Raw genomic sequence first — 72,089 nt, forward strand, 5'->3', positions numbered from 1 at the left:
AGGAGTAACAGAAATTCTTACCTAAAATCATTAATTCTGTCTTAATATGTGATCATTGTGATTGATTGCCATTGATTGCCTTGTCCTTGTCTCACTCCCTTTTTTGTAGCAGGACCATCACTCCTAATCTCAATACTGGAGGAACCATGAAAACTGTACAGGAATAGCTCTTGTTCAATGCACCAGCTGGGTCCAAAAATAAATTCTGGCTTCTATATGAGTAGGAGTGGAAATATTTCTTTAGTGGTGACTCCAGCATCTTTGAGAGGTTGGGATGAATCCTAGATTCACTCATGCACAGTCAGGACTGTTTTCCTGGTGACATCAAGACTTAAGACATTCCAGGGGCGCCTGGGTGGCTCAGTGGGTTAAAGCCTCTGCCTTCAGCGGCTCAGGTCATGATCCCAGAGTCCTGGGATTGAGCCCCTACTCAGCAGGGAGCCTGCTTCTTCCTCTCTCTCTCTCTGCCTGCCTCTCTGCCTACTTTTGATCTCTGTCTGTCAAATAAATAAATAAAATCTTAAAAATAAAAAAAAAAAAGACTTCAGACATTCCAAAAAAAAAAAAAAAAATCCATAGTTGCTCTATTCTCACTAGAACAGAAAGTAACTTTTATAATTTACCACCCTCCCCTTAGAACTGTTTTCTTTGTGTTTTACTTCTCTTTGGCTCAGCTTTTGAATATTCCTTCTCTCCTTTAACTGATGAGATTCTTGTCTTATTTTGATGGAATGCCCAAAGTTTTTTTCAACATTTCCTCAGAATTCATCTCTAGGATTTTCTTTTCAACTCCTCCCAAGCGAACACTTGGATAAATAAAATCTCATCCCTGATTTTCTTGAAACTAAAAATTTTAGGATGCTACAACTCAGGGTTAACTCCCAAGGTCCATTTAGCTAAAAAGTTCAGGGTGCCTGGTTGGCTCAGTGGGTTAAGTGTCTACCTTCAGCTCAGGTCACGATAACAGGGTCCTGGGATCAAGTCCCACATCAGGATTCTTGCTCAGTGGGGAGCCTGCTTCTCCCTTTGCCTGCTGCTCCCCCTGCTTGTGCTCTCTCTGACAAATAAATAAATAAAATATCAAAAAATACATTTAAAAAAAAACAGAGCCTTCAGTGACCTTCTTAAAAAAATTAAAAAATTGGTTCCAGTATCAGGCTTTCTATGTCTTCTTTCAACCCAAATAGCCCCTAGTATTTAGAGTGTGAAACTCTGGCATTCATTCTCATTGGCTAAGGCCTGCTTTCCCACTTTATCCTATTTGCCCAACTCTGAACTTAACTGGTTTCCCCCTTCCTCAGATTTTGTGAGGTTTTCTACTATGTCCTTTTTATGACAGATGTTATCACTTTCTCTGCCCTGTGGCACATGCTCCAGTGAACCAGTGGCTTCCAATATTTCTTTTAATATTATATAGTGCCTCAATTGCACTATCTTTTAATAATTATGAATAACCAAGCTAGGTGATGTAAATTGCTTCCATAATTCCTAGTGTTTGAATGTGTTTCTTAAAACATACTCTCTTGAGGGGCATCTGGGTGACTCAGTGGGTTAAGCCTCTGCCTTCGGCTCAGGTCATGATCTCAGGGTCCTGGGATCGAACCCCACACCAGGCTCTCTGCTCAGCGGGGAGCCTGCTTCCTCTTCTCTCTGCCTGCCTCTCTGCCTACTTGTGATCTGTCTGTCAAATGAATAAATAAAATCTTTTTAAAAAATACTCTCTTGAGTTATCTCTCTGGGAAATCTATACCCTATACTATTGAATCTTTGAATACAAAATGATATAGTTCTTTGGGCAAAGCTAAATGTGTCTGAAGTACACCACATGCTCTACAGAACATGCCACAAATCTCTCTTCCTGAAAACGTTGGAAGTGTTTCTACAGGCAGACATTTTGCATAAATGTATCCAATACGGATGGACCTTCACTGCCACAACCCATTCTTTATTTGACTCTGGTGAATTTCCTTTTCTTGCCACCTAATTATTCATTAGTCAACTCTACCCCCTTTTTATTTTGGCTCCGTCCTAACCACTCTAGAGGGATAACTTTGTTTCTTGGTTTATCATGAAATCTCATGATGAATTTTCAACCTTTCACTGTCTCTATCTCTGACCTTAAATTAAGCTCAGCATTTCCACCTATTCTTTGTCTGATAGGATGAGTAGGTCTTCTCCATTCAAACTCAGTTTATCCCCTTGGTCCCTCTTCTTCTGCCTTTTTAGTTACTTGTCTCACGAGGTACCACCTCTCTCTACTCCATTTTCTAGTCATTCATGTCAAGGCTTAAATATGATTGCCTCAGAGAAGACCTTCCTACTGTAAACCTAGAATAACCAGCTGGCTCTCTCCACTGCATCACCTGTTTTATTGTTTTTCATGGCAATTATTATCACCTAGTATGCTTATTTCTGTGTTATTGGTTGATTCCTATTTTTACTTCCTTGAGAGCAATGACCTTGCGTCTTATTTATTCTCAGTGCCTAGAATAATGCTTGGAGCATAGCAGGAGTTGAGTTAATATGGGTAAATAAAAGAGTAGGGGTGCCTGGGTGGCTCAGTGGGTTGGGGCCTCTGCCTTTGGCTCGGGTTACGGTCCCGGGGTCCTGGGATCGAGCCCTGCTTCCGGCTCTCTGCTCAGAGGGGAGTCTGCTTCCTCCTCCTCTCTCTCTCTCTCTGCCTGTCTCTCTCTCTCTGCTTACTTGTGATCTCTGTCTGTCAAACAAATAAATAAAATCTTAAAAAAAAAAAAAAGAGTAAGTGCATCCTCCAGTCTCTTTATTTCTACATACTCTTTCCTTCCAGCCTGTAAATTTGTGGATTATGTTCCCATCTTAAAAACAACACAACCAAAGAAATAAAAGAAAAATAAAACTTTCCGTCATTTTGACAGCAATCGTCTAACCATTGGCTTTTTATGATCGATGTTATCACTCTCTCTGCCTTGTGGCACATGCTGCAGTGAAACCAGCAAGAACTGGAAAATTATGCTTACCACAGACTGCCTGTTTTTATAAAGTTTTATTGGGAAGAGCCATGCATTCATTTGTGTATTGCCTATAGATGCTTTTTTCCCTAAAATGGTATCATTGCATCTTTGCCATAGAGACCACATGCCCACAAGCTGAAAATATTACTATCTGGTATTTTTAGAAAATGTTTACCAACCTCAGGATCTAACTCTTATTATTATTATTATTTTTAGCATTCAGCATTCTCCAACATAGTAGTACACCACAATTTCTTGCATGCTTTCAAATCTCATTTCCTATTTCCCTTCCTTCAGTCTAATTTCGATTATGCTATCTTACTTTCTCTCTGCTTAAAAATGGTGCCCTAATTGTAAAGCCCAGTATATGCTTTTGAGTCTTTATATTTTGGTTTCCATGGCTCTTACCTTCCTTTTCCTTTTCATACCTCACTGACTATATCTTTTCTTTTTCTTGAAGAATGCTTCTTCTTCAGGCTGCCCTTTTAGAATTTGTGTATCTGGGGTGGGGGGGGGAGCTCTATCTATCTCTGAAGAGACTCTCTCTCCTCAACCCAAAATTCTCAATCTGTCTACTTTTTCCTACAGAAACTCATTTAAACCTGATTACTTTCAATCTCACTGACCAAGTTCTGGACACATCATTTTTCCACTTGACCTTCATGTCAGCCTTCTGATTGGCCTCCTGCATTCAACTTTACCCCATCAAAGCTACCTCCTACTCAGCTGCCGGAATGTCAGTTTAAGGCAGTCGTTCCCAAACTTAATTGTTGATTAGGCATCAGACTCACTTGAGTGCTTATTAAAATATAGATTGTTAGGTTCCACTGTTGGAGTTTTTACCAAGCAAGTGTCCTGTGGTACCTAAGAATTTGTCTTTCTGTCTTCCCACGTGATGCTGATGCTACTGTTCTAGACTGCACAATGAAAATCACTGCTTTTTAAAAAAAGTTTGTATCGCATCCACCCTTTCCTTAAAACCACATAGAGGTTCCCCCAAACCTGCAAGATTAGACCTAAGCTTCTTATTATGTCATGTGATGTCCAAAATCTTATGCTTTCTCCTTCACCAGGATTCTCTCTCCCATTCTGTGACTCCTACCTGATTCTCCTATAACCTCAAGCTGTACATCTCACCAGGTGCCCTGGCATTTCAACCCTCTGTGCTCTTGATCATGCCCAGAATTTCCATGCCTTCCTCACCCATCTTTCTTCTCCTCACTCTTCTAAGAGGGATTTCAAGTGCTGTTTCCCTTTTTGAGCTTCCACAATAATCAGGACACTTTTCCTTCATTACATTGTCCCTCTATCCACATGTGCTTTATTGATATTTGTGTTTATTTTGTCTCCCCTAAACTATGAGCTGCTAGCAGAGTGTTGTGGTTCTTTCTTGCATCACAAAATGAAGGCTCATTTTAATGTCTCGACTTAGAAATATATTCTCCACTGAGGGTGAGAGCACAGGAAATTCAGTGCCTCCATACATTACTAATCACACTGTAAACTAACCCATCCTTTCCAAAAAGTAATTTGGCAGAATCCATGAAGACGCCAAAACAAACACACACACAAAAAACAAAACCAAAACAAACCTTAGTCATTAGTCTTAGTCATTCTACTTCTGGGAATCTGATCTAAGAAAATAATTTGAAATATGCCCAGAGATGTATGTCACACATTGGTTATAATAGGGAAAACAATGGAAAACACTGAATGTCTAACACTAGGGAGTAATTAAGTACAATACATCTAACTGATGAAATATTGCATATTTAAATGATGATTTTGAAGTGCATATGGCAAGCATAATAGTATTTTTATTGTAACATTAAGTAAAGAATAAGGATACCAAATGTAAATATAAACTATGATTCTAATTATGTAACAATATTTTTTTAAAAAGTCTGGAAGGAAAAGCACTTAAATTCTGTTAGGATGATAAACTTATGATGTGACTTTAGAAAAAAACAAATAAAAACCTTATTTTAACCCTCTATGCTGTTTCATGTTCATGCAGTGTTCTTTTTAAAATTAAAAGGATGCGTTAGTCATGGTTGCAAAGGCAATGCTGAATAAGTAGCTTGATCTTGTACCTGATGTTCTTCTCTAAGTTGCTGCAGGATTTGATTTTAAGAACTAAAAAATACCAAGAGCCACAACACTGAATGATATGTTGACAAAAAGTAGCCTAAGCTTCAGATAATTGATAAGCTAAGATGACTTTTGTGAGAAGAGGAAGCTGGATATAATGTGAAGGTACCAAGTTGCAAACCAAAGTATCAGTCACCAGTGAATTAGATGAATGTAAACATCATGGCAAAGACTATAGGTTAATAAGGCATAGGTATGGTGTAGTGGATGGAGGTCACATTGTCTTGCCACAATCTGGATTTAAATATAATTATGTCTCTTAACAATTCAGTAACTTTGTGCAAGTTTTTCACTTCTTGAAGTCTGCTTTCTCACCTATAAAATAAGTAATATTTACCTATGCTACTACTTGCTGCTGATTGTTTACCTATAACCATCCCACCATCTTCTCTGGCTTACCTCCCTCCATTGTGCACATGCTCCCTCTTTTACAAATACACATTTTCTATTAAAGTCTGTCTCTCCTTCTACAGTCTCCAAGTATCAGATTCTCATATTCTGAGCCCTCCTTTACTCAAACCAGTCCTAGTCACTGAGCTGAGGGAAATACCAGAATATCTTCTGGGAAAGGTCGTCTCCTCTCCAAAATGTATTCATGGACAAACATACTGGTCTTCTTTGCTTGGTATGGTCATTCCCAAGAGGAGAAGGGTCACTGACCCACAGAGGATAGCAGAGCAGAAGGATGGATAGTCTGAACCTTTGATGACATCACCACCCTGGAGAAGTTCTTTTATCTGAGATAAGACACATCCCTTTTGTTTAGGTCAGTTTTAGTTGGCTACTCTAGTTCTTGCAGTTGAAACCACCACAATGTTTTATATTAAATTATATAATATGAGTGAGATATGGGTAAGAAAATGGAGCATAGTGGTAGAAGTATAGACTTTGTAGTTAGATGGTGCTTTAATCTAGTGGTAGCCATGTAACCTTGAACAACAAACTGCTTAAATTCTCTCTGCCTCAATTTCCTTGTTTGTAAAATAGAGATAATCATAATGCCAGCCTCAAAGAGTTTGTGTAAGGAATAAATGAAATCTGCAATGCATCTGTGAAACTGCCTGGTACCACAAATTCCTATATTAAAAATTAAATGTCAGGGGTGCCTGGGTGGCTCAGTGGGTTAAAGCCTCTGCCTTCAGTTCAGGTCATGATCCCAGGGACCTGGGATCGGGCCCTGCATCAGGCTCTCTGCTCAGTAGGGAGACTGCTTCCTTCTCTCTCTCTCTCTCTCTCTCTCTCCCTCTCTCTCTCTGCCTGCCTCTCCAAAATAAATAAATAAAATCTTTAAAAAAATGTCAGTAGTAGTATAATAAAGTTTCAATAAATGACAGTTACTGCTGTTACAGGTTGGTGGTTAAGAAGCAAACTTAAACACCATCTACCCATCTATTTTATAAACAAGCTACTGTGATGGATTTTACATTAAACAATCAAGTCATCTCATTTTCAATTCGGGGCACTTTCTTCTATACTATACTATCACTGTCTTCTTAGCAAATTTAAAACACTATCACTTCTTAATTATCATAATTTTTATATTTTAATATGTGATACAAAGGTAGAGTCAATGGATAGACATTAAAACACTTGTGTTTAATTTGGGTAAGTTGGATTCTTTATGTAGACACATTATGTTTGTGACAAGTTTACATAATTACTATTTTAAAAAAATAAGGGCAAACTTCTCTAGCAAGCTGGCCATGTAGTAAATTTTTGGTGATTTCTCCGAAGCCTTCTCTCTATAGGAGTTATACAGTTCATATCTTGGACCTCTCATGCACTATAAATACATGCAGAATCTAAATATTCAGAAAGTAACAAAACCACTATTGAACTTCATGTGGCAACTTTCGCTATTCTTTAAAAAAGAATGTTTAACACTCCAAAACAGAATGGAAGGGAGTGTTAATTGTTAAGCTGCCTCTGAATATGAGAGGGAGACTCTATCATCTGAGGAAGAACAGAATTTGTTTCTTCTCCTCAGATATAAGCACAACCTTCTTTCCCTTGTGATTTAATTCAGCTCTAACAGTAACTCTGATGTCATTCTCAAAGCATGGTACTGGCTGAAGTTCTGAGGTATAGAAATGAGGAAGATAATGACTTTTCCCTCTAGTACTCACAGTCTATCAAAGGGAGACAAGTAAGGACACCATATCTATGAAGCAAGTTAGTCTCTCTGGTACTTAACAACTTAACATGAGTGCTCACTAATATCCAGTCACCCTTTCTTGTAGGCCTATTTGTATTAAGTGGGATCAACATGCCTGATTTTACCCCTGGATTCTGAGCATGTCACTTTTGGGTTGAGGCATCAAAAGTTCCTGCACAGTCTTCCAGTTTCTTCTCCCCTCTTGAAATGATTGAGGAAGAAGCCTCATGCTGCCAGAGCAGACACACAATTTGGAAGCAGCCTGGTGACTAATCAAGTCGTCTGATGGAGAACAGCTACCCTGGGAAGTTACCAGACTTACATTAGGTTTTATAAAGCAAGAAATCAGCTTTACTGGGCTAACTGCTGAGATTTCGGGCTTTATCTGTTACCACAGCAAGGCGCAGACTACCCTGTATTTTCTGCTTTAAATGAAGTGTATGTGAAGTATTCTGAGACAGAGGAGAAAAAAAGCCAATTAATTCTGACTGGTAAATTAAAGATGTTTCCACAGAAGTAATATTTTAATTACACATAAAAGATGAGGAATACTTCAATAAAAAGATCAGGGGATGAAGTTGAGTAAGGATCACTAAGGTATCATAGGAAATATATCAACTGAATGATGATAGCATTCTGTGAAAGCAAAAAGAATGAAAAGGAAAGAAAGAACGAACAAACGAATGAACTTGACAAAAAATAAAGTCATGTGACTAAAATGCCTGGTAATTTCTGGCAAAGGGCAGGCAGGCACGAGGCCAATTGTAGAGAGATGTGAATGAAAAAAACAGACTGGAGCCACTTATTAAGGGTTTTGATAAATCTAAGTTCCTTGAGCTTGATTTCATACAATCTGAGAGCGCTGTTAAAGGCTAGGGGACATTTGTTGGCAACCACTGAAGGACAAGCATTGAATATACTATAATAATTATTATACCGTTCCTGCTCTATGTTGCTTGCAAAGGGCAATCAGAGAGATTATATTGTTTTGAAATCACTTGTATAAGTGACTTGAAGTGTACATTCCATGAGTGCAAATACTTTTAGAGATACTGAGGCAACCTCACAGGGGAAGTTACATTTGCTCTGAGTCTCCCGTGATCAGCAATGTAGTGAAGGCTTGTGCAGGAGGTGAGGAGGGTAGAAGGGAAGACTTACTCATCTAAGTTGGGGTCTGTGACTGCATGCAGCCTCTGCCAAGGAAGAGGAAGACAACTCTGTAATTGTTCAGCAGAGAAAATAGGGGTTAGCTGGGCGTTACTGTGGGGTGGATCGAGTGGGTCGAGAGACCTTGGATGTGTCCAGGGTATGAATGATGTACATCATCACTTGCAGTTGGTGAGACAGGAGAAGCAGCATGTTTGAAGAACCTTAAAGGATCCTCTGGCCTTTGCAGCTTGGATCTTTAGTATGTGCGGTGGAGCCACTGGACTAGAGCAAGAAAATGGCCTTACTATTTTTTTTTTTTTTTTTGGTTTTTCTCATTCATTACATCTCTTTATTGACTCCCTAAGATTACATCCCATTTATTTTAGTTCAGAGTCCTTAAATATTCTCAACCATATATTTACAGAGAATTTTTGTTCTATTTCTTTAAGTAGTTAATATTCATCCATTTTTTTTCTTCTGAGTACTTATTTTTTTTTTTTAATTTCTTTTCAGAGTATCAGAATTCATTGTTTTTGCACCACACCCAGTGCTCCATGCAATCTGTGCCCTCCCTAATACCCACCACCTGGCTCACCCAACATCCCACTCCCCCCTCCCCTTCAAAACCCTCAGATTGATTTTCAGAGTCCATAGTCTCTCATGGTTCACCTCCCCTTTCAATTTCCCCCAACTCCCTTCTCCTCTCCATCTCCCCATGTCCTCCATGTTATTTGTTATGCTCCACAAATAAGTGAAACCATATGATAATTGACTCTCTTCTTGACTTATTTCACTCAGCATAATCTCTTCCAGTCCCATCCATGTTGCTACAAAAGTTGGGTATTCATCCTTTCTAATGGAGGCATAATACTCCATAGTTTATATGGACCACATCTTCCTTATGAAAATGGCCTTACTTTTGACCATAATGCTTCTGTCTTTATTGAATCTTCTTCTGAAACATGAAAGATCTTAAGATAAAAATGCATCCTCTGGTGCTCTTAAGAATAGAAAGGGAAAAGTAAAACTAGAGGGTAGAGTTATATTTTATAATATTTGAAAATTCTTTTTAAAATATTTTATAGTATTTGCAAATATATGGGTAAAAATCTCGGTATTATGAAATAAATTTTATTTTTCCAAGTGCATACAGATGTTGATATTATAAATAAAATATAATTAAAAAATGAAAGTGGATCCTTGTAACGTTTTACCATCATTGTAAGTCCTTAATCACCTGCTAATAAAAATGCAACTACTATAGTGGCGCCTGGGTGGCTCAGTGGGTTAAAGCTTCTGCCTTGGGCTCAGGTCATGATCCTAGGGTCCTGGGATGGAGCCCTGCATCAGGCTCCCTGCTCAGCAGGGAGTCTGCTTCTCTCTCTCTCTCTCTCTCTCTCTGCCTGACTCTCTGCCTCCTTGTGATCTCTGTCTGTCAAATAAATAAATAAAAATCTAAAAAAAATATAACTACTATCATAAGCAGAGTCTGAGGTTTTTGATTTTAAAAAGAAAATCTTGTACATAGAAAGGTTGAGAACCTCTGATCTATTTCCCAAAAAGTTCCGTGTATCACTGGTATATAGAGCTGTATGTCTGGAAGAATCTGAAAATAACAAAATGGAAATTCAATGTTTGCTTTGGAAAGTAAAGTAAAAAAATTGGAGGTATAAACAATCTTGCTTTGAAATAATCAATAATACAAAATTTACATACTCAGACCAAAAAAAGTGTTCACAGAAGTTCTGAGGAAGCTGCCAGAATATCAGGTCTTGGTCAGAGAATCTAATAATTTTTAGATTCCAGTGTTTCGTTTGCATGCACGTGATAGGGGCTCGGTGGCAGTGGAAGGAAGCTTAGGAGGGAGGCAGGAACGCTGCAATGGCCTTCTGAGATGTGCCTCTTGGGGGAATCAGAAAGTTTGCCAGCTGTTCACGTTATTCTCAGTTAAGTTCTTCATTGGAAACCTGTGGATTCCATGCTTCATTTTGCTTGTGAAAGCATCTGTCACAAAGCATATTGAAAATGGCTGGTTACTTTTTCCATATGTGAGGATTTTGATCCTTCATGAGAAATAAGTTTATTGCAAATATAGAACGACTCTGCTGAAAGCATTGTGTTCAACTTAAGTACCAGAAGGTGATGCCTTTTATTGTTATTGCACTGAAAAGTCAAGGAAGGTTTAAGTAAATGTTTTCCTAGGAAATTGTAGGAGGAATCTGTAATTCTGTTCAACGGAAAAAATCTAAAATAAGCAATTAGCAAAGCCACTATTCAAGAATGACATTTCCCTGGAAGTCAGTTGTTAACTATCAGCATGGAAGTTGGTCTACTATTTGTACCCCCTCTTTCTTGACTCGGAAATCAGTTAACACCAAGTAGCTGCTGATTTCATTTTGCAAGCTTTTCTTTGTTAACATCTCCAGATACTGTATAAGGCTTTCCATTGGCATCAACATTTAATTAAGTATAGTCAATTTGCCTTTGCTTTGACTTTGATGATTTGAATTGCAACTGCCTTTAGGGAGAAAAATACGGAAGTATATTACTCACCATTTCACATCTGTTGCAGTTTAAAACACTCAGTAGCCAAGAATTTTATGAAGCATCACTTAGTAACCATTCAGGAAATGATTAGTCAAAGCATCTTATGCACAAAGTGGATGGCACCCTCTGTTGTCCATCTTGCTATGATGCTTCTTTCATGTTTCCTCAAAACATAGAATCAGGCTATGAATTTTCAATCTCTTTTTAAGTGGACACCGATAACTGATAAATACACATAGGAGGACCTTTAACATTTTAATTGAAATCTGAAATCATAGAGATAGGGTGGTCTAAGAAGATCCTGATGATAATAATTAAAAAAAAAAAGGTTCATTCTCAATTAACTTGGATTTCCAAAGTCACTTGATATCTCTGTGTATCAGCTTTCTCCTTCAGAAAATGAAAATGTTAATAATTCCACAGTGTACATTTACAAAGGTTTTATTTTTGTAGTTACTTAAATTTAAAGTGCAGATGAGGTTCCTGACATTTTCTGTTTGGTTTTAGCAATTTCAAGGTGCAATTATTATTAACATTTCACCACAGTAAGGCCATGGAACTGATGACCACATCTTGAATGTTTAGGACTTCGGCTGAAAACTGGTATCTCACAAACTTCGCTTCTTTCAACTTTCTGCTCCTGTGACCCCTATGATCTTATTGCTTCTCTCACTCCTCTGAAATGCTCAATGGATCTTCTTTATGATTATTTATCTATGTTTTGATTCTTCTTTTTAACACTTTGTTTTGTTTATTTATTTATTTTTACTAAAGTGTAATGAAGGTAGCATTTCATTAGTTTCAGGTGTACAATATCATGTTTCCACATTTTTATATATTACTCAGTGTTCATTACAATAGCTGTTCTCTTAAACCCCTTTATCTCTTTTACATATCCCCCCAATACCTCCATATTTTGATTCTTGATTTCTTACAGTTCACACTTTAGACTTCTGCTATTTCTCTCAACATACAACTCATTGATTTTTATTGTTTCAAATGCCACACCATAAAAATGTCCCTTAAATATTTATTCTAGTCTTATAAGGCCTTCAGTGTATTTTCAGATGGTTACTATGCTCTTCCACTTGCATAGCACACAGCATGTTAAAGCGGAACTCATAATGATTTATCCCAAATCTATCCCAGTTTGGATCCTTTGGCAAGGCTGCAGACAGGTATTCTGTTTTTTCACTGGGAGGCATACAATATTTAGCTTGCTCATTGCGGTTGGATAGACAGACCATTGTTTCTAGAGCTTTTCAGTGGGCAGAGTTAATGTAAGATTTTTAGTGGATGTAGCTAATACATTTTATATATATTATATACATGTATGTATATGTATATAATTTATATATTATGTAAGTGCATATTAAAGATAAAATATCTCATGAGCTCATACTAATATGTGCTATACAAATTTTAGAATACAACTTTTACTTAATCTGTTTTACATTCCATCTGTTTCTCCTTTCACATTCTCCTTGGAAACACTAGTTCTCAAGGACACAGGGGATCTCAGAATTACAGTATCCTATAATTTCTCATTTCTTTTATTCAATATCACATGCATTACTGTCTTCTGATAATACTGTTACAACCACCATTATTTATAAAAACAATTTTTTTCATTTTTTTTCCTCATTCTATTTTTTTAAAATATAATTGTTCCATAGGACAACCTCAGCGGCTGAGTCGGTTAAGTATCTGACTCTTGATACAGGCTCAGGTCACGATTTCAGGGTCCTGAGATCAAGCCCTAAGTTGGGCTCTGTGCTGAGGTTGGAGACTACTTAAGATTCTCTCTCTCCCTCTCTCTCTCTCTGCCTCTCCTTCCCACTTGTGTTCCTCTCTCTCTCTCTCTCAAAAACAAATATGTATGTGTGTTTGTGTATAAAAAATACTTATATATATATAATTGTCTTATATCTACATTGTCAAACATAGAGTATTATATATATACTAGAATGTATCCTTTTGAACTCTTCTTTACTATTAGTTCTATAAGTAATTATGCAGTGAGTGCTCCTCACCAGTCCTCATAAAATATATATATATATATATATATATATATATATATATATATATATATATTTTTAAATTTCTAGCTGTATGATTTAACCTCCTCTACTTGTCAACCTACACATAAAATAATGAAAGAGCTTCACTGAGAAGATATGCTTATTTTCCTAGAGCAAGTACTGGTGACAGATTGTCTATGTCAAATTAGACAGAGCCAAGAATTTTTTTTCCTAGCTTCTACAAATATGTCTCATTCCCTGGGGAAAAATATTGAGGTATATATTTGATCATAAATACAGCTGTTCATCTATAGGATGAATCCTTAATCTATTTCCTGTTCAAGTACTCCTGGTTTACCTTTATGAAGCACTAAAACATTTTTAAAAGCTTGTTTAAGCATTTGTGAAGAGAACAGATAATTAGGAGATTAATGTGTTAATGTAAGTACAACCTATTAATTTATTAAATTACTGATCAACACTAGCCAATTCTTGTATATTATCCAAAGTAGACATACATATAAATGTTTGTGTGAATTCAGGACTATGTAGAATTATAAAATCAACTTTCTTTACAGAAGAATATTTTCTTTTTTTTTAAATATTTTCAATTATTGGAATTAACTTCTATGTGTTCAGGTGTTACTGAAAAAAATCCCTGGTGAATAATAGGGTATAATGTACCACATATTGTCCAAAAATAAGATATTATATTAACTTATCAATTTATTTGTACTATAGAAATACCCAGAGGTCAAACATTTCTGCATAAAGCTTATTAAGAATAGACTTTGCTAACTCATTTCTATTTGCAACAACTGATACCAAAATCCTCCTTCGAAAATACAGCGTATTTTCCATCAGCAATTCATTCTTCAGATTTAGTTCTAAATAAAATGTTTTAAAAGCATCATTACACGGATAGTTACATAATTTTACTACATAGACATTAAAAAAGGAGTAGGCTTCTGTTATTCAGCATGTAAATATAAAAGAGAATTGAATTAAAGACCATTCAGCTGATGAAAGATAAATTGAGGCATATAAAATTTTAAAAGCTTATTAGAGCAAAAATTGGCTGGAATGAGACATTACCAAACTGGAAGAGGTCAGGAGCCCTCCACCTCCAGGAGCTGTGGGTAAGACTTGTCTACAGAAGAGGTAGAAGCAAAGTAAGGACATTATTTAATTGGCTTATCTAAAAGCTTTATTTGATGGCTTAAGAAGTGACATTATTTGAAAAAGCTTAGTTGGCTGTTTGTGACTGGTTGTCCTTAGTTTTTCATTTTTTAAACTTGAGGCATTTACAGGCTTAGGTTTCGGTTTGTTCGCAAAGACTCCTGGCATATTAAAACCATCTTAGTCTACTGGCTACCTTAATTAATTTAACAGATCCTATGTGAATGCTCCAATCATTTAAATGAGTTGAATATATATACTTGGCCCCCAAACACCTTTTTCTTTGTCACAGAAGTTCTATAGCCAACAGGTAGGAAAATGAGTGAGATATCTCTGTTTTCTCTTTGCTAGTTTACCTTTTTCTAACATACTATGATTTATTCAATCTTTCTAATTGTTTTAATTGAAAAAAAGTTTTTTAAAAAGAAGAGAAAAAAACCTTACCAATTTCGCTCAATAAAGAGTGACTATTTTATGCTATATAAGTCACTTGAAAAACGATATGTATTAGTCTTCACCACTCCAGGCACTATTCTTGGTGTCCCCCCAAAGTGCATTATGGAACAGCTGCATCCTTGTGGGACGATGGTGACCACCTGAGTCATTTTGTTCATGTAACTTGGATTACCACTGCAGGCAGCTGTGCTGGATTTTTTTTTTTAATGTGTTTCTAAAACATTATGATGTATAAAAATAAGTACACAAAAAATGAAAATAATCATGAAGATAAAAATTGAGGATTGAGCTTTGCTATCAAATGATTTGAGTTCTGATAATACAAAAGCAGATGTTTAATAATGCAAATGAATGAAATAGTCAGTCATTCAGACATTTATTAAGCCTAGTTCTGTTCTTTATAGAGTATGTAATATTGGGCATGCATTTGGAAAACTGAGACACAGGAATGTTATTTATAAGACAGGGGATAGCTCACAGAATTGGAGTGAAGACACATGGCATACTGCATGCAAACATCTGAAAAAGTGTCTTGAGCGTAATAACTGGTCAATAAATGTTTCTTTGCTTTTTATCTTTCTTTGAAGAAAAGTTTTTTCTTTTCTTTGAGGATATTTGGGTTGTTTTTAGCAATATGCTGTCAAGAATGCTGTCAGGCTTTCTGTGACTTTAAATAAGGGTATTTATTTATGCCTTTCCATAGAACTGGGCTTCCAACCAGACACAGGCGTTCACTCTATCCAAAGCTTAATCTGGAAAATAGCTTGAAGTTTATCAGACCATAAAGTTGCTTAGAGAATTTTAGGACTCTAAATGGATATCTAGGAAAGCATTTCTTGAACATCTTGAATGAAACATAACTTGGAGTCTTTCAAGAGGACTGTTACCAGCAAATTCACAGGAGTAAAGAAAACTCTTTTCATCAGATGGGTTTTCTCATCTGAAATGAACCTATTGCTGAGCCAATTTAATTAGTCTGCTATTCTAGGATTTAGCATTTTTACTTCTTGTGTTGGATGAAATCAAGTCAGAGTAGGAGATTAGTAATGGCAGGTGAACTTCTGAACAGAATGAGAACACGTTCTTTTGCTGCCTGTTATTTTCTTCCTTAGCACATTGACTTCCCCTCTGCTTCTGTGATTTCAATGATGATTACTTTGGGCCAAACAATTCTCTATTTTCTCCCCTTGTCCATAGCAACGTTCAAAAAAATAATAATCATTTTTGTGCCAAACTTCAATGTTCCTTTCTTGTTCTTTAAACTTCCTTCAGATAGTATATCTGTTGTGTTTCTCTTCCTTCTTGAATCTTGGCTTCCAAAGTGCACCAGTATCCTAGTGTTCTTTTACCTCCAGAAACCCTTGTTCTATTTCACCCTTCACCATCCACTTCTTTCAGTGGAGGCTTTCCTACACTACTTTGTGCTTACTCATCCTGGCAGATATGTGATGTACCACCAAGAACACCTTCTGGGTAAGAAGTAATTATAACTCCTGCTGCTGGGTGCACGAATAGAAGACAGACCCCCACTGTTAGCACCTCTTAGGAGTTACCGCAGTTGAAGAGAGTCACTCAGCCAAAGATCATGCCTAGTTCCCAGGACAGTCATTTCCAATGGCTGATGGGTACAGAGGGATAAGGCCCAGCCTCTGTTCCAACGTGGGGCAACTATAAAGGTTCATACCATAGTCAGAAAACCCTGGGGGATTAGCTGAGGTTTCTGCTGAAACTATATTACACCTTGACGTCTTCTTTTCCACAAAGTGTAGACTCTAATTCTTCTCCCTAATAAACGTCATGCTAGCTAATCTCCATCTCAGATACCACTTCCTTGGGCACCCAATCTGTGAAAGCCATATTTTTTTTTTTCCTCATGCTATACTGCTTTCTCTTATAATCTCAAGCTCTCTGTACCTTGACTAATCTCAGATGATATTCAACTCTTTCTCTTGCTATGACTTCTTTTCTAACCTTCAGATAATGATTCCATACCTAGTGTAGTACAGTTATAAAGATATCAGCCCAAACTCAGTAAGTTGTCGGATGTTGTTAATCTCTCACCCTCTCACCATCACTATAACCACATTCTCAACCCAGTTCCACACTCAGTTAATGGCAACACAACCTACCCTCTTAGCTCATCCTGAAACCCTGGAATCATTAATTTTCTCTATTGTTCATTCACCTCCTCCATCATATTCTTCCCAAATCACGTAAGTTTTATTTAGGTAATGACTCTTAAATCTATCCCCACTGTCACTTAATTACATTAATTTTTTTTCACTCATTCAACAAGTATTTGTTGAAGGCTCACTAGTCTCAGACCCAGGGTGAGGATTCATTGTCTCTAACTTGGAAAACTATTCCCTCATCATAGTGGATTCTCCCTTTCTTCTCTTCCCAGTCCATCTTATCACTCATCCTACTTAAAACACAGCTATGATCATGGGATAGTTATGTTCAAAAACCTTAAATTATTCCCCCTTTTTCATAGAATTTAACCCATGTTCTTCAGGATGTCATTCAAGCTCTTTTATTTTTTTTTTTTAAGATTTTATTTGTTTATTTGACAGAGAGAGAGATCACAAGTAGGCAGAGAGGCAGATGGGGGGTGGAGGGAAGCAGGCTCCCCACTGAGCAGAGAGCCTGATGCAGGACTCGATCCCAGGACCCTGAGATCATGACCAGAGCCGAAGGCAGAGGCTTTAACCCACTGAAATGCCCAGGCGCCCCATTCAAGCTATTTTAAATCTATCCTTAAAACCATCTCTAAGACATTTATTTTCTCTCTCCCTTACTATTCTCTTCAATCAGTGTTTTCCCAATCATGCCACACAGATGTTTTCAGATCTCTCTGTTATATATCCTCCATGCTCTGCCCTCTGCCTAGAACTTTATTTTTTTATGCATGGGGTTCTGAGTTCATCTTCTAAGTCTCAGCCAAAATGTTGCATCTTTGGAAGGACTTCCCTGGATATTTAGGCAAAATTTATCCCTCCTTCCATATTCTGTTACTGGTCTCTCTCACTGGATTCTGACCCCCTTTATGCCAGAAGCCACATCACCTTCATGATATATATTAATGTTCAATATTTTATTTTATTTTTTAAAAGATTTTATTTATTTATTTGACAGACAGAGATCACAAGTAGGCAGAGGGGCAGGTAGAGAGAGAAGGGGAAGCAGATTTCCTGATGAGCAGAGAGCCAGATGCAGGCTTGATCCCAGGACCTTGGGATCATGACCTGAGCCGAAGGCAGAGGCTTAACCCACTGAGCCACCCAGGAGCCCCAGTGTTCAATATTTTAAAAGTTACTTTTTGTTCAAGTAAATGAGGTTCCTATTTATGTTAATGAGTAGCCAATTAATCTTTTTGTTTGTTTATTGAATTTGGGTGAACATTCCTTTACAATTTAGCACAGTGTCATGTACATTGTATTTGGCTTCAGAAAGTTGAACTGATTTTCTAATTCAAAACAAAAAATGCATCACTGCCCATTTTCTAACTCCAACTCACCCAATAGTCAAGGTATTGACTAAGGTTCACACACACACATCCAGGAGGAAAGAACATAAACACACACACACGTGTGTGTGTATGTGTTTGTGTGTGTGTGTAGTGTATGTATCTATAGAGAGAGTGTATATACATAGTGTATATAGTGCTACTAAAGACTTAAACGAGACTTCTGGTTCCACAAAGGCAGAAACATGTTCAGGCATGACAGCATCATAGCTGTAACCTTACATCAAGTAAAATGTTAGAAATTAATAAGAATGAGTATTTGTTGATGAAAAAATAATTTCAGTCTCATCTGGAGTACTCAGTTCTCTCTATTTTCAATCCAGTTCAGAAGTAATGAATATTTTATTCTAAGTCCTTAGCTGATATTCCTTTTGGCAAAACTTTGAGTTTTACCAATTCTTGAGTACTTGTGCTTTTTTATTTTTTAGAGTATGGCTGAAATTCAAATGGCACATTGGATTCACCTCATTTGTGTGTCATCTTGTCACCCAAGCGTGTCTTGAGTCTGAAGCAATACATACCTCTGACATTGGTTGCCTCTTTGGTACTGATTTAATGCAGCAGTTCTCAAATCATTTGGACTCACCTGGGTCCCAAAATGTCCCACTTATACTCTCTTATTCTGACTTGATCTAAATGAACATTTCTTTAAACCATGTGGGTATTTTAAGGGTACTTTTGAAACTCTATTACATAAAATATTTTCCTCTTCTAGATATTGCACAAAGGTGGAAAACATGCTGATGTCAAAGTAGACTTCCATTTTAGAGATCAGGCCTGTTCAGCATGGTATGCCCATAGACAGGGTTTTTCAAGTTTTCATTTTTAAATAGACCTTTGTGAAAATAAAATTAAGTTCTTCTGGCTTCCACAATTAATTAATTAACTCTCAATTAATGGGAGTTTTCAAAAGACTTATTGCTGTTAATTTTTAAATCATTGCACTGCATATTTTGTCCCTCATGTAATGTACTTAAAGATGGCTTCTCTCTCTCTCTCTCTCTTTTTTTTTTTTAAAGATTTTATTTATTTATTTGACAGAGAGAGACACAGCTAGAGAGGGAGCATAAGCAGGGGGAGTGGGAGAGGAAGAGGCAGGCTTCCCACTGAGCAAGGAGCCCAATGTGGGGCTCAATCCCAGGACTCTAGGATCATGACCTGAGCCAAAGGCAGATGCTTAAGGACTGAGCCACTCAGGTACACACACCCCCGATTTTTCTTTTCTTAAGAGAGCTTCTTAACTGAGGCCTTGATAAAGAGTAACTGATTCCTTAAATTTTTCTACTTTCCTCCAACCCAATTTAGGTCCTTCACCAAGCATGTCTGTGTGCATATGTGTGTGCACATATGTGTGATTATCTGTATAAATTTTTCTTATAACTTGAATATTATCTGGTTCCAAAGAAGATTTAGATTTGTTTAAAAATTATACTTTAGGTATATACATTTATTTAGATATGCATCAATTTCATAATCATTTCAACTTTATTTCAGACCTTGTCCTATTGATTGGGATCAGAAAGTTAACAAGAACAAAGGGGTTGGGGGGGTTGAACTGTTCTCTAGTTTTAATGAAAGAAACATAAGAATATTATTAGTAAGTCTCCTCTTGTGTGAATAGCTTCTTGACATATTTATAGAGTACTTTACAGAAAAGATCAGCAGCATAATTAAGATTTATTCCCCCCTCCATCTTCTTCTTTTTTGTTTCTTAAGTAAACTCTATGCCACACATGGAGCTCAAACTCATGACCCCAAGATAAAGAGTTGAATCTCTACGAACTGAGCCAGCCAGGCACCCCCATCCTCTTCCATCTCATAAGTGTTTTTTTGTTTGTTTGTTTTTGTTTTTTAAGATTTATTTATTTATTTGCCAGAGAGAGAGAGAGAGAGAGAGAGAGCCAGCACAAGCAGGGGGAGTGGTAGGCAGAGGGAGAAGCAGGATCTCCACTGAGCAAGGAGCCTGTGGGGCTTGATCACAGCCTGTGGGGCTTGATCACCCTGGGATCATGACCTGAGTCAAAGGCAGATGCTTAACCAACAGAGCCACACTGGTGTCCCTTATATTTATTGAAAAGTTGTCAAGGATAGACTTAGTTAGAGATGACCAGAAGCTATGAAACAAACTTGGATCAAACAAATGGTAACACAAAGAGGTAGCACTAAGTTAATACTGAATATGATTTGACATATTTTCTTCAAAAATCTATTGATAAAGATAGTGAATATTTAGCTGGTCAAGAGTTCTCCATTTCCCCTGGTGCTGAGGATTTGATTTCGTGTTTGGGATTTTACTAGTCTCTGCAAGTAAAATTATAAACAAATGTTTTTGGGGACTGAGGCATTGGATTATAATAATTATTTTTTCTTATTTCACAGTGAAGTCTCAACAGCATGGAGTGTTTGATTACACAGAAAGGATTTAAAACAACAGCCCATAGGAGAGTGAAGGTGCTACGGGAAGCCAGCCTTAAGTCACATTTGCTTAAAAAACTGCAATTTTTGTTTAGATTGCTTGCTTACTTGATGTGGCCAGGGAGGGGTCCAGTAGAAGCATCACTTTCCCACTGTCAAACCATGCCTGAATCACTAACAGTAGTTCTCAACTAATGTACATTGACTGGTTGATTAAAGCCTTACCATTATTCAACATCTTGCCAGAAATCAAATGCAAATGTATTCTTATACTATTTTACATTTTCTCATTTACAGAATTTATTATATACACTGCATTAGCAAGGCCTATTAATTTCTCAATATTCCCCCTCATATGCCCCTACCCCCAATTCTAACTGTAATCTCTATGAGTCCAGAGCTACATTTCAATCCTTGCTGCAGCCCCGCAGCTACCCAAGGGCCAAACACATAAAATAGATGTCCCAAACTGATGTTGAATGAAACAACCATGAGAAGCTCATCTTAGAGATATTTTCCAAGTCCATTACACCCAAAATGTACTTCAAAAACTTAACATTTCCCTAAGTAAAAGACAAATGTGTCAATGGTGCATAGTATTTTCAGAACTGGAATTTCTCCTGGCCATAGTCATTTTTTTTTTTTTTTTTAAACTAGCATTTGAAAGAAAGCCCTGAAGCTACACAGTCACCAACAGATTGCGTTCCCTACCATGTTTGGTGTTAAGCAAGACAACTGGCAAATGAGGTTTTCTTCTGTCTGATATTTTGAAATGTGCATACAGTACTATGAGGGGGCAATTTCTGAGACTGGACTGAGTGACCAACTTCCAGCTCTTAAGCAGGTTAGGTATATTCAAAAACGCATCATTCCAGTAAAATTCTTTTTTTTTTTTTTTTTTTTGACGTGTTTCATTCTTGGAGCTGGTTATAATGTTGTCCACATATTCAGATTAACATTGATTTGCAATGTAATAATGTTCAGAAATACCTACAAAACTACTGGTATGAATAAAAAGGTGACCTTGGCCAAGGAAACTTCTAAATCTTCAGGACAAGAACATTCATCGAACAATAATAACAAGAGCTCCTATTTACCCAAAGCCTATTATGTATCCACTTATTTACATGTATCAGCTCTGTTTTACATTACTTAATCCTCAGAAAAGCATGGTGAATTTAGAATTATTAATATATCACTTTTAAAGATGATACAAATAACACTGAGAGAGGTTAAGTAAGGGTCCCAAAGTGACACAACTTAGGAGTCATGAGTGAGATTGAAACTCAACTTTGTCTTCAAACTTGGGTTTTTAGTCACTGCACAATGCTGCACTTAATTTCAGATAATTACATATCAACTCTTAAAAAGATGCTGAAGTGGAAGATAATAAAGTGAATATTCATACTGTAAAACCAAGAGTTAACTAAGTTTAGTAAAATTACCTACATGCTATGGTGTTCTGAAATATTTCAAGAGTTGTATGAAGTAAATAGATAATAAACATAGTCATCTTAGCACCAGTTTCACAGTTTCTTGTGGAAAATTAATTGCATACCTTTTTTCTTCCCTACGGCATTTAACTTTTTTTTTTTTTTTTTTTAAATCCATTTGCCAAGTTCTGGTTTGGAGCCTGGAATATTAAACTGTCATCTCACAACCAAAAAAGGACAAGAGAGAAATGAAAATGGATCGCATCCCAAATAACTAAAAGATTTTTTGGCATTGTTTAATATTTGGAGGGAAATAAGTGAGCTGTAATATAACAGAGCAGAAAGCTCCTCGCTGTCATGGTTTGACTACTGCTTTTAACCTCAGAATTAAACAGAACAGAGCAAAACACATTTCCTCAGCCCACAATATTCAGTCTCACAGCACCATTTTTGGAGTCAAGTACCCTATCTCCCTATCTTTAAATCTCTCTCTCTCTCTTTTTTTTTTCCCACCTAAGCCCCTAACCAGGACACCTCATACTGTTTTATTCGAAAAGCTGTCATCCCGTTATTTAAAGAATATTTCCTTTGCATTGGTGGGCACTAGTCCCTGTTCTGTTAAAATTATAAAGTGAAGATGTTCATAAGGTCTATTCTATTTGGGATGTTTTAAAAGAATGTAATGTTTCAAAGGATGGAATTTAAAGAACATGTAGATGCACATAATCTACAGGGAATAGATTTTGCAATCTGCTGGAAAGAGTTATTTTTCCCACCTCTTTCTCAGGGTTGCTTTTTTTTTTGTATAAAGAAATTGCTGCTGAACTTTGCCGCCTTTCACACAGTGTTTTCTTACTCTTTTTTTCCCCATTAGTTTGCATTTCAAGAGATATTTGCATGAAAACAAGTCCTGTCAGTTTGAAGCATTATCTGTTCTGATTTCTGACAGATTGACCTTGGGTCATAATTAGCAAGGAGAGAGCTTCAAAAGGCTACAATCCCCCATCTTTTATTTCAGGTTCTTTTCCCTTTAGTTAATAGATTCCCCACCTCCAATCTGCCGGCAGACCTTCCTTTCACAGACCCTAGGAAAACTTCAGCTCCCTCTTCCCTTCCTTTGACCTTTGGTCAGTAAACTCAGTCACAGCGTTTGTGAGGTTTTCACTTGCAAGCGTTGGGCAGCATCACTCTGCCTGATGTTCCTACTGGTCACTGCCCCCGTAGGTGCCTCACTGCAAAAACACACACTTCCTGCTTCCTGAGTCACGGCAGTTCCCCTAATCATCCTTCATGACTCTCTGTGGAAAACTCTCTGGACCCTGCGAAGCCTGGAAAGTGTCCTTGCCTTGTACCACCACACCACCCCATGTTTGCACTGTCATCACGTCCACCATATTGTTGCAGCTGCTTATTTAAATATCTGTAAACTCTGTGGAGTTTATAGATATTAATGTGAGGACCACATTAATTTTGTCCATCTCCTTTACCTCCTAACATAATGTCTCACCTTAGTCTGAGCTCAGTAAACATATATGAATGAATGAATAACCCTACTGATCAGCTGCTCTGGGTGCAGCCCTTGGCTAGGCAGGGGGTGCACTGGGGGGGGGGTGTTGGTGGGGAGGGCACTAAAAGCAGAGATGGGGGTATAGCCTTTGGGAAGCAGTTATTCACATTTCTAAAGCTGTTCAGCCCTTGATATTGATTCACACATTTTCTCCAAATAATGGAGGAGGTGAGGGAATAGAGAGGTGGGGGCAGGTAACTCTCTTTGAAGAAGAAACGTTCTGAACAAAGTACAGAGGCAAGAAACGACAAAGAACACAGGAGAGGGTTTGAGATGCTTTTAGGCAACATCAGCCCTGGACCATTTCCATCTTTCCTGCCAATCCCAGGGCTATGGGAGCTTCCAAGTTTTATCGTACAGACCACTCATTTCGTAATGCTTTTCGTGTTCCCTAGAGAGCTCTAACTTTTTTAGAGTCTTGTGGGTTTTTTTTGTTTTTTGTTTTTTGTTTTTTTTTAATGGAAATGCCATATTTTGAACTGTGGTCATTTGTGTGCATGCCATCGTGTCTCACCTGCTCAAAAGTAAACTCTCTGAGGGGAAGGTCTCTTCCTTACTCCTCCCCTCATCTTCTGCCTGACATAGAAATTGAGCACGTAGTAGGTATTTTTATTATTATTATTTTACCCTTTGACTTCAAGGTGAATATCTTTGTCAGTGATGTGATGCATGGTATGCAATAAATGAAGAAAGCTACGTTCTTTGGATTTTGCCTACCCAATATCCTGGTGTGAAGCTATTTGGCTTTATAAATTATTAACATATTGAGCCACTGGTAATTTATCCCTGAGGCCTGAAGTCTTGTGTATGAAGTTTAGAGATTGCAAGAATCAAAGTACTATTTTCCATTACTTTTAAATTAACAACAAAATTGCTAAATTTTAACTTTTAAGCTAGAGGTGAAAACCATCATTCAAATTAGAAGTTAAAAACTTTGACGAAAGAAATAGATTTATGTTCCTTCTTGTTTTGCTATTTCTGCCAACTGGAAGAGACACAGTAGTCACGAAGAAGACGTGAGACATCTGACAGCACCATTTCCTGTTGAAATGGTACATCTAGATGATGTCTGTCTTTGGCTCTTTGTTGGAAAGTGTCCTACTGTGCTTCTATAAGGTGAAGAGGTTTAGAAGCTAGATTTCTGATTCTCAGAGCATAGTTGTATGACCTTGGATAAGTCAATTAATTTATGCAGGTCTCATTCCCATAATTTTTAAACAATGCAGTCCAATTAAGTGATCTTGAAGATCCCTTCTGGCTTCACATTTCTAGAATTTTCTGACATTTTAGGAGAGGCAAGGAGAGAGATGATTGACATACAACCTTTCCTTCCATCTTATACATGCAGCTGTTCTTACTGCAGAGGGACCTATTATGGCTGAACTTTCCATAATACAAAAAGCAAGAAAACTCATAGGCATATTTCTCTTTCAACTTCTACTTTATTCTACAGGGTAAGATTTTGCTAAGTTCTGTAGGTTGCATACATTGCCCAGCAGTGATATATATGCTAATAGAGGTGAGAGTCAAGAGGCCCAAGCAAGCTCTTCTTTCAAAAAGCCAATAGATCTATTACAATTTTCAGCATATTTTAAAATAACTCAAGCTCAATTCCTCAAGTTATTTTACTAGTAGTTGTATCCTTTTTAATAAGAGGAGAATCTAATGAATTTTTATAATTTGTTTGGATTTATAACAGCACCATTTATTTACCTCTTCATTTTTCAAGGTACTGAATGATATTAATTAATTTTGGGGACTGGGGAAGCAATATAAAATGTTTGGCCTCTGAAAATGGTCAGATATCCCTTTTAAAGGATTTTTAAGATACCAAAGAAGCCTATGAAAATAGAAATGAAAACCCACTATGAATCTTTTACTTTGGAAAAATAAAACAAAAACATTTAAGCACTGAAAGGCATGAACCAGCAGAGAGGCATGTAAAGAAAAGAGAGATGGTGGGGGGAGCGCCTGGGTGGCTCAGTGGGTTAAGCTGCTGCCTTCGGCTCAGGTCATGATCCCAGGGTCCAGGGTCTCTGCTCAGCAGGGAGCCTGCTTCCTCCTCTCTCTGCCTGCCTCTCTGCCTGCTTGTGATCTCTCTCTGTCAAATAAATAAATAAAATCTTTAAAAAATAAATAAATAAAGGAAAAGAGAGATGGTGGGAAGGATAAATTTGTTGTTAGCTTTATCATCTCCAAATCTTAATAATCTATAGATTTGGATTGATTTTGTCTAGTTTTTAAAATAAAGTATCACATTTTGAATGATTTCAAACTTTAGAGATTTGGGACAATTTCAAATTTGAATTCTGTTAAATGGAATTGAATTTAAAATATATACTTAACTCCATCTGTAATTGCTAAAATTGAAATAATGTTAATATTTTTAGAATACATTAAATAATTATCACTAATTTAAATTCATATTTATATTATTTTCATAGAACTCTTAACTAATTCACTCCTCCATTTCTACATGTTAAAAGAAAAAAAAAAAAAGAAACACTTCCATCCAGTAACTTATCTGTTGTTAACTGTTTTCTTTTTGAGGTTGCTTGCATAATACCAATGTCAAACAGTTCAGTTAATCACAAATAAGATTCTAGCAGCTAATTCTCCAAAGCTTAGTTCCATTTGTTTTTATGTAACTACCTTGCTTTGTAAATATTTAATGTGAAATCAGCCAAAGTGATTACATAATTTGTTAAAAAAAATTGTACTGTAATCCAAGAGTGGCTTTCCCCTCTATAGTCCCCTATTTTGTGACAATAAAATAAAACATGTAAAAGAGACAGAAGCACTGTTTTGGTGCCAATCAGAATTTTTTATTTTGACCTGAGTTGAACTGTCTGAATTTTATGCTATATGAGGACCATGTTGTGCTGAGCCTAGCCCTACAGGTACTTTGACTCAAAGACCTGATTAGTCTTAACTTAACTCTTACCCGTACATCCTGAAGTCGTTCAAAGTCCCATCCTTGGATAGTACATTTCCTCTTGGGAAGCCTTGGGATAAAAAAGAACTTATGAAATTCTAGTAAGAAGTTGCATATGCAAGAAAGCAAGGTAAGATCAAGCAGAAAATGTAGACCAGGACTTGAGGACCAGAGAGCGTCCTCTTGAGCAGAAATTGTTTTGAAGCAGAAGACTTCAAGACCTGAAAGACACAGGCTTGAAATCATTTCTGCCAGGTCAGAAGAACTGATCACAGTTGGGAAAAGACATTTTCATTTTCAACCACAAAATTGCTCTTCATTCCTGCAAAACAATGAGGAAAGTGAACCTGGAAGCAAGCCAGGCACTTTGCTGGTTTTCCTTTGGGTGTGAATTTGTTCACATAGCTCTAAGTTCAGAACATAATATTATGTTCTAGAAACACCGGAGTATTGTTAGGGGATGTAGTGTCATACTGAGGAACGTTTATTTCACAAGAGGGATTTTAGTTGCTAATATGCAACCAAATACTATGTGTGTATATTATAAACACACACACACACACACACCATACCATGTACACACACTATGTACATTTATATACATACACACATTTATACACACACACACACCACACACACCACACACACACACACTATGTACATAGTGTGTGTACATGGTGTGTGTGTGGTGTGTGTGTGTGTGTGTGTGTGTGTGTGTATAGATGCTCTGAATTTTGGATGGACTTAAAGAGGTGAAGGGAAAAATACCATTTTAAAAAACCACCAAACTAGAATGCTGAATACTTTCACTTTTTATTTAGAGCAGAATTTCTGTGATACTTGATTTACCTCTAGTGTAGAAAGAAGGACATAAATTATTCCCTGTGAATTTTCACCTTTCTATAACTATTCAGATTAATTTTGGGGCTGGAATGTCTCTGTATTTGCACCAAAGACTACATTTCTGAGCTTAGAGTGTGGCCCAGCCTATTTTGTCAAAAGTAATTGAAAAATGAAACAGTGCCTATATATATTTTTTAATGCCTGTTGTATTTGTTCATGTTTCATTAATGTCCCCAAGAGGTACAGATAACAGTCTCCATAGCATGCTCTCTTTTTTCAGACAGTTGAAGGGTATAGAAAGTGGATTCAGTGCAAAGCAGTGGCTCTTGACACCCTAACTTGAAGTGACTGCACTCCTTTGTAACATCCTAATGCCATTTCATTCCTATTGCTTTGTTCTTCCCAGTGAGGGGCAAAGTATTCCTAAAATGGACAGATTTTTTTTTTTTTATGTATTTTGTGTAGTAGTTCTTACTGTTTCAGTGCATTGAGGTTATTTCTGCAAAGAGCAGGCATTCGAGTGTATTCACAATAATTAAGGGTATCATTTCTGTGCTAAAACACTATATTATATTCTAATCATCATGGAAACCTAGAAATTCTTTTGGCTGCCTGGCTGTCTCCTGCTAAGAAACCTTCAGGGATTTTGAGCCTGTGACCTGCATGTGGTTCTGGAGGAAACAGCTTGAGCCTATGGGTCTGAGACATGAGATGGGGTGAGCTTACCTTTGGACCACCAACTCCAGAACTCAGCGAGTATCTGGAAAGTGCCAAGTAACAATGTGGTCTTCTCAAGCCTTAAGAAATGAGAAATACAGAATCAAATGGCATTTTCATTTTGAAAGACATTGCCACAATACTTGATGGTGAAGTTTCTTGAATAAAGAGTAAATCTTGTTGGGTAGCTCAGTCCGTAAAGCACCTGTCTGTAGCTCAGGTCATGATGCCAGGGTCCTGGGATCAAACTCCATGTCAGGCTCGCTGCTCAGTGGGGAGTCTGCTTCTTCTTTTTCCTCTAGCCCCCTCCCCCCACTCATTCTTTCTTTCAAATAAATAAATAAATAAAATATTTTTTTAAAAAAAGGTAAATCTTGTTCCCATTTTGAAAGCAAGGGGACTGCTGATTGATTTTGATGACTGAGCCCTTCTCCACCTTTAGGCATTTTCATAGGCCAGTCTTCCCTCTAATCTTTCCCCTTTCTCTGACCTGAGTTCCAGAGGTTACAGATGTGGTGTGGGGAGGGGCCTGACCTGGCTACAGGCTGCGCAGAGGAGGGAAAAAAAGAATGTAATTTCTATGACGCTGAAGAAGTATTCTCAACAGAGCTTAACAACCACACCTTTCAGAGGCACAACAACAAAATACGCCGTCATGTGTTTTCTTTTTTTTATTTTTTGTAAATATTATTTTTTAAAATGTATTTATTTGACAGATCACAAGTAGGCAGAGAAGCAAGCAGAGAGAGAGGAGGAAGCAGGCTCCCCGCTGAGCAGATAGTCCCATGTGAGGCTTGATCCCAGGACCCTGAGATCATGAAATGAGCCGAAAGCAGAGGCTTAACCCACCGAGCCCCCAGTCATGTATTTTCTTAAGGTAAGTTCAGTACTTTTATTCTGAGCTGATTCATAAACTTTGCCACTTCACAAAATCCCTTTTGAAACTTCCTTTGTGTGTGCAATGTTACCGGTTTTTTGATGAAATGCCATAAAACCCTGACTTTGTAGTTCCTCAGTGGCATATTTTGACCACACATTCTTTTGGAATATAATCTAAAAAATCCTGCAAAACCTCATTCAGCTGAGTAGTACAATCAAAGCTCGTTAAGGAAGGTAATCAATCAGTTGTCTTTATCCACCAATAAGGATACTTCACTGGCAAGTATAATCCTTTCATCAACCAACTGGAGTGCCTGTCTTCTGCACAGTTGGCTCCGCTATTCTGCAAGGCTTTAAAAATCTCCTTTTTGGTATACATTAGTGGAGGAGAAAAATCAAAGAAGTGTCATTTTTGGAAGTCGTTGGGGCTATAGTATAATCTGTTTTGCTGATCCAGGATAAATTCTTAATGCAAATTGATCCATCACTATCTACTCCAAACATTGACACCAGGCATAATTGAAATGGGATTCCTTTTATACCTGGAGATTAGTAGACGCAAAAAGGGCATCTGAAAATATTCAGGCTCTCACATGGGGAGTTCCATGGGGGAAAACTGGTGTTTTCCAGAGGTGATGGTTTGCAGAGTTCCTAAGAGAAACTCTGCACTGTGGTGTAGATCAGTGTTTCTCAAAATTTTTTTGGTGTGTGTCAGAATGACCTAAGGGTTTATTACAACACAGATTATTGGACCTCAACTCCAGAGTTTCTATTTCAATAGATGAGATATAAAGAATCTCTATTTCTAGCAGTCCCAAGTCTGTTTCCATGCTGGTCTTGGGACCACAGCATGAGAACCACTGGCCTAGAATATATTCTATCCTCACTAGAGATCCCCCTAGCTTCTTGAGAGAGCTGGAAAAATTAAAGGAAAAGAGTAATGGAGTTTAAACAGGATGAAGAGGAACAGAGAAGCTTGGGGTTGACCGTTCAGGCCACACACAGAAATGAGGCAAACTGAAATCTAGAGATCTCTTTGAATGCTACTGGGATTTATCTCTGCTCAGCTCCATAAATGAAAGCAAAATTGACATTTACATGATGGTAAACTGTAAGGCACCCACTGCCAGCATGAGCAGTTCTGACTGCTCACTATTCCTTTTAAATGTTTCAGACACCCTGGGAGCAAGGGCAAAAAACCAAACCAAACAAAACAAAACAAAGAAACAAAACAAAAAAACAAAACAAAACAAAACAAACAAAACAAAAAACAAAAACCTAGACTCATGATCTAAACAATATGAGGAGAAGGATTCCTGATAATACACATCACAGAAAGACATTCCTTTCTTCTAAAGCAGGTTAAAAGACACGGTGTAATGCAGCAGCAATTATTTTCGGGAGGAAAAAAAAAATACATAAAGGGCCTTTTCATGACCATTTCCAGACCTAAATATCCTCACCACTATTTACCGACGCAGTTGAAATGTGGGTTATTTCATTTGGGGACACTTCTTACTTGCCAGGGAAAGATAAGAAACAGTGCATACAACATGTGGGTTTCCAAAAAGGTGTCTTTGTTCAAAACATGTAAACAATTTGTCCCCATCCCTGCAGACCTTCAGAGACCAAGGATGATCATCTTCCTGCCGCAGGTAAGATGCACATAGGAACATTTTGGCTGTATATTCTGGGTACCATAAGGCCAAAATGGAGAACTCTGATTTACAGTCAACAGTTTCGACAAGTGACCCTTGACAGAAAGGGTTTGCTTTTTCAGCGGGCGCTGTTGTTGAAGTTCAGAGAAATAGCTCATCTGTCTCTATTTCGGGCGTCTGGCAAATGGAGAACTGTTTGAGCATTCTCAATCCTGCTAAATGCTTACAGATGACTTCCATATTCTGGAGCATCTGCTGGTTATCTCATTTCTCTCGTTTCGGGTGATTTTCCCTGTTGTGTTTTGAAAAGACTCCCTCCCTCCCTGGCCTTTATTTTGTAAGTGCACTCTTGTTGCTATCGTCATTTGGGGAGAAATCAACAGATGTGTCTGGTGGTTACCCCATGAGAGGGGCCAGACCTGTGAATAATCTGAAAACAGAAATGGTGATTTTTAAAAAAGGAAACAAAAAAATAAATAAGTCCGTTAAAAGCCCAGCTGAATCACAATTGTAAAATATCTTCAGGAAATGATTCATGGGCTGAAAGTAAACAGTCATCAATAATTTGGGGATCCTTTTTGGAAAGTTCTTATAAACAACACAGTACTCAAAGAAATTTTATACACACGCAGTTGCTATGTGTGATGCACATATGTAATATAAATGTTATTCATAACTTACTATTATAGATGAATGTACTCATTCTTACCCTTACTGATGCTTTGCCAGGTATTGTATTTAGCACTATACCTTGTAAATTATGAAAACAGCCAAGTATCTGGGTTCTTCCTGAGGGAATTTTTCTTCATTTCCATAAAAGACAGACACATATAACTCATAATATATTTATTCCAGCTTCTTCATTTGCTTTTTAGAGCACATGAATGGTATTCTGCATATATTAAGGCTTGCCTAACTTTCAGTTAATCAGATATATGGGGCACTTACACATGAATTTGAATATTAATGTATTTATTTAAAAGCAGGATGACTAGTGACATTAAAATTGTGATCTTGAATTGATTAATACCCAATGAAGATTTCTTTGATGCAACTGCCAATTGAACAGCAAGGATGGGTATTTTAATTGCAAACATCTCCTTCAAAAAGAGATAGCACAATGAACATGTGATTAGCTAATAGTCTTGTTTTCTTAATATTTTTGAGGTCTTAAGATACAGAAAAAATGAAAGAACAATATAAAAAACACTCATCATAGCAAACAACATTAAAACATACCACTAGTTATATTTGCCCCATCATTTTTTAAAAAAACAAGACATTACAAATTTAGCCAGTCTTCTCCAACTCCCTGTCATTCCATTAGTTTCCTTCCCTTCCCAAAGACAACTTCTCATATGAAGTGGATATACTTGGTTTCCAATCCATTTCTATTTTACATACATATGCTACATACTTACCCAAGGCAATGTTGTTCACCAACATTGCAAAACAAAACAAAAGACTTAAAAAAACCCAAGCCCTGGGTATATGAAATATCTCATATCTGCTATTTTATTAGACACACATTTTCTATTACTAAAGCCAGGGAGAGCCCAAACATTTAAGAAGCCTTAGTGCTGTGGTCTGAAGGTTTGTGTCCCTCCAAAATTCATATGTTGAAACCCTAACCCACAAGGGGGGGGGGGGACCCTTGGGAAATCATCAGTGTGGGGCCCTCATGAATGGGATCTCTCTTATAGAAGAAACCAGAGAGAAACCTCTCACTCCTTCCACTACAAGAAGAGACAATGAAAAATCTGGGGCCTGAGAAAGGGTCCTCACACTACCATTCTGACACCCTCTACCCTCTGGCCTCCAAAACTGTGAGAAATAAATGTTTGCTATTTATAATCCACCCAGTCTGTGGTATTTTGTTGTAGACACCCCAACAGACTAAGACATAGAGTTTTTCCTATCCTCACAATCTTTAATATAACATACGACAATAATGACCTGAGGAACCCATGTGTCCGCCTGCCTTGTGATTGCCCAGTGGATACAAAGATGAATTTGAGGGGTTGGACTGTTGCTTGGGCACAGAACAGAGGAGAAGGGATGAAAGCCAACCACATATAAGAGTGTAGTCAGGAAAGGGAAACTACCATTTCTTTGTGAAAATGAGGCAAAATGGATTTCAGCAACTGTTGAGAAAATACTTTTTGCCATCTTCAGAAGGGGGGTTGAGATATCTTATTGACATTGCCTCCTGCTCAGGAAGATATTGATTTCTGTCCTTTGTTTCAGAAGATGCCGTCCTTGATGGCTGTCTCTATCTTTGGAGAATAATGAAATTGAAAGCAGTAGGGTGGGACCAAGTGTCCTTGCCATCTTTTGTCTTGTCTTTGTTGTTGCTGCCACGTACTGTCTATAGCTGATATCTAACCTAGTAAAAAAGATCCCTCACTATATAAATAATTTCACTCTGTCTTATTACTGTTATTCCTTGACTGTTTTCAAGGAATTGACACTTCTGCTCAATACAAGAGACTGCTTCGGTCACCGAATGGGACTCCTTATACAGCAGCTTTGAGTTACTTGGAGATTTCTGAGATCATAACTGCTTGGGGAACAGACTTCCAGCCCCCTAGTGTCTCCTTTGGTGGTGATGCTGTGGTACTAGTAAGTATGGGTTACATGAGCAATAAAAAAAAAAAAAAGTGATGTTTATAGCAATAGATGAGGAATAAAACTAAACACCTCATGAAGGCTAGTGACAAACAATGAGATGACCCAACAATAAACATACTTATACAATGATCTCTCTTGAAAAGGAAAAGAAAAAAAAAGCACATCTTTATTATCTCTTCTATGAATAAAACTTATAGTTAAAAGCTTTTGTTTTGACTACTCATGCATGTTAGCTCTAAAGAATACTCCTTAACTTCTACCTACACATGTTTACATACCCCATGTTTTGCCCCAAGAAGCAAGAAAATACCTTGTTAATAAGCTGTTGGTGCACAGCCAATTTGAATTAGAAAAAATGACATTATGGGTGTTTGATGAAAATTCTAGCTGTATACATTTTTTGTATATGCTAAAGATGTATTTAAGTTTATCAATTAGAGAGTGCTAAACAGAATCATGCTTTGAATCCAAGGCCTGAAGCTTCAAAAGGGGTAGTGAAGAGGGGGTGAATGCCTATGTATATTTAAAATCCGCTGATGAAGAAACTCACCTATTCATTCAGATGATTCTTATTTTCCAGCTGTGCTGAATCCAAATGACTAGGCATGCTTTAAAATATTACATAGAGGCATGATGCTACTGAGAAAATATTTTTATAAGGCTGTAAAACTTTGGTCTCAGACTTTTCTGGGTAAGTCGTGATTGGGAATTTCAATATAGTACATTTTAGTCCCAAGGTTTTATTTATGTTAAGCCTCTCTTTGCTTGGCTCAAAAGATCACCTTTTACCTGATTTGTACTCTCCTCATCGCTGTGGACACAGTAAGTCTAATGCAAACATATACCTGGAAGTTGATCTCAAAAAACTCTGAAATAGAGATACCCTTGTGTTTTTATTTTATTTGCTTTTGTTTATTACGAAGGAAAACTGAGTGGGAACTCCAAATTGTATAACTATAGTTCCTGATGGCATATGCTATCAGTGGAGACTATTGTCTTCTGGTACATCAATGACTAGGAAGGTCTGAGGGTGCCATGGAAATCTCCACTCCTCTTGGTGATGCCTGGGATTTCAGTTTGCTCTGAAATTTACCATATTTCATTCAATTTACAAGTAGCTATCCTTAGGAATTTCCCTTGTCTCTCATAGGATTTCTCAGGAGCTACATCAATTTCAACACTATATTTTACATGTCTCTTTCTAATCCTTTAAGCAAACAATTAGGTTTTCTTCAACTTTGGATACTTATTAGAATCAGCAGAGCTTTGGGGGAAAAAAAAAAAAAAAACTTCTGGTTTTCCATTTCAGCCCAACTAAACCAGAATTGGCAGAAGGAGGAGCTGTGCACTATATTTATTTTTTTTTTTAACAATTATTTATTTATTTATTTGACAGAGAGAGAGATCACAAGTAGGCAGAGAGGCAGGCAGAGAGAGAGAGGAGGAAGCAGGCTCCCTGCTGAGCAGAGAGCCCAATGTGGGACTCAATTCCAGGACCCTAAGATCACCACCTGAGCTGAAGGCAGAGGCTTAACCCACTGAGCCACCCAGGTGCCCTGTGCACTATATTTAAATTAAAAAAAAAAATTAGGTGATTCAAAAATATCCTCAGGTTTGAGAACCCTTGATTTAGCATTTAGCCTTCATTATGTTATTTATACATCTTAATTACTGTTCTATTTTATATGTAAGATGAATTTATAATATATTTACATATATGACCCTATCACTATTAGTAAAAAGACCTTAAGGACATTGACTATAGCTTACTTTGTTTTGTATTTGCCCTTGTGTCTGGGTATTAATAAATGTTTGAATGAACAAAGGAATTACAAGGTAGGCCATATCAACCTATTTACAAAAGGATTTATGTCAGGTAATAATAAATGCTGTTTGAATAAATTAATGGAAGTGAAAAAAGGGCAGATCTTCACTTTTAGCAGCCTTTGGCACAGCCTTTATGAGCAGTATTATTAGTAAATACCAGGTAATATTTCCATTGCTTATGAATATACCTATGTCTATATACTATCTTTACCAGTAAAATTCAAGAGTCTCCAAAAAACCAAGTAACTGATTATTTTGTTGAATTGACTGCTTTCTTATAATTTCTCAGAACACTTGTATCAAGGACTATTGGATACATATTACTGACTGCTTGAATTGATTAAAATAAATAAATTTGATTTGCCCATACTTTAAAAGTTCATTTTTAATCCACATTTCTTCTTACCTGCAATACTAGTTCTTCCTTCCCTCAATCTAAATAATCAATGAGGAAATCCCTGCATTATCCTGATATGGGTAAAAACTTAAGATTTTATTTATTTATTTGATAGAGAGAGAGATCGCAAGTAGGTAGAGAGGCAGGCAGAGAGAGATGAAGGGAAGCAGGCTCCCTGCTGAGCAGAGAGCCCGATGCGGGACTTGATCCCAGGACCCTGAGCCGAAAACAGAGGCTTAACCCACTGAGCCACCCAGGTGTCCTAAAAACCCTTTTCTGTATGATTAAGGGCCTTTCAAGACATCTATAAGTAATGTGGACACAGTTATTTAGCACATTTCTTGCTCAATAATTCAAACATTAATAGTTCTAATTCTCTACTAAATATTATTTTAACTATTTCATGTAGGTAGTAAGATCCTTGGAGGGAAGTTGGGTTTGCTTCACTCTGATATCCCTGGGATTCAGATGACTCTGAAGTGAAAAATGAATGTTACATCTGAACTCACAGAGCTTCACTCTTGGAAGAACCTGAAAAACCTTAAAACACGATCTTGTTAATCTTCATAATATCCCTTCTAGAAAGTCACATGAAATTTTATTAAACGCAGGAGCAGTGCAGAAAATGCCAACCTGCCTTACTGGAGGGAAGTTTTTAAAAATCTGAAAATTCTTTTAAGGTTTTTTTGTTGTTGTTACTTATAAATTTCAGACTTTAGGCATTTTAGTGCTGCATTTAGTGCCTGGTAGGTTTGAAGTGATCCAGATGGTGTTTCCAATCCAAAGGACGATTGTTTTCCTTTTAACAGAGACTTGGCTGGCACATGAAATTTTAAGAATTTTCTTCAAATTATTGTATATAGATGGTTTGAGTCTAGGTGTAATGTGATAAATTTGGGGGATTTTGACTAATTTCAGGTGCTTTAAAAACGAGTGGCTTTCCAATGTGTGAAAACCAGTATAAGTTGTGATGACAATGGGAACAATCACAATGGATAATTTTTCTGCACCCCAAACCAATTTCTAAGTTCAATAATTTCATTTTTCCCTTTGCCTTTTATTTTATCATACTATAATCCACCATTAACACTACTACTTAGAAGCTCTTTTCAAAATGCTTGAATGGTTTCAAGGTGGCCTTGCAGGCTAGACTGTCATTGAAAAGATCCTCCCCATGATCTGGCTTCAGGGACTTATCCTGCGGCTCACAAACGTACACCCAAATGCATCATTTACCTCAGAAAGAGTGACTGTTATCTGAACACATCATCAATGCGAATTCTTCTATGCATTTGCATAAACTCTTCTCTCTTATGTTCTGTCTTTTCTTCATGGTCCTACTCAGCTTTCTTCTAGATTCTACTCAGCTTTCAAGATTCAGATCAAAAACTACCTAAACTATAATAAATTGATATACTGTAGTTGTAGGTTTAATATTTTCTCACTCTAATAGATGCCAGCATCTTAAGGAAAGAAACAACATACTATTCATTTTTGAATCTCAGTATCTAATATAGTAACTGATATATAGTGGAGATGCTAAAAAATGGGTCTATTGAATGAACGGTTGTCTTTTTTCCTTACGATATATATACTAGAGAAAGTTCTAAGAAATTATAATTAATATTAGCCATGTAATTTTATATTAACAGAATAACTGTGAGAAAATATTTAGACTTAGTCATTCTCTTCATGAGAATAAAATTTTCATGCTTGTAAAATGATAAAAGTTGATGTTAACCAGGCAGTATAGAAGTGTTGAGCCTTGGGGTGCCTGGGTGGCTCCGTGGGTTAAAGCCTCTGCTTTCAGCTCAGGTCATGATCCCAGTGTCCTGGGATCGAGCCCTGCTTGGGGCTCTCTGCTTGGCGGGAAGCCAGCTTCCTTCCCCTCCTCCCTCTCTGCTTGCTTGTGATCTCTGTCTGTCAAATAAATAAATAAAAATCTATTTTAAAAAAAGTGTTGAGCCTTAACCACATTATAGACCTTTCCCATTGAATTCAGTTGATATTCATAACATAAACCACATTTTAGACTCCTTATAATTAAAACATAATTCCTCAGGCCTCAATTACTCATACATTTCTATGTAGATTTTATTAAAATCTTGGTCTTTTTTTTAACATATGTTTCTTCAGCCCATCAGTGTTTGAAGGTAGGAGGACTACTCTTCAAGTAGAGATCTTCTGTAATACTCTTAAAAGAATATCACCTTCCTCTCCATTTAGTGTAATATCAAATCAGGTTCTTCTGCCCTTAATTGACATCATGAAACATCTTATGAGACATTTAAAGGTAAGAAATAATGTTTATAGAGTAATGCTTGAAAGATCTGAAGCTGTCTAATCTTCATCTAGTTGCTATCTGGGAATTAAGCCATGCCCCAGGGATGGGATATACACTGTTTTGGCCCCTTGTGGATTTGTTATTTGTCCTTTGGCGTGATAACTTCAGTTTGCAATAAGAAGCATCATAGGAACTGTTGTGTAGAACTTGCTGTTGTCTTCATAGTCAAGGGAACTTTTGAGAACATCATGCATTTTATGAAAGGATTTCAAATGTGGCAGCTGATGAGAACCAGTTGGTAAGCTTGCCAAAATACAAATTCGTGTTTCTCTCTTCAGTCCTACTGAATCAGAATCTCTGGGAATAGTCTTTGAGAGGAATATATTTTTTAAAATATTTTGTTTTGAAATAATTTTAGGTGCCCATACAAGTTTCAAAAATTGTATAGAGAGTATCTGTGTTTTAGTTTTTCAGCTTCACCCAATGATAGCAACTTACTCACCTCTAACATCTAAATAATGAGTAAAACCAGGAAACTAACAATGGTATAATACTATTAACTACAGACCTTAACTGGCATTTCAGCAGCTTTGACATGCATTGCTTATGTATTATTTTATGAAATTTTGTCACTTTTTATAGATTTGTGTAACTACCATCACATCAAAATACAGAACTGTTCCATCAACACCCCCCCCTCCGCCACCAAACTCTCTCATGTTAATCCTTATAACCGCACTCTAGCCCCAGTCTTAATCCTTGGTGACCTCTAATCTGTTCTTTATTTCTATAATTTTGTCATTTCAAGAAAATACAAAAATTCAGTAAAGTCAGAGGATATAAGATCAATATACAGAAATCTGTTTTATTTTTATAAACCAGTAAAGAAACTGCAGAGAGAGAAAATAATCCCATTTACAACTGCACCCAAAATAATAAGATACCTAAAAATAAATTTAACCAAAGACGTGAAAGACCTCTGTACTCTGTAAGCTATAAAATACTGATGAAAGAAATTGAAGACAACACAAAGAAATGGAAAGACATTACATGCTCATGGAATGGAAGAACAAATATTATAAAGTGTCTTACTACCCAAAGCAATCTACACATTTAATGCATTCCCTATCAAAATACTAATAGCATTTTTTACAGAAGTAGAAGAAATAATCCTTAAAGTTGTATTGAACCACAAAAGACGCCAAATAGCCAAAACAATCTTGAAAAAGAAAAGCAAAGGCAATTCTAGACTTCAAGTTATATTACAAGGCTGTAGTAGTCAAAACAGTATGGTACTATCAGAAAGATAGACATAGATCAATGGAACAGAATAGAAAATCCAGAAATAAACTCACAATTATATATATGGTCAGTTAATTTTTGACAAAGTAGGAAAGAATATCCAGTGGGAAAGAGATAGTCTCTTCAACAAATGGTGTTAGCAGAATTAGACAGCCACATGCAAAAGAATGAAATTGGACCACTTTTTTATACTATACACAAAAATTAATTTAAAATGGATTAAAGATCCAAATGTGAGACCTGAAACCATAAGACTCCGAGAAGAGAGCACAGGCAACAATTTCTCTCACATTGACTATAGCAACATTTTTCTAGACATATCTCCTCAAGCAAGGGAAATAAAACCAAAAATAAACTACTGGGACAGCACCATAATAAAAAACTCATACAAAGGGATAAAATCTTGACATTTACAACAAGAAGAATGGAGATAGAGAGTATAATGCTAACCAAAATAAGTCAGTCAGATAAAGACAAATTACATGTGATTTCATTCATATGTAGAATTTAAGAAATAAAACAAGCAAAGTGAAAAAAGAAGGAGAGAGAAATCAAGAAACAGACTAAATTATGGAGAACAAACATGGTTACCAGAGAACAGGAGGATGGGGTGATGGTTTAAACAGGTGATGGGGATAAAAAGTACATTTGTTGTGAGGAGCACTGGGTGATGTATGGAACTGTATCACTATTTTGTATACCTGAAACTAATATAACACTGTGTTAACTAACTAGAATTAAAAACTTAAAAAAAAGTATAAAACAACATGGATTATTCTTCTTCCAAATTTTAATTTTATTTTTAAAGATTTTATTTATTTATTTGAGAAAAAAGAGAGAGAGAGAGAACAGGAATGGGGGTGCGAGGTAGGGGGGTGGAGACAAAGAGGGAGAAGCAGATTTCCCACTGAGCAGAGAGCCTACTTTGGGCTTAATCCAAGGAAGCTGAGGTCATGACCCAAGCAGAAGGCAAATGCTTAACAACTGAGTCACCCAGACACCCCTTCTTCCAATATTTTATGAATGTAACATCCATCAAGGTTAACTTGAAAAGTGCAAAAAAAAAAGTTTTATAAATGGAATCATACATAATAAAATCTTCTGGGATTGGCTTTTTCCCCCAGCATAATGCCCATGAGATCCATCCCAGTTGTCTCTATCAATACTTTGCTCTTTAACATCCTGTTGTATGGATAACATACAACATCCTGTTGTATGGATATACCACAATTTATCTATTTACTTGTTAAAGTACATTGGGTTATTTTTTTGTTTGGGACTATTACAAATAAAACATCTACGAATATTTTTGTATAGTTTTTTTTTTTTTCTGTGAACATAAATTTTTGATTTCTCCAAAGTAAACACAGTTCATATTTCATTTTAGTCAAGTGATCACATTTTCCTTTTTGAACAATGAACTTTTTTGTTCACGAGTTTTTTTGTCACGAGTTTAACATTGCCTCCTACCTCCAGCCCTCTTACAGAGCTCTCTTTCCTTCTATCTATATCCAAAGTTGTTGCTTTCAACATTTTCGCACTGCTATTAACCAGGAGCTTCTTTCCCTTCTGTCTGTGTGTTGCATATTATTTTTTGGAATTGCGTCTCTTTTGTTTTGGTTTCTACCCTTTTTACTGTGTACTTCGTAAGAAGGCATTTTTAATCATGAAGAGTGAGACTATTTTACGTATCAGAAAATATCCTCATTCTACACTTTCACTTGATTGACTTTTGGGTTAAATTCTAACTTGAAAATAATTTCCTTCCTGTTTTCAAATACATTATTCCATTATTTTTTTAACCTCAAGCTTTGTAGTTCAAATTTAGTGCCATTCTGATTCCTAAATCCTTTGTATTCCTAAAACCACTGTGGGTGTATGCTCTTAAATTCTTTTCCCAATTTTGGTGTCAAAATTTCACAGTGATATCTTTTAATTAGGGGCTTTAATTCATTTGATTCATTGTGGTAACACTTAGTTAGCCCTTTCAATTGAGAGTCTAATGTCTTTATATTTTAGAAAATTTTCTTATGTGCGCCTATATTATTTTAGGGAAAAAAAATCTTCCCCTCTTTTTTTTTTTTTTTTTTGTCCATTTGTTTTCTTTTTCAAGAACTCCCATTGTTTGATATTGAACCTCCTAAAATTGTCCTCTTATTTACTTATTCTTTCTTTCCATATTTCCACCTAATGGAGTTCTTGCCTGACTTTCTCGAAAATGTTCTTGATTTTTAGAAATCAATTTTTAAATTTTAGATACACAAGTTTTGAAAAGCTCTTTCTTGTTCTCTAAATTTTACTAATCTTTAATAAATGTTCTTTTTTAATATCCCATATTATCTCGGGATATTAATTGTAAAATTCTGCAATTTTCTTTTGTTTCTTCCGTTGTCATGGTCTCTTGTTGATTTCCCTTTTCTTTTTTGTGTCTTTTCTTATTCTGTCTTATATGTGGAGGTTTTGGTCATATCTCTGGTAATTTCATATCTCCTTATTCATACCTAAATGTGAGGAAACATATAGTAAACTTTGAATGTGTGGATGGTGCTTATCAAAAGTAGGCATCTCTATAATGAAAATTGGCTTTTCTTTACTGAGCTATCCACAAATAAATATATCTATGGTTTTCATTTTTGTTTTTCATCTGGAACTGCTCGGTTTTTCTAGTGAGTAATGCCACTGGTCTCTTGCATCAGGGTTATGTCTAGCTGTGAGGGCTTACTTCTGGTGCACAGGTAGGAAGGTGAGAGTCCCACTGCTTGGTAACACCTTACTTGATCATCCCTCCTCTTCTGCTTTAAATCTCACCCCCCTCACCTTTGCTGCAACTCTACACTTTGAGGGGGACGATAGAGGTGCTGAGCATAATTAGTCCACTGGGGTGGAGGAAAAAAATAGAAAAGTCCAAACATCTTCTTATTCAGGTTTTTAATGAGAGTTTTCACACCTTCTAATCCATTTTCAGTGTAGTTGATACTTCCAAGTCCTGAGCATTCTGTGGTTAAAACTAGCTTATTCTCAATGGTATTTCTCTAGCTTTCTCAATTTTCTGTCAGTTTCCTGACCATTCCCTGGCCTCCAAAAATTTGTTGCCATTTCTTGTCTAGTATGTCTTATATTGTTTTACCCACTTTCTTTTTAAAATTTATTTACTGTTACTTTAAAATTGTTGGCAGGGGGGTGGTCAAGATTAATGTCTGTAGTCAATCTGCCATGTTACATTTGATGTATACCTATGTCACTGCCATTGTGATGCTTTACACTATGGCAATTATATCTACTCTTGGTTCGATTTGGAAGATGGTTAAAGGAACATCTTCCATCTGTCTGCACATGCTTTGTTTGCATAATCCCAAATGTTCCTCAAAACAATTAGCTAGCAAATAAGATAAAACCAGGCCCCTAACTTTTACAGTTTGCTGTGTTTTCTTATCATTGGTTCATATTTCTATCCTTATTTACACATTCTCATTTTTTTCTTCTTATTTATTTTCTCAATATTATATAATGTTTCTGTTAAAAATATCTCATATCAGGGTGCCCAGGTAGCTGAGTTAAACCTCTGCCTTTGGCTCAGGTCACGATCTTAGGGTCCTGGGATAGAGCCCTGTGGTAGGGCAGGAGTGTCTCTGCTCAGTGGGGAGTCTGCTTCTCTCTCTCTCTCTCTGTACTTGCTCTTCTTCAAATAAATAAATTAAAAATAATGATATTTTTTTAAAAATCTCACATCAAATTTAGGAAAAGATAAATGGAGACACAATGGAACATAAAGAAATGAAAACAGCTAGATAAATCTTTGGTAGTGGTTTAAAGTGGCTTGAATTAAGACAAAGACTAATGTACTTTTAACTTGCATCTTGAGTCAGTTAATGAAAATTTTCTTTTCTCCTCCTCCTCCTTCTTTTAACAATTGACATCCTTAATTCTTATGAAGCATAGTGGGGTTTACCGTTGTGGTTAGACTGAGAAGAGGGGTGAAAAACATATGGGTTTTACTCCTCTGTACTTATACTGAGATCTTGAAGATGTTCTTTTATTCAAAGTAGTCTGAATCTCTTAGGTGGAAAATGGGAGCTCAATATACACTGACTGTAGTTTAGCTATTTGTCAAAATTTATAGACTATCATAACTTATTCTAGTCATCTATGAATGAATAACTACAGTGTTAGGTCAGAAGTTATTCTCTTATCTTCAAAAGATTTTGTTAGTATTGTTTTTTGTAGTGACAGTGAATATCCACAAATCATCCCATGTTTAATTCCCACAAAATGTTCCTTTACATTGGAAATATAATTTGGCTTCTACCATTCTTCTGCTTCAAAGCTCTTCAATGAATTGTTGGTTACCTAGAATAAAATCTAAACTCTATATAAAAGCCTCAAACCTATCTTAAAAATATAAGTTCTATATAAAAGTCCTTTTTCTACTTCATCAGCCTCCTTTTTTTTTTTTTTTTTTTTTTTTTTTTTTGTTATATATGCTCCATCATGCTAGCATTCCCTCTTGTCCTCAAATTCTCCAAGTTTGTTTTAAAAAAATCTCACAGGCTGCCTGGGAGAGAGAGAGAGTCTTCAGTGGGTGCTCAGTCGGGTATCCGACTTTGACTCAGGTCATGATCTCGGGGTGCTGGGATTGAGCTCTGCATTGGGCTCCATGCTCAGCAGGGAGTCTGCTTCTCCTTTCGCCCCTCCCGCCTGCTTGTGTGCTCACTCTTTCTCTCTCTCTCAAATAAATAAATAAAATCTTCTAAAAACATTTAAAAATTAAAAATTAAAAAATAAAATAAAATTGCCTCACTGCCCACTCTCACTATCCATTTCACCTTCCAGTCTTAATTCTTTGCATAGCAGTTATTATCTGATATTTTTATGTTTGTTTCCTCTTTCATTCCTTCCTTTTTTTCTTATGGTTGGTCTTACTAATAACTAAAAAACAAGCTTTTTGCCAATCTTTTTTACTTTAGGATTCTCCAGTGTTTGCAAAGCACCTGGTATTTATTAGGACCTAATAAATATAAACAACACATTAAAGAAATAAGGAAAACTTAAAGCAGAATAATTAGTAAATCTAGCTATAATTACTGGAGGAAAGGGCTTAAAGTAGAACCAATGAAACATTACTAGTATTAACACATTTTATGTCTTCAGGATGATAGGTAAGAGGGACCTAGGGTTTTTAAAACATAGAGTAAAATAACAGATTTTGTTCCTTTTATAGTATGCTGAACATATACCATTCTGACAACTTGCAAAGTGTTAAGATTCTAATTTCATAAGTAGGTAAAGTACAATAGATTTTGGGTGACTGAAACTCCTTTCTTGCCCTCACATGTGGTTGGCACTTGCTTCTTGATACAAAATCATACAAAATAATTGAGCCATTGTATATTGAAAACTTAGGAAGATTTTCTAGAACTATTTTCACAGTCTGGCAACATTGCACACATTTTTCACCAATTATTGTGGAGGAACCAAGGAAAGACTTATTTCACTAATACATCATTGGAGAAAACAAGAAATTTTATTTTGGGGTTAAAAAAAAAGGAGTAAAAGAAATGCTATTTTGGGTCAGAGATAATTTTCACAAGAATGATTTGGATGTCATCTAGAAATTGTAGTCATCATTTGGGAAAATATTTCTAGAGAACACTGGTGAGCAATATTTTGGCAAGTTAAGTTAATCCCAAAGAATTTGCTTAAGAAATGTAGAAGTGTGTATTACATTAGTTATTAAGAACTCTACTTATTTACTTAATAGAGTTCGGCTATTCTTTACAGAATGTTATTTAGGAGAACATTATTATTTAAAAGTGGGTAAGAATAAGGAGTCATTCAGTTTCTGTGTTCCACTGCCTCTTCATTCAATCATTCCAACACACACTTCTGTATGAGGATTCTAGCTCAGTAATCCAAAACAGAACTTTAAAAAATGGCTTATTTTAAAATAATTCTATCAAGAAAGTAAGCTGACTGCTGGAACAAAAAAGGTAGGCTAATTATTGAAATAAGAAACTCTAAAATGTCTGAATCTTAATTTAGTTGAGATTTGCTTCTTGCCAACATCCCGTAGTCTAATGCAATTTGGCCTTTCTCCTTTCTAATGCAATTTGGCCCAGCTTCTCCCTCCATCTTGTGGTGCTTCTTCAACACATAATCTTCAAGTTTGCCTCAGAATTTGAAGGAGAGTGGAGAACTGCTTAGAAATTTAAGGGCTCAGGTGTAGAAGAAATATACATTTTATCACCAGAACTGATTCGCATAGCCTACTAACTTCAATGAGGCAGGATTATGTAGTGCCAGGGAGAAAGAAATAAAGGAAAAGGGTTTGACAAGAAAATACAGAATCTCTGCTCACTCTTTAATCAAGTCAAAGTATTAATATGTACCCTAAGGCAGTCGTGGAAGTAGGCTATCCAGATCTCCTCCAAAAGAACCTGATGGAGGGAGCATAACTGATTGACAATCCCAGCTGTTACATCTTTGAGTCAACCATGATAGGTTGTGCTTTCCCCCAACTGTTACGAATCAATGACTGAGCCTGTTGGGGACATAAGAACCAGACTATTTACACTCAATGTCAGTTTCTTTCAAGAACAATTTTGTGCTTTAAGTCTGTCCTTGGCCTGGCCAGGATTTTCTTGGAACTATACTGCATTCAAAGGTTGGTCCTAACCAATCTTCTCTTTTTTCTCTTTTCATAACTGTCAAACCTATATACTGATCTAAAGCCTCTTCATATCTACCTCCACTTTCACTTTTATCTTTCAGAGATAACAATGAACCTCTTGAATGTCTAATCCTATATTGATGCTTGCTTATGGAAAGACCTGAACTGATGCAAATAGTACTTTTCCAAGAATTTAGGTGGCAAGATGAATATTGAGAATGGCTCATTCCTTAACTGGCTGACAAAGAGGACCTTGTCTTAAGTAAAATATATAGCATGGCTACTCCTTGGCACAAGACGGCAGCCTAAATGCTGACGATTTTAGCAGAGAAAATGTCCTGGTATAAAGAAACACCTTGCTGGTGCAATGATTCAGGTATTTGACAGACACCTGGAAGTAACTCCTTCAAGGATAGTGGAGTTGTCTGGTTTCTACTAGGTCGTATTGACACCATACAAAGAGAAAACAGGAAACTGCACGAGGGTGGTTAATAGACAGTTAAATACTTTGGAATCTTACAAAAAGCCCCTTTTCTCTTGCAGAGGAAGAACAGACAGGGGTGATGTATTCAGGCTACCATCACAGGATTCAAAAGATTGAGTGGCTTCAACAATAAAAATATGTTTTTTCATAGTTCTGAAGATAAGAAGTCCAAAATCAAGATGTCATCAGGGTTGGTGTGGGTAAGAACTCTTGGTGGCTTGCAGACTGCTCCCTTCTTGCTGTGTCTTCTCCTCAGTGCATGTGCTTAGTGCATAGAGTGAAAGAGATCTCAGATATCTCTTCTTCTTCCTATAATGACTTGTAATTTGGATCTCACCCCTATGACTTCCTTTAACCTTAATTACCTTCTTTAAGGGTGTATTTCCAAATATTGTTACACCGAGGAATAGGACATCATGTGAATTTTAGGAGGACACAATTCAGTTCATAACTGGTGAAAAGCTGACATGAGATTTGATAGAGTCATAATACTCCAGAGACTCTAAATACTTAGTCCAAGTAGGTCTGTTATGATAAGGTCAAGAACTTGTTTAGAAAAATTTGGTAAGGACTCTGGTCACCAATTTCAGTATACAGAGGGTTTGCCACACACATTCAAGCCATTCTCTAATACCAGCTGGGTGTCATAGAATTCACTTTAATCCTGACACTCTCTACCCAAAGACAGCTTTATATTCGTAGGTTAATGGCTCAGTTCCCAAAGACTGCCTCCCCTATTCCCCCACTTAGAAGTCTAGGCTGTCACCTGTGCCTCTGATCAATCAGCTGAAGATTGGATGTTTCAATGACACCCATCCTGTTCCTTGGGTTCAATTAATTTGGTATAGTGCCTCAAAGAACTTAAAGGAACATTTTTCTTACTAACTTACTGGTTAATTATAAAAGGATATAACTCAGGAATAGCCAGAGGGAAGAAATATAAAGGGAGAAGTCATGGAGCTTCTTTTCCCTTTCCAGCCCTCTCCAGGCACGTCACCCTCCCCAAATCTCCACATGTTCACCAACCCAGAGTGTCTCTGAACCCATCCTTTTGGTTTTTTATAGAGGTTTCATTACATAGGCATGATTAACTCACTGACCATTGGTGATTGAACTCAACCTCCGGGCCTTCTCTCCTCGCAGGAGAGTATGGGTGCAAGGTGCGGGGTGGGAAGTGGGGGGTGGTTGGACTGAAAGTCTCAACCATCTAATTACATGATTGGTTCTAGCAACCAGCTCCTAAACTTAGGTGCTTTCCAAAAGTCACTCCATTAACATAACAAAAGACACCTTTATTTCTCTCATTACTTAGGAAAGTCCAAGAACTTTAGGAGCTCCGTGCCAAAAAAAGACGAAAACCAAATATTTATTTCTTAGTATAAATCACAGTATCACACTTGGGAACATGAAACATATGTTGTACATAACTAGATGGATGCTCTGAATGATTTGGGTTGTGCAGACCTTTCTAAGTTCCCAGAACTTTCAGTGGTGGTTTAGCTCTCCCTGAAACACTCTGCAGAAAGACACTACAAAGGCCTCCCCAGCAATACAATACTTATCCCATCAATAGCTATCTCATCTCCTCTCCTAGCTGCCAATCTGATTATGAGGGTTAAATCACAGTATATCCCAGCTAAGGAATGCTGGGCTTCATGGGGGAGGATAGACAGTATATACCAACAAGAAGACAGGAATTAATTTATATATTTGTCAGGGTCACAGAGCTACAGGACATGTAAAGAATCTCGGGGATTAGGCTTTAAGATTGTTTGATCAAGGGGGCCAGAATACAAGACAGAGTAAGCATAAATTCTTTTGCTTGATGGTACTTTCTCAGGATGTATGATTTAATACCCTGCAAGGGCCATAGGGAATGGAGCAAACTCAATGCCGAGGAAGCTGTTAGATGTGAGAAAAACAAAAACAAAAACAAAAAAAGCCCCCCCAAACAAAGGTCTATGCTGAGTGAAAAGGAAATTCCTGAACTTCTCTGGTGTATGGTAGAGAAAGGAATAAGATCTCCGGAGGTGGATATCTTGGAATGGATGTATTGTGTAAAGCCAGAAGACCCACCTGACGATTAAGCCCATCACTAAGGCTATGAGGAATGTGCTAGTGAGAGAGGTACCCGCATCACTGAGAAATTCCGGGTTGGATCTTCCCTTTAGGCCAGAATGATAGTAGGAAAGGGGCTCACAGACCTGAGTACTTTAATCCAGGTGGATTATGAGGTACCAAAGTAAAAGACACCAGGGGGCACTGCTTACAGCCAGAAACCAGGAGGTCACAATTACTGTAACAACCAGAAGGATTAGCAGGGCAGGCAAGAAGATTTGCCAAGATGGTTAATATAGGATAACATCTATATGAGCAAAATAGATGAGCAGAGAGCAAGAGCACTGCTTAATATCTATAACCGGAAGATGGTAAGAATGGGAAAACACTTCAAAAGTTTGTTCAGTTTCTGGACTTGAGCTGATTTTCCAAATATAGAGTCCATAAACAGACGGAGGAGGGACCTGCTACACCACAGTAAGTATATACTGTAACGATTCCCCTTGTTCATCCAGGAAAGGGCTCAAAGTCACTGACTTCACTGAGGAAAGGGGAATTCCCAGATATTATGAGAACTCGTTCACATACTATTTGAGTTCATATCTACACTAGAAGACAAGGCTTATTGTATTTTCCTTGTGAAAGAAGGGGCTAACAGGAATCCAAGTAGTAAATGGAGTCCTGACTAAAGTCAAGTTTGCAGGGGCTGTTGGGTCTATGGGTGGAACCACCTGGTTATTATTTCCCCAGGCTCTGAGTGTATAATAAGAATTGATATTCTTGGCAGTTGGGTAACATCTACACTGAATTCTTGACCTGTACAGTAAGAGTTATCATAGTGAAGAAGGCCAACACTGAATGGAAATCTCTGAAACTGTTCTGTCCTACTCCTTGAGTAAGATATTAAATTAAAAAGAAATTACTACATACTGGGGGCAAAGACAGAGACTAGTGCTTCAATTACATTTATAAAAAACTATAGGGATTGGGGTCTCTATTATACCATGACTTAATTTTTCAGAACTCATTCATCTTCTGACAAATTAAATGGTATTTCTTAGTTCAGTTTTGTAGACTATCACAAGCTCAAGCAAGTATTTTTCATATTAGTGAAATCATATAATACATGAATTTCGGGTCTGGCCTCTTCGACTTAAAACAATGTTTTCAAAGTTCGTGTTGTATAATGTATAAGAACTTTATTTCTTTCTGCTGCCACATAACATTGCATTCTATGGATATACCACATTTTTATCCATTGGTTTTGTTCATCCATTCATCAGATGAAGGACATTTGGGTTGTTTCCACTTACTAGAATTGCTGGGTCACATGATAACTCTATGTTTGACATTTTGAGGAATGCCAAATTGTATTCCAAAGCAGCTGAACTATTTTACATTTCCACCAGTAATGTATAAGGACTCTAATTTCATACTCTTGTCAACACTTGTTATTATCTATCTACTTTATTATGGCCATCCTAGTGTGTGTGAAGTGATATGCCATTGTGGTTTGGCCTTGCATTTCTTTATTAACTACTGATGTTCCCTATCTTTTCATGTTTTTGTTGGCTATTTGTATATCTTCCCCAAAAAAGTCTATTTATATTCTTTGCTCATTTAAAGATTTCATCATTTGTTTTTTTATTGTTAAGTTATAAGAGTTCTTTATGTAAATTCTGCATCTAGACTATTATCAGATATGTGATTTACAAATATTTTCTCCCATTCTGTGGGTTGTCTTTTCATTTTCCTGATAACATTCTTGAAAGACAAAAGATACATTTTTTTTTATTTCAATGAAGACCAATTTGTCTATTTTTTCTTTGATTGCTTGTGCTTTTGGTGTTTTATCTAAGAAATCATTGCCTAACCCAACATCACGAAAATTTATATTATCTGTGTTTTTTTCTAGGAGTTCTGTAGTTGGAGCTCTTATAATATAATAGGTCTTTGATCCATGCGAAATTAGTTTTTATGTATGTTGTGAAGTAGAGCTCCAACCTTATTCTTTTGCATGTGGATATTCAGTTGCCCAGCACCACTTGTTGAAAAGGACTATTTTTTTTTCCCCATTAAGAAATGGAACTCCTGTCAACTTGCTGTGATTATTACTGAGGAGAATAATATGTATCCCTCCTTGGTTGTTGTTGGTCATATAATTAAGATTTATTGCACTTACCAAATTTTATGTCCTGCTAATAAAAATTGTTATGGTTTTTAGTCTTAGCTCAATATGTAAATAGATTTAGACTGCCCACAAAAACTTTTTGCCTAGCTTCTTCAATTCTGGAATCCTCTATTTTGCAACATGCTTTGCTTAGCTGAATTTTTTCTCAAGTAGTGTCCCCTTCACCTCCAGAAATGGCACATGGCTTTCATTTCCTTGGCACATTTAGGTTAGACAATGTCTGTTTCATTGAATTTGAATGACAAGTTGGCCTGGCACGTGTTATTGCAGGGGTGAATAACCTTTCTTTAAAGAGGCAGATTGTAAATATTTTCAGCTTTGCAAGCTCTTTTGGAATTAGTTGCCTATGCTTAGCTCTGTAGTTGTAGTTCAAAAGTCACCATAGACAGTTTATAAACAAGTGAATATGGTTGTTTCAATAGCATTTTACCTATCAAAATAGGCAGTGGCCAGATTAGGACTATGAGCTTGTGCAAACTGACCTACATATTATTGGATCACCCTCATAACTTTGTAGACTTGTTTGTTCAGAAAACATTTATTGAGTACATATTACATGCTAGCTCTTCTAAATGCTCATATTGCCAGACAAGGCAAATAAAGCCCTCTCCCTGATAAACAAATAAATAAAACATAGACATGCACACACACAAAGAAACAAACAAAAAAAGAAGGAAGGAGAGAAAGGGAAGGAAAGAATAGGGAAGGAAGGGAAAAAGCAAATAAGAGGTGGGGGAAATGATAAAGAAAAATCAGGTGGTAGGACAGGCAACGTTTGCTAGGGTTGCCAGAAATTACTCTGCTGAGGTAATAATGACAAGGTTTCAACTATGTGAAGATCAAGGAAAAATATTTCAATAATGACGCAAAGTAAGTTCAAAGTCCCTGTGGTGTAATTGAGAAAAGACAGCAATATAGTGTTATTGAACAAATTGATTGAAGGGGAGCATGTTAAGACTTGAGGTAGGAGAGGAAAGTGTAAGAATTGTAAAGCATTTGGATTTCATTCTAAATGCAGTCAGAGGCCACTAGAGAGTTCTAAGTGGAGCAATTACATTGTCTAATTTATTTTTAAAAAGATTACCTTGTCCTATTTGGAGAGAATATTTTAGTGCGAAAAAATATTGGACGGTAGTATTTATAAGGCGATTGCTATAATTCAGGAAAGAATTAATGGGGCCCAGGTAAGGCAGATAATGGCAATCTTTGGCAAAAAGTGCATTAATAAAAGATATATGGGGAAGTGCAGCCAGTAGACCTTACAGACAGACTGTATTCAGTGGATAAAGGGGAGAAGAATAAATGACAACAATTTTCTGGTTTGGGAAATTTGAAGGTGGCCTTTATTGAGACTGGGAAGACTGAAGGAATAACAGTTTTTTTTTTCTTTTTTCTTAAGATTTGTTTATTTATTTGGGCAGGAGGTGGGGTCGGAGGAACCTCCCAGAAGACTCCCCACTGAGTGTGGAACCTGACTTGAAGGGGCTTCATCTCAAGAGCCAAGAGATCATGACCTGAGCTGAAAACAAGATTGGGATGTTCAACTGAATCAGTCGCCCCAGGTACCCCGAATAGTCTTTTTTAGAGTCAGGGAATAGACCCATATGTGCCTAGTGGTAGGCAAAACATATGGATACATGAAGAAGGCAGTGAAATATATAAATCTGGAATTGGGATGAAGTTGGAGATAGAGATAAAATTTTGGAGATCATTAATTGATAGAAGTATGTCATGAAAGGTCATAGAAAAGAGCTCAGGGGTGAACAACCATCCTTAACATTTATGGCAAAGTAAGGTAAGAAGATGATGATGGCTGTGCTGCTGGACATGGCAGAGGCAGAATGGTAGGAGAAGGACTGATTGAAAAGAAAAAGAGAAGGCACTTCAGTGAGGTAGGAGGAAGACAAGGAGAGTATAATGTCATAGAAGCTAAAAAAAAAAAGGAATTTCAAGGAGGTAGACAAGTAAAGGAAGAATATGATAATGGTTTCTTATCAACTCTTGAATAAGTTAACTACTAGATCAAGGCTACATAGGGAACCTTCTGTTTATGTTTTTTCCCCTCTAGCTAGTAGAGGAAAAGGGGTTGGTCTGGCTAGTGAGATGACAAAAAACTAGGGGAGGGAACAGACAGTTTCTCATGTGAAATGTGGGATATTAAAACCTGAGGAGCCAGCAGAGCTGAAACCAGTGCCAGAAACCAGAGTCTATGAAGTCAGAAGGGTGCATCTGGATGGTTACCAAAGAGAGGATGCCAGAATCAGATATCAAAGCTGGGTTATGGAGGCAGAAAGGCAGAAACTACAAAGACTCGAACAAGCATAAGCAAGTTGAGAATAGATGGGAGGTGTCTGGAACTTCTTTGCAGATCAGGATCTTTTATATAGATATATATACATGTATCTAACAACCCAGGTGTAGCAGTGTTGGGTCAGGCTCAGATTCCCATCCCATAATCTCTTTACTCTCCTTTCCAGTTGAGGTAAGCTAAGGCTTCTCACAGATTGCTGAGTAGAAAGCCCTGACATATTCTGTTGAATCCTTAGTAGGAAGTGGTAATTTGAGAAGTGGAAAACGATAGAGCTGGCTTCCTGTGTGTTCAAGAGGACCCCATACTTAGAAGGGCCCCATGTTTGGTTCAACACTGTGCTGTCACTGTCTTGAAATTTATAATATTTTATTCCCAAGTGGCCCCACATTTTTAATTTGCATTGGACCTTGCAAATAATGTAGCTACTCCTGCTCACAATTGCTTTTCTAGTCACATATTACACATTTTTTTCTCGCCCAACTGTGGGGTCAGTTTGAATGGGTTTTCTTTCTACCTCGTGGTTTGGTTGTCTATAGACAGGTTGTGAACCAACCTGTCTATAGGCTGGTATCTAAAGGTTGGCAGACAGGAAGCTGTAAAAGCCAAAGAATCTGAACAATGCTTTTCAGAATAAATCTTAAACTGAGAGCCATAGTGATAGCTCAGGAGTCTAATGTCACATAGAAGAAGGAGATTTCCTTGGTGAACAGTGTAGTAGTGACTAGAACAGAATATAAGGCGCAGGATGAAGGCAGCGTATCTATTGATGGTCCACCACCACCCAGCTGACAGCAAGTCATATGGAGGAGGGGGAGATTCCTGCCAAAGTTGGTTATGGTAATGTCCTGGAATAAGAAATTACAACAAGAAGTTTTATTAGCCTTTTTGCCTTCACATCAGTCCTTGACCAGGTTGGCAGGCAGCCATAGTATTTAGTGAATATTATATTGAAAAGATAGGGCATGTAGGGCAATCTCTGCAACTATTTGTTTTACCTCTTGCAAAACTAAGCCTTTGCTAGGTGGTTATGCAGTCTGACCTATAAATTACCTAGCAGTTAAAGCATTTAAAAAATATTCCCATCTTACCCAGCAGAGACTCAGTGTGTCTGCCTTTGCCTCAATAGTCAAGGCTACAGTGATAAGATTGTGTATCATATAATATCACCTGATCTTCTGGTCAGGTCTCTAATGACCAGGAACTCCTATCTCCTTGTGAGGCAGATGTTCATGAGTGGGACCACGATACTGAAGATGCAGGCCCAGGGTGCCTGCCTTGACATAGAGTAGGCTCAAAAGGCCTTCTCCCACCACCTCTGACATGTCAACTAGAAGAAGGGGAAGGCACCTGGAGATAGTGCATGAATTTCCATGTTGGGCTTCTAGACTCTTTTTCATGCACTGAGTGCTCAGTCTTTTCCTAAGTTAGGACTGCTATAACTAAGCCACTGCAAACTAGTGCAACCACTTTGGAAAATAGTATGGAGGTTCCTCAAAAGTTAAAAACAGAACTGCCCTATGACCCAGCAATCACACTACTAGGTACTAACCCCAAAGATACAGATGTAGTGAAAAAAAGGGGCACCTGCATCCCAGGTTCATAGCAGCAATGTCCACAATAGCCAAACTGAGGAAGAAGCAGAGATGTCCTTCAACAGACAATGGATAAAGAAGATGTGTTGAACCCAGTGTCAAAAACTAATGATGTACTATATGGTGACTAAAAATTAAAAACAAAAACAAAAACCCAGTTATGAACTGAAAATGCCCTCTGCCTGCTAACCTCATTTCCTAATAGCATCACTAACCTGTTCCCCAAGGCTGCCACATACTTTTAATTCTGAGGCACCCTTGGAGATCTCTCTCTCTCTATCTCTTTTATAAGAAAGGGATCTATCCAATATTCATATTCCATGAGCAGGCAGATCTCTAGATGAAATACTAAAATGTCTTTGTCTCTAAATAAAATAATTTAGCCCACAGTGGCTAAGGATATATTTAAATTTAATCTCATAAATTAGTTCTACTTCTTTGAGATTGTATGAAGTACTTTTGGGGGACGTATACATATTTTGTAAAATAAATACTTTCATATTTCAAGTCATTCTCTTTAACATTAGTTCCAAGAAACTTGTTTGAAATTTCATTTCATGGTCAACTCAGTATATAATGAATATTTTAAGGAGGGATTGGAGTGAATAACTTGGGCCATTGAAGACATAGATATGTTTTATACTTGGTAGTTTCTACCTATTTAACCCTAATAACCCTAATAATAACCCTAATAATCTTTAGGGATAGAGCCCCTGTATAATCTATCAAAATCTATGGGTTGCTACCTCTACGATAGTGACTGTGCTCCTCAGGCTCTTCCCCACTAGGGATCCCGGAATGGATTGCTGCAAGGGTCTTTCACATTATGACTCTTGATGAAGGATCTTTGCCATGGCTGATGCTTGGGCCCTCCACAGGGTCCAATTCCACCTGAAAGCAGGACAAGTTGCTTTAGGAAGAAGGTCCTTCCAGTCTAAATCTTCAACAATTTAGAAGCGACGTCTTTCTCTATATTTGGAGAACTGGGATATGTATTTACTTAAAACCTTCAAGATGTTCAGTCCATCATGAAACACTTGTAAAAATGCTGAGAGACCTCTCACTATCTATTTTTGAAGTGTATTTGTTTCCTATCAGAGGTGTAATAAATTATTATACATAACTTGAAGATGCAACAATACAAATTTATTATCTTACAATTTTGCTGGCTAGAGAAGTTCAAAATCAATTTCATTAGACTAAATCAAGGTATCAGCCAGATTGCTTCCTTCTAGAGGTTCTGTGGGAGAATCCATTTACTTGACTTTTCAAGTTTCTAGAAACTGCCTGTATTCTTTGTCTTGTGGCCATTTTCTCTATCTTTAAAGCCAATAATTAGCATTTTCAATTTCTCTTCCTATTCCTTTCTTTTGTCATGATATCACTGTCTTACTCTGACAACTCCTAGGTTCCCTCCTATGACAACTCTTAGAATTACACTGGGCCCATTCAGATAATCTAGAATAATTCTACCTCAAGATCCTTAATTTGGTCATATGTGCAAAGTCCCTTTTGCCATGTAGAATAACAATCACAGGTTTTGGGGATCAGGAAGTGACATCTCTGGTAGTAGGCATTATTTAGTCTACCACCAGAAAGCATAAATGTTGAAGCATGAATCTGATGACCTTGTTTGTCGTATGACTTTATTCAAAGTCTTTCATAAATCATATCAGGAAAACTCCTTTTTTTCGGTAGAAAGATTTTGTAAAATATTTCAGTATAAAACTACCCTATTTTGTTATTGCTAAACCGACAAGCAGTTTACAGTTTAATCACAGACTGCTTTACAAATGTGATTTTTAAACAGCCAATTATTTTGGATATATTTGGTATTTTGCTGTTCTGTGTTATGGCAATAAATTAACTTAATATTCACACAGTTGTCATGTGCCACTTCTTAAAAGTTCTACTTTAGCCTAGCACTCATTAGAATTCCCTAATAAACACAGTAAAACGACTCCATCCTGAAATATTGTCAATTTCTAATGAAGAAGTTACATACACACAAAACCCATGTAACGAGGCAGAGGAATTCTGAGCATTGCTCTCTCTCTTTCTCTTTCTTGATCCTTCTCTCTGTTTCCTGGAGACTACTTTCTGAGAAAGGCGAGCTATAATACTGTAAGAAACGTCGCAGAGAGAACCATTTGCTGAGGAACTCATTCCTTTAGTTCAGTTTGCAAGGCCTGCCAACAGCCATGTAAGTGAGCTTGGAAGCAGATCCTCCCCCAACTGGCCCTGAGGTAAATGCAGCCCCGGCAACACCTTCACTGCAGCCTCAGGACTCACACAGCCTAACCTCTCCCAGGTCTCTGATTCACAGAGATCATGAGAGGATACATGTTGTTTTCAGGCACCAGTTTTGGCAGTAATTTATTACATAGCAATAGATAACTAATATGTCAGCTTTGAGACATATTAATTATCTATCTTACACTCAAGAGAAAGCAGTAAACTACCTAGGTCGGCACTTTGAACTGTTGGATTTTGAGTACTTCACAGAAGTCAGTAAAGGCATAGCTGGGAAAGAGGGTGAGGATTTGAGCCCAAGGCAAAGCTCTGTTTACCCTGAGTTTAAAAATCCAGGGTATACTTATGACACTGATAAGGGGGTTGCATTGAGAATATACTTGCCTGGAAACTTAATAGCCTTTTGGAAATGAACTCTTCCTAAGGACAGTTGTTCATTAGTCCAGCCCTAGTGTCAGAAAAGGAGAGAACACAGTTTGGGACTTCACTTACATGGGCTGCTTGATCTGAACAACCCCAAACCCAAAACCCCAAACCCCAAACAAAAACAAAAACAAAACAGAATTGCGAGGATGCCTTAAGAAAAAACAAAACCAGTGTTTCTCGAAAAGTGTGCAAAAACTTCTGAGAGATGACATACTGACCACAAAGCAGCACTGCCTCACTCTCCCATGGTGTGATGGTGCCATGGGGAAGGGCCCTTCCTGGCCTATTGGAGCAGCTAAAGTACCTCGGACCCTAGCAGGCATCAGTGTGAAACGGCACTGCCATTCCCCATCAGTGGGGATGGGCCCGGGGAGGGTCTTGCAGACCTGAGTCATCCAGGCCTCTGTAGACATCAGGGCCAGAGGAGGAAAGGAGGGACTGACAGAGGCAACAATGAAGAGCTGCGGTGTCTGTTTAGAAGCCCCTAGGAGAAGGAAGGCTAGAAAGTCCAGTCACGAAAGGAAGCCAAAATCGAGAATAATATACCATACAGGCTTTTTTTTTTGTTTTTAAAGATTTTATTTATTTATTTGACAGACAGAGATCACAAGTAGGCAGAGAGGCAGGCAGAGAGAGAGAGAGGAAGGGAAGCAGGCTCCCTGCTGAGCAGAGAGCCCAATGCGGGACTCCATCCCAGGACCCCGGGATCATGACCTGAGCTGAAGTCAGAGGCTTTAACCGACTGAGCCACTCAGGCGCCCCCATAAAGACTTTTTTTATCTATAGGCTGGGATGGCCTATGAAATAGCAGTTATATTCTTTGGGCTTCTGTGAGTATTTGGTTATCCTAGTACAGCATCTGTTTGTAGCATGGGTTAATGATTACCCAAAGATCAGAATGCCCTGCCTTATGGCCCACAGAGAGATTACTGTTTATTGTAAGAGATTATTTATAGAGCTCCAAGCCTGAGAATGGCACTACAAAACTAGATTAAAAATATTGTTGGAGGTAGTAGGAAAGGCTGGGGGAAAAGTAGTGTTCTTTTCTGAGATCAGAAATGCCTTTGCCAGTGTTTGGGGAGGCACATTTTGACCCTGGCTGGAGCTTTCTACTACGGTATTGTAAAAGGAGGTAGGAATGGGGAGTTCAAAGAGAAGGGTACTGATTGAAGCCTGCAGGGCCCATAGTAAAATACATCTACTCTCTCAGGACAGAGAATACTTACAATTATGAGGAGATGCTTAATTATGTATAAATAGGCATGTTAAATCATGGAAATTCACAAGATCATAAGGATTAAATTTCTTAAGATATATCAGAATGCAGGAAAGTTCTACTTCTGTGTTGTAGGGATAATATCTTTAATAGGCATCTCATAGGAGCTGAGATGGGGCTCAGTTTAAGCCAATGGTTGCTGCAGTAAAATGTTTTCATAGTGGCTTAGACTACAGGGGGGAAAATTTACAGCACCTTAGATTCCCATAATGATTACACATGCTAGAACACCTGTGTGGCTCAGTTGGTTAAGCATCTGCCTTTGGTTCAGGGCATGATCCCAGAGTCCTGGTATTGAGTCCCACATCAGGCTCCTTGCTCGGCAGGAAGCCTGCTTCCTCCTTTTCCCTGCTTGTGTTCTCTCTCTTTCTGACAAATAAATAAAATAAAATAAAATATTTGAAAGAATTATTACATATACTAATAAGAGGAGGAGGAATAGGAAGCCATTTTTAACACTAGGATAAGTCACATCCAAGAGAGGTGTAGCACAAATCATTGGAATAGCTAACAAATTAGCCAGCATTTCAAGGCACCATCCTAGAAGTAACTTTGAGGGCCATCCATCCTAGTCGCTGATGATCAAGACCTTCTCTAGTGCCATGTGTAATAAATGTATTGAACGGAGAGTTGGGAATATCAATCATTTTGTAACTGATTCATCATCTGTACCACTTTCCCCTGGGCATGTGATAACAGGAAAAGCCACATCTTAGAGAGTCCAGTTCTACTTGGTGAGCCATGTTAGATCTACTTTTTTCTGGCCCTTAAAGATAAGACTTCATTCATGATGTTTTGATTTCTTGGTTCTCAAACTCCTGTGCAGTAAGTTGGTACTTCCTCAAAGTCTGGGCACAAGTTCCCTGCATCTCAACCATGTTAGGAGAAAGTTGGACAAAAAAAATATTCATAAATTCTTGCCTCCAACCTCTTTGTACTTTGATTCAGTAAGTTTGGATGTGGCCCAGGAATCTAAATTTTAGCTACTGTATCTCCCTTCTCAAAGTGATGTGGGGACTATCGCTTGAGAAACCTAATTCTAGGGTCTTTTCAACTGATGGATTCTGAGGAATAGTAGTGGGGAGAAGGCAACCTTCAGAAAAGGATAATGCAGAGCAGAATGTTACCGGGAACCCTAATAACCTGCCTTTGAAACTGACTCATAGGCAGAATCCTGTTGCTAATGTTCTAGAACTCACAGTAAAGACAGGGTAAGTGGGGTCCACCTCTCCAGTTATTTATTCCCTGGAGATCCAAAAGGGGAATTTGACTAGGGGAATGAAAATGTTGCAGCAGATGATATGCGGGCGCATCAGTTCAGGGTTGGGTGGCTCTGAGTCACAGGCTATGAAGTACGCCAGGAAGCTTTACTAAGGACCAGCACTGATAATTATTTTGAAAATTATGATAATGGCTAATGTTCTTAAGCATTTATTTGTAAAGCACAGGCCTGGACAGTCTTATGTAATTCTTACAATAACCATATAGGATCAGATGAGGGAAATTAGATTTAGTAATGCAACCAATTTTATTTAACTACTATGTGGACAAATTTGGCTTTCCATCTCAGTCTGACTTCAAAGCCTATGGGCTACCTCCTTAGTTACTCTGCCTCCCGAAGGCATACTGTGAGGGAATGGAGGGGATGGCTCTTCCAAAAGGCATTAACTCTTCACAGGTAAGGTTGCCAAAGACAGCCAAGGTTGATTATGCTACTTCTATCATCAAAACTCCTGTGAAGTTTTACACAATCAGCTTACACATTTAGTTCTCAACCATTTACTGAAGGAGTCTCAGCATCTCTCAGAATCAAACCTAGAAAGAGGCTCAGTTTATTCCTTTTTAAAAAAGATTTTATTTATTTATTTGAGAGAGAGAGAGAGCATGAGCAGGGTGAGGGGCAGAAGGAGAAGCAGATTCTCCACTGAGCAGGGAGCCCAATGTAGGGCTCAGTCCGGGGACTTCAGGATCATGACCTGAGCCAAAGGCAGGTGCTTAAACAACTGAGCCACCCAGACACCCCTCAGTTTATTCCAGTAAAAAAAAAAAAAAAAGTCCATTTCTGGGGCTAGAGAGCTTTTAGGAATATTACTTGGAGGAGTATTGCAAGAGTCCTAACTGAACCTAAACTGAATGCACTTTAAAACTCTTGCTGTAGAGGTCTACCACAGGCAGATTTTTATAAGAAAGCAAGCCCCTTGGGAAATAACTATTACAAGGAAGAAGAGAATCTGGTACATATCTGTGCCCAATAATACCATCAGTACTGAAGAGAAAGAGTCATTATTCATACAGAATAGTGTCTATTGCCCAGTCTGTCAGTCCCAAAGGACTCAGGTCAAGGCTAGAAAGAACCAGGTAACATTTGAAAGAGCTTTTTCATCAAAAAGCCTGAAATCACTGGGAGTTCTGTGTTCATGTAATGGGGTATGACACACTGGCTGACTGGGGATTCTCTCCTACCTACTAGAGGACATACAGCACGGCATTGCTGCCACCCTGAAGGCACCCAGCAAACAGGTGGCTTCCATGATGTCAGCAACATTGGGCACTACATCATGTCTGGCACAGCAGAGAGGCTTTAGCCCGGCAGGGCACCTGCATAGCGCATATTTATTATCAGGATTTGTGCCAGAAAAAAGGGCTTCATGAGATTTTGTAAGCTTCAAGCCTGGGTAGCAGACTTTATCACTGAAAGCCAGAAATGGAACAAAAGAAGGGGGAAAAGCAATGATTGCATGTTATTTAAAAGAACTCTGTGTTCCTTGTGAGATCATTTCAGAAATAATTAGGGGAGATTTTAAAGGATTCTAAAATCCCAAATACTAAATAAAGGCAGATTACAATTCACATGTTATTCAGTCTCCCAGATGCCGCCTAATATTCCCTGGCTCCTCATATTTATGTCCTGTGCTGAAGCAAATGCACAGTAAACCAGTGCTAACTTATGTCACCAACAGAATACTGTGGAAATGATGGTGTGTGACTTCTACGGTAACTTATAAAAGGCAGATTCTACCTTGGTTTCTTAGGCTGTTCACTCTGGGAGAAGCCAGACTCCATGTCTGAAAGACACTTCAGCAGCCTTGTGGAGAGGATCCCAGGGAGGGTAACTGGGACCTCTCACCAAAATTCAGTATCTTCCATGGCGCCTGGGTGGTTCAGTCTAGCAAGTGTCTGACTTCTGCTCAGGTCGTGATCACGGGGTCCTAGGATCAAGCCCTGCATTGGGCTCTACACTCAGCAGGGAGTCTGCTTCTCCCTCTCCCTTTGCCATTCCCCTGCTTGTGTTCTCTCTGTTTCTCTCTCAAATAAATAAATTAAATTTAATTTAAAAAATCAGCATTTTCCAGGGGTGCCTGGGTGGGTCAACTGGCTAAGCAGTCAACTCTTGGTTTTAGCTCAGATCATGATCTCAGGGTCCTGGGACTGAGTCCTACAGTGGACTCTCCTCTCAGTGGGAAGTATGCTTGAGATTCTCTTTCTCTCTCTCTCTCTCTCCCTCTCCCTGCTCATGTGCTTTCTCAGTCTCTCTCTAAAATAATGTATGTGAAGGAAAAATGGAAATAGAGGTTATAGAAGTGGCTTTTCTCCATCAGGATAGGTACTGAATTATATTAAAAGCATGGCCAGATGATCTCATTTGTTAGGACTTGTGAAAGCGAGATTATTTATTACTTTTACCTTTGTTCACTGCATCTGATAGTCTTCCTTCTTATTTCTATTTCTTACCTTACTGTTTATCTCAAGAACTCTCATCTCTGTGGGAGTAAAAACCCTCGATATCTGTAGCTATAACTAAAACAGCTGGTTTATTCTACAGTTCTGAATCAGGCTTACATACTACACTCCCCAAACAAAATACCTGTAGCACCTTTCATTCCCATGCAATGAAAGCTTCTCTGGCCATGAACCTCATAATTTCACTACAGTAGGAAGGAGCAATTTTTAGAAATATAAAGAATTTCTAGAGAAAATGATATATTTAAGGATGGCTCAGGTCTAATTAATGCTATCATTATTCTATTTTTTTTTAAAAAAAAGATTTTATTTATTTATTTGAGAGAAAGAAAGCAAGAATGGGAAAGCACAAGCGGGGGAGAGAGAGAAGCAGGCTCCCTGCCTGAGCTGTAGTTATATACAGAAAGAAAGTTTATAATTCTAGCTTTAGCTTCCAAATCAGCTAATTATTAACTTTGGACTAGCAATGTGAAAACTTCCTGCACATGTCCCTTCATCTGAAAAAATACAGGAAAAAATAATAAATATCTTTTCAAAGTATTATGTGATGTCACAGAAAATGACTAACATAATTCGTGACTATAACATTTTAACATTGTTAACTGGTTTGCTTCCATCCAAATTTCTGAGAAAGTTATCTTCATTTCTTATTTTTTGTCTGTTAACAAATTAATTATGCAATAAGGTGGAAAGCAATCTATATTCTATATGACACTAAGCCACTGAAAGCTGTGATCAGTATCTGTAGACAATAATGAAGACAATATTTGTGCAATGACAGTCATAATGAGTAAGAGAGCATCAGAAAGGCTTGTTAGAGTATTTTTGATCCTAGTATAATAAATTTCCCTCATGACTTGTTATATTCGTATTAATTACCGATTATACATAACCTTGTACATCCATATCTGGCTACATGGAAATTATATGCTTTGGGGTCTGCACTCCATTTCATACCTGGAGAACCTCAGATTCCTGGTCAGCCCACCCTTAGAATAGAATTGAATGATAATTCTGTTAACATTTCAAATTATTGTTGAACAGAAACTTAGGAAGAGCAAATTGGCTTACATATAGAGTCAAATAGATGTCACGATGACTCAGAAAAACACCTGGATTTTGAACGGTGGTTTGTTAAGTAACTCCTCAGTAACCTGGGTTTTCTTACACAGTTACGAGCTACTGCCCAATTAAAAGTAATCCAATCCAATTCAGCAAGTATTTATTGATTTCCACTTAAATGAAAAGCATTGTTACTTTGCTCTTACTGTTCCTGCCCTCAAGGTTTATAATCTAGAAAAAAAAATAAGCAAGCACATAATTCAGAAATCAAGGGAAAATATGCCAAATGACTTAAAGGAGATCACCAGCAAAGTGCATTAGAGAAAGTGCATTCATTCACACAGAAGGGAGCAGCTTGGGTTTCAATAGAGAGTGATAATGTATACCTTAGAGGGGTTATTGTCGGGATTAAGTAAAGTAATCTACAGAGAGCAAATGGGACACACTGAGTCTCAATAAGTATTGCCATTACTGTTTTTATTCTTATAGCTGCTGCCACTTTTATTTTTACCAACATAGTTTGTTTATATAAGGGTAATCACATTTGCTCACTTAATCTGCACTTGTGATTCTGGTTTTCTCGGAATTTACTGCATCAGAGAACTGATCAAATCAAATACACTGCCAATTAATATAGAAGAATAGCATGGTGGATATTAAAGACCTCCAGTAGATGAGTGGTAGCTGGTTACTGCTGTCACTACCCTTCCCTGCAGTCCACAATCTCTCTTTAGCTTTGCTGGGATTTCCAAGAGAAGAAACTCACCTAGGGATGAAAGTAGCTTCCTTGGTTTCCATAGAGATGTGGCTGTTACAATCACCCTACCTCTCTCCCCAAGTTCGGGAAATCCACTGGAAACTCCACTAGCATGCAAATCCACAGATACCAAAGCCTCTGTGAAGAGCCATTGCTCAACCACACAAGGGTCACACCATGAGTCATTAGAAGACTGTCTGCTTTGTCTGTAACACCCAGTTTAAGCAACACTGAAGATCACGCTTTGATTTTTTAATCATTCCAACTACACCTGACATGCGCTTTTTCTCTTTCCTCTGTTAACCGCTCCCCTCTGTTTTTGTTTGTTTGTTTTTTTGTTTTTTTTTTTGTGGGGAAGGGGAACTTAACTGTTATTTACACATTGACATTTTTAATGTCCAACTACCTTTCTGCATTTAAGGTGTGGCTATCCAAAAACCATGCTTCCTTTTGTGAGCTGTGATGAATGCTACTATGTGTTTCACAGGGAAAAAGCACTGCTAGATTTCATCTTATCAGGCTGTTAGACCTTTGAAGATGCCCACCTATTTCTTTGTCTATATTCTGCATAGATTCTAGCAAAAGTGATTCTCAACCAAGGTTTCTGAATGACTAGATGAAGTAAATGGTTTTTGGTTTTTTGTTTTTTCTTTACTCTCCTGTTGTTGCACTTTCTTCAAATTCTATGCAAGATAATAAATTTGCCTAGTGAATCCCTGTTGAATCAATTCAGGAAAAATCTCAAGAACTTTTTGTCCCTCCCTTATTTATTATGGTAATTACAAAGGTCATTGGTATCTTTTAATGACTTTCTTTGTGCATGTTCAGATTATGCAATGTATGTCTTAAACAAATATTCAGATTTTTTCCATTTGAAGGCAAAAAGGACATGTTCTGCACAGAAACAAGCAGATATACCAAAGTTTATATGGTTGTGTTTTAACCATATAATTGCATTGTTTTGATGGGAGGCAGTTTAGTGTGATGCAGGGAGAATACTAGAACTCATACTGAGGCGTGTTCTAGAAGGGCCACTCTTCAGTTGCATGACTTCAGAAAACCATTTTTAATCTATTGCAATTCCAGTTTTCTCTTCTGGGAAATAAAGGGCTGCATCCTGTGAATCCCAAAGCTGTCCATGAACTCTGAAATGTCACAAATCAAGCACGCTGTGACCAGGAAAATAAAATTAACTGTAAAGTAGAATTTGACAATTCAGGTAAAATTATCTAGCATATACTAAAGAAAAGACAAGGCAGAGTATTTGATTTATTTACTTACTTATTAAACATTTACTATGTCCATGGCACTGGACTAAGTGGTGTGTGTGTGTGTGATTCTGTTGAGTGTGATAGATATCATAAAACGAGACTTAGAATCTAGTAGAGGGAGTCTGGGTGTGTACATGAGTAACTCTCTCTGACAGGGCTCTCCATTTTTAGGAAATTAACTAGACAATTGAGCCACAATTCATTTTATCTTTTAAGACAGCTCTTGATATTCTGAGATAAATGTCTCAATCTGAAGTTACTTCAGAGTGAAATAATTTTACTGGATATCAGAACATCACAATTTGTAGGCAAAAGGCTTGCCAAATCCATAAGAATATGTGGGTGTACTTGTTTAAGAGACATATGATTAGGCCAGAAAATTCTTCCTCTGATCTGCCTTACCTGAAGACAAATAAGCCAATCCCAATCCTGACTGATAGTAATAATAATTTATAAAACAGGTGGTAGAGCTGAACAGAAAGATTAGAGAAAGGTGTTCATCAAATTCACAGTGGCATGCTTATACAAGAAAGCAGCAAGGAAATAGATGGTTGGTGTCTAGGACTGCTGGCTTCTGGTAGGTAATTTTTCAGCTTTGATTAATGATGCGACCAGGCAACAGCGCCTAATCCCATAGAGCATATTAGAAATCCATATCTTTCTTCATACAGGCTCCTCCCATCCGGAGTGCAAACTGTTTGCAGGGTCCTCATTTCTGAGGCAGTCAGACCTATGAATACATTTTCTTAGTTTATGTTTAATTTTTCTTAAATGTTCAGTAATAGATTAAAAGCAATTTATAAATACAACTCTCCCTAATTTAGTATAGTCGTGCTAAGTGAATTTGTCACAGAAACAACCAGAAGATGATTTCAGGTATATGTGGACATTTACTGTGCAGTTCATATATTAAGGTGGAAGGATGTGGGAGGAGGTACATGGCTATAGACATTGTCATTTTAGGCATGTGTGGAAGACTGAAGACATTTTTTTTTTCCCAGGAAGACAGGGACATGTTTTAGAAAGGTAATCTAGGATGAGAAACAAGAATGGGAAAATTACATTGAAATATGTTAACTTCAGGAGCACCTGGGTGGCTCAGTGGGTTGGGCCTCTGCCTTCGGCTCCGGTCATGATCTCAGGGTCCTGGGATCGAGCCCCGCACTGGGCTCTCTGCTCGCCAGGGAGCCTGCTTCCCCCTCCCTCTCTGCCTGCCTACTTGTGATTTCTCTCTCTCTGTCAAATACGCAAATAAAATCGTTAAATATAAAATAAAATATGTTGGCGTAGAGTTGCTCATAGTATGTTCTTATGATAGTTTGTATTTCTTTGGTGTTGGGAGGGAGACAAACCATAAGTGACTCTTAATCTCACAAAACAAACTGAGGGTTGCTGGGGGGAGGGGGGTTAGGAGAAGGGGGTGGGATTATGAACATTGGGGAGGGTATGTGCTTTGGTGAGTGCTGTGAAGTGTGTAAACCTGGTGATTCACAGACCTATACCCCTGGGGATAAAAATATATGTTTATAAAAAATAAAAAATTAAAAAAAAATAAAATATGTTAATTTTAATAATCCAAGTGAATGACTATCAAGATTTGTGCTAAAGCAGTAAAAGTGGGAATCATGCAGTCTTCAGGATTTGGTGACTGGTTGACTATGATGAGTGACAGATGGTGATGTCAGTGACCAAACCGAGAAAAACTAAAGAAGGATCCATTTTTGAGCTAATTATGCTTAAAGGAAAAAGGAAAGAGATAATTTTATTTATTTTTCTATCTTATTTCTCAACAACTCAAACCTATAGATAAGGTATAAAAACAGTACAATAAATACCATAAACTTCCCTTTATGCCTTTCCTAGTTTCACCCATTGTTGACATTTTGCTCACATGATCTCTCTCTTTCTCTTTCTTTCTCTAAGACACTTTACCTCTCAATATTTTGGCACATATCTTCTAAAAGCTAGTCTATTCTCTTACATACTCAAAATACAATTGCCACAGTCAAGGAATTTAAAATTATTAGATTATTACTTAATCTACAATCTATCCACATTTCCCCAATATTTGCACTAATGTCTTTTATAGCTTTTGTTTTGTTGGAGGGACATCCATATTGAGATTCTGGTATAGAGCTACAGCACTAATTCATTGTCATAAGTGTAGATTTACAAGTCACTCACTAGCATGGAAGTGATATTCCTAAACCAATATTTTAGGTGAGATCACTCTAGAAAGTGATAATAAGAAGTGAGTTTAATCCAGGAGAGAACCTTAAAGGTAATTTCATATTAACTTTTTAAATTTTCAAAATTATTGTTAACTTTTTAAATTTGCAAAATTATTGTCTTCAGTATTTATTTGTATTTTAGCCAAGTAAAATTATTTAATCAAGAAAACTGTTTATGACAAATTACACAGTTATTTATTTTTTTTAAAAGATTTTATTTATTTATCAGATAGAGATCACAAGTAGGCAGAGACGCAGACAGAGAGGGGGGGGGGGCGGTAGCAGGCTCCCTGCTAATGCAGGGCTGGCTGGGATCATGACCTGAGCCAAAGGCAGAGACTTTAACCCACTAAGCCACCCAGGTGCCCCAACAAATAAAATGTTATTAAAAGGTGGGATGAAGACTTGCTTTTCTGACTCCTATGCATGTGGTCTTCCTACTATAACAAAATTACAGCCGGTGAGTACATAATATCAGTTCTGGAAGACACTTTAGTGTGGCTTATTGAATTTTCCAAAGATATTTGTGATAGTAATTCCCAACACACATGTTCTTTTGCAATGTAACTTGCCATTCCCCCATCAATGTGGGGGGTGGACATAGTGTCCAATCAGGTCATGTCATGGAGATAGGAAATGCATGTTTCCCTTTTTGCTGGTGATATATAATATCAATAAGAGTTAATAAATAAATACTTTGTTCATTTATATCTTCACATTATTCTAAGACTGACTTAAGGCAGCTAGAGATATTTTATGGTGTTTCCACTTGAAGTACTCAAAATGTACACTTCACTGAGCCTATTTTTCCAAAGAAGTGCATTCTCAACATAATCTCTTTTTATTGCTTCAACAACTCCCTTTCAGAAATCTCTTCTTTCAAAGTTATTGTTTGTTTTTATTTTTTCTGTCTATTCAGTTCTTTGTGTATATGATAATCCCAGTATAATTAACTCAGTGTTATATTAGTTTCACGTGTATAATATGGTGATTCAACAGTTCCAAATATTAGTCAGTGCTCATCAAGATAATTGTACTCCCAATCCCCTTCACTTATTTTACCCATTCTCCACTCATCTGCCTTTGGCAACCATCAGTATATTCTCTATATTTAGGAGTCTATTTTTTGTCTGTCTCTTTTTTCTTCTGTTCATTTTTTTGTTTCCTAATTTCCACATATGAGTGAAAATATATGGTATTTATCTTTCTCTGACCGACTTACCTCACTTAGCATTATACCCTCTAGATCTATCCATGTTTTGCAAATGGCGAGATTTCATTCTTTTGTATGGCTGAGTACTATTCCATTCAAGAGTTATACCTGCTGTTTTAGCGACAAAGTATCTAGCACAATTAGTCTCATGAGTTGATTGAAATGCTCACACCAAACCATATATATAATAATGTCTCCAGGTCTACTAGTCAGAGGCTTGTGCAAGGAGCGATAGAATATATTTTCAAAGCAGAAAATAATTATTTTCTGAATCGCAGTCTCTGAGAAGTAATGGGCAGACTTCAGGGAGAGATGTAAGTAGAAAAGAGTAGGGTGAAAGTAATCCATCTCTGTAACTCATTGATTAGCCTCAGGTTTTGTGACTTATTGCTTACTTGATGTTAAACATGGTGCTCTGAACTAAAAGGCATAGTTTTGTTCTATCTATAACCTCTAATATAATTTCTTTTAATTTTATTTTCTTCCTTTGTGACTACTGGTATTCAAAAACCCCGGCAAAACTTGAAGAATTTAAAAAGTGTCAAAAATGGGATCCTACAACTTTATGAGCCAGACTAGCTCTTTATTTCCACTTTCATATTTTTAAAAAGTCATCTGTATTTAGTGAGAAATTCAAACATTGCCAAGGAGAACACATCAAAGCAATGCCCACTTCTTATCTCTAGGCCTTTAGTTTCTTCTCCAAAGTCAACCTATTTTCTAATTTTTGTGTAGTATGTATACATATATATATATATACACACACACGTGCGCGTATATATATATATATATATATTCAGAGATATTCTAGATTTGTCAAACATGTACGTACATATTTATACCTCCTTTTTTGTCCATTTAGTAAGATATGATTTCTGCTACTGTATGTTTTGGTTTTTACAGTTAGTTATTAAATAAAGTTTGGTCCATACAAGTCCATATTTCAAGCAAACTTGTATAGTGTTCTATCATATACCTGGATTATGATTCATTTCATTGCTTTTTTTATTTTTTCTTTAGTAGGCTTGTGGGGCTTGAACTCTCAAAATCCTGATATCAAGAGTCTGATGCTTAAACAACTGAGCCACCCAAGTGCCCTCATTTAATTGTTTTCCATTGGTAGATACCTCAGAGTACATACCAACTGATAAATAGACTTTAAAGTTGGAAGTTGTGAAAATGCAACATAGCTTCCAAGTCTGTAAGTGAATTAAACAAAACACCACAAGGTGGGGATACCAGGTCATAGAATTCTATCTCTGAGCCACCCACAGAAGTCGATTCTGTGGATGTGTGCGTTTATGTGACTGTATTTCTGTGCCTTTCCTTGTCTTTTCCTAATTGTCGTGATTACATTGACTATGCATTTCTATTGCTAACATTCCTAATCCTTAATCCTTTCTTCGTATTTCACCATTAGATGGATATACTTTAGAATTTAAGTGTGGAACAGTAAAAAGCACTGTGAGTGAACCCAGACTGAGTTCTGGTCCTGCCACTAATCAGATCTTGGACTTTTTCTCTTTACAGCTTTACTGTCTACATTTAAAGGCACTGGAGTTCCCATTTGTTGAGCAAAATAATCTCCAAGGCTCTCTTTTCTACAGTTCCATACATTAATTATGATATCTGCTTATTCACTCTATCATCTAATAAATTTTGAGTATTTACTATTTACCAGATACTGTGGGAAGCACTAGGAGGAGTGGGGGGAGAATACAAAGATACCTGAAATCCTTCCTAGTTTCCACTCAACCTAGTGAAGAGTGCAAGCAGAAACAAGTAACTACATCATGGGGAGTAGCAAAATGTGCCAACCCACAATTTGCCTCTTTGGCACATAGATTATTTTGAGCTGATCGTTTCGAGAAACAGCAGGCCCAGGACGAGCTCTGAAAACAGTGTAAGTTATCCTTTTGCAAGGGAAATTAACATTTATAAAATAAATCTCCATGTGTAAGGGTGTCCTCTCTCTGTGTATCAAGAACAGAAGCATGACACTAAATCACAAGAGAATCTTATTAATGGAGAAGGCACAGATTTAAATTTGCATAACAAATCTTGGCCTTGTTTACTCATGCTTTTCCTGGTAACCTCTCATAATTGGCTTCTTCTCCACCCCACCTCCCCAACACAGAACCCTTTCTTTCTTTTGTCTATAGTGGGAGATGATTTCAAGCTGGTGGCTTAGGCCACCTCAGGGAGTTACTCATTTTTCCCTGTGTATCGCCCATGTACAAATGAAGCGTACATGTTAATAGACTTCTGTGATTTTTCTCTTACTAATCCATCTTTTATTACAGCAGGTCTCAGCCAAGAATTCAGAAGGGTAGAGGGGAAAGTGTTGTTCTTCCCCTACATTTGCTTATAATTACACTTGTTAAACAGAATTTTAAGCTCCTGCTTACTAATTTAAAAAGTGGAGCAATAGAATAGTTATATGCCTCTTTTTAAAATTTATTTTTTTCTTACTATAATTCAGCTAATATTTTCCAAGGACCATTTGCCCTCAAGAGAAACAAACAAGCAAGCAAAAAAACCCTTTTTTTCTGAAGTATTATTTTAAAAGTAAAAGGGCTCAGAACTCTACATACCAGATAGCTTCATTTTTTTAGTGATTCTTTTCAATTTCTAGTCAAATATTATAATTCATATGCTTGTTAATTGGAGGCAGCAGATGCATGTCTCACCTTGATTAATAAGGGATGGATAGTGCACAAAGCACAGGTTGAACCCTAGACTGGTTATGAGGGAGAGACTTAATTTGTCACTGACAAAAGGCAGAGTGAGAATCAGAGATCTGGAGTTCCCCGAGGCTCCTGACTATATAGGAGCACAGGGGCAAGAAGTCAGAATTGGAAAGAGAAAAACACCATCTTTATGGAAACAGTAAAATGAAATGTCTCCTTGGAGCCTTGCTCCATTTCAAAATAAATACAGAGAATCTGCTCAGAGCTATTTGCAGGCTTCTCTTCCATCAAGCCCGTGCTTACTAACCTAGATCAGATTCTTTTAAAAATATTTTTTAAATGGTAGATATTTAATTGGAAAGTTAACATTTGCAGACAGGAAACAATGTTACCCAATTTATAAAGAGGTGTTGATAATTAAAATGTGAGTGGGATGACATTTAACAGCCCACTGGCTGAAATGTCATTAATAATTAAATTCATATGATTTTTTTTATTGTTGTTTAGTTTTTTCTGTGAAAAAGGAAGCACCATGAAAATGTCCTGCCAAGCTTCAAGACTGTATTTATTTCTGTAGGCAAGATGACTAATCAAATTAAAAATAAAATTGCATCAAATCATGGATCCAGTTACAAGAACAAAAGTAATACTTATATTTTATAATCTTTAATATTTAAATGATAATCTATCATATACAGTTAAGTCTTACATAAATATATCACCTTCCTGAGCCTCAGTTTTCCCATCTATAAGGGGAAATAATTAGTGTAATATAAATATATACCTGATTGGTTTTTTATGAGA

The 72,089-nt window shown here is 37.2% G+C and overlaps 1 long non-coding RNA gene across 2 annotated transcripts; it reads right to left on the minus strand.

Annotated features, from left to right (window-relative positions):
- Window positions 1-9,924: 9,924 nt before the first annotated feature.
- Window positions 9,925-26,782, minus strand: LOC309860640. Of its 2 annotated transcripts, XR_014309511.1 has the most exons (3): window positions 26,534-26,766; window positions 10,999-11,156; window positions 9,925-10,449 (listed from the first exon to the last, which is right to left on the minus strand). It is a non-coding gene; the product is annotated as an uncharacterized lncRNA (long non-coding RNA). The 2 variants fall into 2 exon arrangements; XR_014309510.1 differs by lacking the exon at window positions 10,999-11,156 and having other exon boundaries at window positions 26,534-26,782.
- Window positions 26,783-72,089: the final 45,307 nt, after the last annotated feature.

This window comes from Mustela nivalis (genome assembly GCF_964662115.1).
Source record: "Mustela nivalis genome assembly, chromosome: 3".
Classification (NCBI taxonomy): Eukaryota; Metazoa; Chordata; class Mammalia; order Carnivora; family Mustelidae; genus Mustela; species Mustela nivalis.